The following is a 72089-nucleotide window of genomic DNA, read 5'->3' as shown; positions in this document are numbered from 1 at the left end:
AATCAGTCAACACTTAATCACAGATGTAGTTCAACAGCCTCCAATTATACTCTGTAGTCAACCCTTCAGGGAGAAAAGTATCAATTGTCACAATGTAAATATATACATTACATAACAATGCTTAAATTAAAATGGAACTCTCACACTGACAAACATAACTCTGTGCAAAACAATAAGCTGAGCCCACCACTATCCCCATGGTGAAACGTATGAAAAGTTACAGCCATATACCTTTATGTTTCTCATTAGTAATATCCCTCACATGTTCTAACAGCCTAGGTTAAAATCCTGTAATAGCCCTCCCCCATAAAATGTCTTATAAGGGCATATAACAGCATTCTCTACACACTGACCTCTTGACTGTACAGGGTCACACATGTTGTCCAGCTGTAGCCCTCATATATATGGACCCTACCCCACAACTTGTGTGGAAGTCCACATTACTGAATGATAGCAGGAATGTCAGCACTAAATAATGATAAACCATACCTATCAACCTCTTACTGCATGACATCTGGACAAAGCCTGGTATATAAGTGGAGGACAGAGGCTGAAACATAGTCATATTTGAAATATTGCTGTTATACACAATGAAAGTTACTGGTGTTACAGGATTGGTAGCAACATACCCTTACTGAGGAATATGACGTCAGAAACACAAATGGATATTGCCATGTACTGATAGCAATCAACAGAGAGAATGCCACTGATTTGTCAAGGACATGACCTGTGTGGGAAACAGACAAAACATAACAGCCAAACCTCTGGCCATCATGTGGATAGCCCCACAGTTGAGAGCTATGCAGACAGACTGCATTCCATGCAAAACTAGCATGTACGCACAAACCCTGTAAAACTAGTGGTATTCGATGCATATAACAGCAATACTCACACACTGTCCCTAGGTCTGGAACCTTATATAAACATGTACTTGGCCTGTGTCCACAAGTCTTGTTGTAAGAGATATTCCTACCTGCTATCTATAACACCACTGCCCTCACACAAGAAGGATATCTTCCAACGTCCAAATAATGTAGTTATTTATAGTAGTGGTTTGCTATGACATTGGCTATTGGAAGAACTACGCAGCTGCCTGCATGGAATTAGCAAGTGGGAAGCAGCAATTGGTGTGGAAGCCATCACCTGAACATGAGCGTCACCTACAAAAGCCATGCTGCAACCTATTCAAACCAGCTCGACCCCAGTAGTGGTAATAATGGGAGAGATGATTATGAAAGATGTATATGTGCCATCAATACCCACTGTAATGATGTCCTACTGAACAACTGCTATGGACATAGCATCTGACTCTGTCTGCAGTGGACCATACCAGTCAACTGTGCAGATCTTCCCAGAATGTCAAGATGCAGCCATCATAGTGTTTGCTCTGTTCATCCAAACATCTATACAAGTCTGGCAAATAGCTGGAGATGGAACTAAAGAAGTAATGACAGACACATGAGTTGCAGACCCCACCACCTTCAGAACAGTTGTGGTAATGCAAAATGTATCATGCTACAAACTTCATAGGTTTGTAATAGGCATATCTACGATCTGTCCCTATATATCCCCCCAATGTTATGCTTTGTACGCATGTAATGCTCTAAGAGGTGGATAGGTTGGGTTACAGCTGTAGAGCCTGACACACCCTGGGGAAGGACAGCTCACATATGGCAACCACTAGAGTGTCTGCCAAACGATCATGTCTGTGCTACTGCTAGGCCATTTAATGGGATGTTTCCCATATCCCTATGTTACCTGTGAATATGAGTATTATACATGTTTATATTGTAAATCTAGGATACCTATATAGGGCATGAGCATAGTAAAGCACTGTTGCAGGTGTGTGTGGTAAAGTGCATGTGATATATTGAATTAATAACATTCAAATGTACAGTGTTCTGTTGGACAATGTTCACAGTTGTGACAGATATCTGTAGTCACATACACATATACTTGGATTATGTCAGCTATATTAATACTTAATCAAAATTGATTTTGCTGTTGTCATCCAGTGATGTGGACCAATGGATAGAAGTCCTGGTATAACAGATTGAGACGCATGATTGAGCTGCAAGACTGTAAATACAGTGTGCAATACTTACATAGAACACAAATGTATACCAGGTTTCCCCGAGCATGTGTAGGTATGTGTATGTTCAGCTGAAAGGCACAGAAGTAATAACATGAGTCACAAGCAGTCCAGAAAATAGGATGTGCATGTTTCACATGTGTGTAATACCACAGTCACTGCATACAACAAAATAAAATGTGTACTGCTGCTGATTGTTGCATTACTATGACACTGATATGGGTACTACAGTAGGCATGCTTATCAGGTAGTAATCAGAGAAGTGTACAACTCTGGTTATGACCCATGGTCCATGCCTACCACTAACAGCTATATCAACACCCATATACACTCGATATCAAAGAGTACACACTCCTGTTGGAATGCCACAGAAAGACATGTCAAAATGTTTCTCACCTCACATGTGACCCATAACCTGTACAATTCTATTGAAAAAGAAACAAAGCTATTTCATGGAAGGTGAGCAACCACTGACAAGTGAAGATGGGATATGACGTTAGAGTACAAACCAAGACAGATGTTTTAATAATCTCAGCAGGTGTTTACACAACATATCAGTGTAAGGGTGTGCACACACATTCAACTGGGTTACTGTACTGAGTATTAATGCCCATATGTTTTCACAGGACAGGTTGTCATGTTCCCTATTGAACTGAGCAGGGTATAGGTCATATCACAGGTGGGGATTGTGTTGACGTGTTTTTGTGGGATCATGTTTCAATTGCACAACAACCATGCATTGTAACTGGGAGATGTACACTTTATATCCTCTGTAGTTGTATGGAATCAGCAATACCTGACCTGTACAACTAACCTCCACCAATGATAGAGAAATCCCCCTTGGTACAGTAGAGTAATCCCCCTTGCTGGACAGCAGCAAGACACAAAACACATAATAAGTTGCTCTAGTGGCTGTATAGGCACACATAGGTGCAGACCACAACTTGGAAGCAATGCACCTCTATCTGAGCAAGCATGTAGGTTCACAGGTGACTTCCTGTAAGGCTGACTATGACTAGAAATCAGACATATCCAAGCCACCAAGGCCAATTGTAACCATGTCTCCACATATGTACGCAGTCTCGGAGGCAGTAGCACAAGTCAACCTGTACTGGGAGTAAAGCAAACCTCATACACACATGCCATGGCTACAGGCAACTTGCATCAGACAGGATAGATGGGAACAGTGGCACCCTGTCCGCAACATTTGTACAGGGGGATATGCACATCAACCACACTCCTGCCCACATCAATGTTGAGCATGTACATAATGCTGACTGATGGCAACAACAGCAAGTCTCCATGGGGCATGAGAACATCATAGTCTGCTTCCTACAGACTTGCCACCATCCACACTCCATCCACATGGAAGATGGCCACTATCATCCCTCTACACAGAAATGAATGGAGTATAGTGGACTATGCCATTAAGTGTCCAACATTTGGGGAACTGGACAGGTCAGGGCCAGGAGTGTAATGCAAGAAGTCAAAGCCATGATAGCGTACAGTGTTATGGTATAGTCTGGATTATTTGCAAGTAATATCCACTGTTGATGTGTATGTGGACAACTGTATGAGGTCCTGTGACCTTTTATCCTCTTTATGTCTTCCAGGTACAATGCCCCAGGAACATTTGCCAGCATTCATGAACATTGAGAATGACACTATTATCCAATTCATCATCCAGCATCATGGCATAATATTTGGCTGCAGGGCCCAGGATCTGCAGGAGACGACCACCCTGTGGAATGAGCTCATCCACAGGGTAAATAATGTCAGCCTGCACAGCCAAAATTATGAGCAGGTGCAGCATTGTTGCACTGACCTAATCCAACTTGCCCATCAGTGTGCTGCTGCTGTTAGTGGGGACTAGCTATCCATAGGTGGGGGTCATGCCATCCAGTCCCTGCTGACACATGCTGAGAAGCTCCACGCTAACCTTGGGGCCAATGCCCACCAGACAAGCCAGCAGGCTGGAGACGGGTCTACTTCATCCTGTCGAAGGCCGACAATATTGAAGCTGATATTGTCGGCACCAAAATGTCGAAAGCGAAAGTCATTGTGCATGTAAACGGAAATCTCCATAAGGGGATATTTCTGTTTACTGCAATGTAATGCGATCTTGGAGTTGGTATATTTAAGTAGCGGGGGGTGTGAGGGTGCTGGGGGGCTTGACCCCCTTCATAGAGCAATTTAGGTTGCATTTGGGTGTTATTCTTTTTGTGTGTGTTTGATGTTCGGGGGTTTTGACATTTTCGTGTCGATTAGTACTTTGTCGACAATTTGACTTTTCAACAACGTAATATAAATGCCTGAAGACAGCATTGGGGGGGTGGGTGCCACCCACAAAATGGACATGGAGCGGGCAGGTAAGGCCCCAGGGCACATTACTAGACCACTGTTGCTTATCCATTTTTTATCTGTAAAGTATCTACATGCATATGTTAGATAAGATAGTCTGTTGCTGGAGTGTAGCAGCGAACAGATGTGCATAATCCTTGGTATTGTGGGTTTGTACTGTTGATGTGCTGAAATACCGCTTCCACCCTGTACCAATGTCATAGGTGTGGCTACTGACATTACTTCTCTCACACAACTATTTAGGCCCCTCTGGTATACAACTGGAGCAGCAGCCTGTAGCTAGTGAGTATGGAGTTGTTTTGTTATGGTTTGCCAATACATCGGCCATGTTATGGCCATGCTATTTGCCATGAACACATTTAACACACCTACCCATAACACATGCTGTACATGTTCATTTTTTGTTGGTGTTAACTGCACTGCATCACAGTGGTCACCATGTGGCATATCTGAAGGCTATATACGATTCCTGCAGTATACCTAACAACCTGTCAGTACAAGATGTGTGGACAGAGCTGAACATAATGGTGGGACAAATAGCCTACAGTAGGGACATGTCTGAAACATTACCCTTATACAGTGGATACAACAATGTATACACCACTATTACAATGGCAACTGATCCTGATATAAACAATGGCAGACCACAGTAGCACATTCCACACCTTTTACAACCTGTATTGTGATCCTAACATGAACAATGAATGTTTAATATGGAGTCCTATGTTAGGACAACAAATATGGGGAATACAAACCTTACCAAACACTGGAAGCATATGTGTGCAGATACTCCAAATAACATATTGTGAACACAGCTTGTAATGCACTGACAGCATTCACTCTTCTTGAGTACACACCTGCCATCAAGTACAGGGCCTCAATGTCACACCAAGTAATGGTCTGCTGTCCAAGAAGTATGCCCATGGCATTTGACCACTCACCTGCAACAGAGGCAGCCATCGCTTGCACACATCGTACAAACCATGAAATGGATCCCATATACAAAAGGTAGCATTCAGTAATGGGAAACGTAGCCTTACCTCACCATTGCATATGCCATGGCAAAAAGTGCAGTCGTCTATGTGTGTATGAACTATGGGATAACACTGATGTAGAAAATAAACACATGCCCATCCAAAACAGATGCCAAAACATGTTGCAAGCTGTTCATGGAGGATATCCAGAAACATGCAGCAACACTGATGGACTTGCAGGAATGTCTAGCAAGTATTGCCTGTGCAGTACTTGTGCTGACAATCACCTGGGGTCTGTGTAAGTGTGGCCTATGGGTTAGGGTAATAAGACATAAGAGTTGTCTCACACGAAACATCATCCAGTGCTCTGTACAGGTAGCATAAGCATAACATCAAGTCTCCCAAAGGCATGTGTTGCAATGTGTAATGGTGTCATGAGGCCAAGGCTCAGACCTACAGACAGTATTCATCATCCACAATTTTTTAGCTTCTGGTGCCAGTGTACACCTTTAGGGTTGCTGTTCGTTAGCTGGTACTAGGCCGGTAGACATGGTGTTTGGATTTTGGAACACTGCAAAATAACACGCATGTGTGGCCCATAGTTGTCAGGCATCTGTAATAAGACTGAGGATGGGGAGGGGTGTCAGCTTGAAACACAGCAGTGAACTGAAGCATACATCCAAAGCTCACTAAGAATGGCTGTATCTGAACACTGTCAAGGTTATGAATTGTGCCAGACATAACCCAGACTCTACAGCAATAGTGAAGCCACTGTGCGACCTCCAAGGGCTGTGCACATGAGCTTACCTTGCAATCTGCTAGAGTTGGGGGACCTTAGTAGGACAGAGTGACCAAATAATGGCAAGTGAAGATGGTCCGTGCTAGTATACCCCTTCCAGGAATAGTCACTGCTGTAGTTCACTTAACAGGTGCTTCAACAAACCATCATGTTAAGGGTGTGCAAACTTATGCAACCTACATATTGTATGCATCTCATTCAGCATCTTCATGACTAACACATTTGTTTGATACTGCATTGGATTGCACAGGTTATATGTCACAATGCTTTCTACGGGCATCTGCAAGAATGCATGGATCATGCAATCCCAAATAAAACCAAGACCCTTTCCATCAAAGGCAGGCGTCCTATCTGGTGGACCCCAGCCATAAACAAACTTTATAACAAGAGAAGGAAGCTACTGCAAGACAGAGCAAAATCCCATAAAGGGAAGGCATCTCTGATCAGCACTAGCAAAAACCACGTGCTCATAAAATCATCAAAGGCCAACTTCGAGAGAAAAATCGCTAAGGACACTAAAGATAACCACAAGGCCTTCTTCAGTTATGTTAGAAACCTGGCGGAAACCCTCAGATATGCTCAGAGTTAGTTCATAATGGCAAAAAATACACTGAGCCCACAGATATTGCCAACATACTGGCAGACAGGTTCAGTGCAAATTTCTCCCCTCCCTCTCCCCCAAAAGGTGAAACAATTATCTCAGCTGAATGCAACCTCCCGAGAGCTGCTCTCAGCAAAGCTAAAAATACAGCATCCATGGGACCAGACAGTGTTCTGGGTTGCGTGCTACGTGAACTCCTAGAGGAGCTAAACCCGCACATAAGAACGCTGTTTAATCTTAGCCTTGCTACAGGATACATCCCTGAACACTGGCGTACAGCAACAGTGGTCCCACTCCACAAAGGTGGCACCTCTACAGACCCTGGAAACTACCGCCCCATAAGCTTGACCAGCCTGGTCTGCAAAGCTATGGAAAGGATCATTATGGAACTCATAAACAAAGACATCGGGGACCTAAAGACAATTTACCCTACCCAGTTTGGCTTTGTAAAAGGCAGATCCTGTCTTTTAAACCTGGTGGACTTTTTTGAAACAGTCACTAGAGCCATTGATGAAGGCAAAGCAGTTCATACAGACTACCTGGATCTGGCAAAAGCCTTCGACACAATACCTCACTCAGGCATCATAGACAAGCTCAACAGCTTAAATGTAAACCGTTTGTCACAAGATGGGTTGCAACCTGGCTAAAGGACAGAACCCACAAAGTCAGAATAGCTGGTGCTATGTCAGAATCTAAGCCAGTCACAAGTGGAGTCCCACAGGGCTCTGTCTTGGGACCCCTCTTGTTCGGCATTTATTTCTCAGATGTGCAGGCAAACATAGGGGGGTTGTGGCTGACAAAGTTCGCAGACGACTGCAAACTAGGCGCCATAGTCGATACACCAGCTGACACATGCATCTTCCAGAAGGGCCTCACAGAAACAGATGACTGGTGCCAGAGTCATGGCCTTAAACTAAATGCCAAAAAATGTATAGTCATCCCCTTTGGAAAAAAAAAAGTACCCACAAATTACCACACAGGTGGTAATCCATTAATCGGAAAAATAATCAGAGACCTGGGGAGCCAAGTTGACAGTGACCTCTCATTTGACACCCACGTCGCCAAAGTGGTTAGAAAGACCTTCTACCTTGCCCACCTTATCATGAAGGGATTCACATCCAGATCAAAGGATGTCATTGTACCCTTATATTCCTCCCTCATCAGGCCTATGATTGAGTACAATGCCCCATTTGGTATGTACCTCACTCGGCACCTGCAGCAGCTGGAGAGACCCCAAAAGTACCTTACCGAGAGGATCAAGGGTCTCCAGCATATGTCATATGCTGCCAGACTAAAAAAGCTCCAGCTCTATTCAGTAGCATACTGCCTGCTCAGAGGTGATCTGTGCCTTACGTACAAGGCCATGTCCAATTCAGAATTAATGGACATGCTCCACCTCAAAAAATCCAAATCCATCAGAGCCACGAGAGCTAAAGATCTAAACCTCAGCACAAATATGAATAGGACATGCTGGAGAGACAGACTCATAAACCAGAGGCTTTCCGCACTCTGGAACAGGATACCTGTCCATGTTAGGCAGAGCCCCTCACTGACTCTCTTCAAGAGAAATCTCGACGAATGGTTGGGTGATCGTAGGTTTACCCCGGGGGTCATCTCTGTGTCATTGCTAGACAGAGGCACAGTAAACTAATTTAATTTAATTTATACACTTTTGTATCATTACATGGGGTGGCAAAAGCCACATACACTTTGGCTAGGCTTATAAATGCCCTAGGGCAGATAGCCTAGTACTATACTATGAAACTATGAAACTGTATCAGGTGTATGTAATGTTAACAAATGCAGTATTGTGGCCCCATTGCATATCATAGAAGAGGCTGGCATGTCAAGAAGGATGTCTACACTCCTCTTATCCATGTTAAGCTTTGAAGGTTGTCAGTGTAACCAAATTTTATTGCACAAACATGCACTGCTGATGATGAGATCTGCAAATGAAAGGTCAGGCATTAATTTTTGACATCAGTCCTCATATCATCCAAGGTATGTGTCAGACAAACACATAGGGGCTGTGAGCAACAGAGCAAACATAACTGCCCACAGCTACACATTCAGCAATGGTCTGTACACTTGTGAGGTATGGTGCAAGTACATGCCAGTATGTTCAGCAATAATGTGTACATGGGTGCAGTGTGTTCCAGGGGAAGGGGCATCACCTACTAACACAACTCTTGCATCACAGAGATGTATAATGTTGGTAAATGGCTGCAGTGCATACTGTTGAGTGCCATATGTCATGCATGTTGACTGTTGGGTAATGTGAGGTCTATGCAATATCTTTGTGCGACCTCACCTGTAAGTGTGTGTGTGTGTGTGTGTGTGTGTGTGTGTGTGTGTGTGTGTGTGTGTGTGTGTGTGTGTGAGTAGAAGTAAACCATAGCATACAGGTCTTAATTTACATTTTTTGTTTGGCCCTCAGAGGTGGTGAGGTGTGTCAGTGTCCCTCCTGCAGGCAATCTGATGTTAGTGTCCATACAGACTCTGACAATGATGATAGGCATAGTGAGGCACAGGCAGGGTTGTCAGGGACTGAATTTGTGCCATTGGTTGCCATCACACATTTACCCACCACATCCCCACAAACGGTCACAATGCCCATACATACCCCATCATCAGTGGCCATAGATGAGGGACAGTTGGCAGGTGGTGGCATGAGACAGGAAAGTGTGGTGACTATGGAAAATGTGTCTGAACACAGCAGCCATAGCCCGATGACCAGCAAGGTCCCACACAGTCAGATGTATAGGGGTGTTCGTAGGTGGGCTGCTGGCCATCATGCCCCTGGCAGAAGTGCTACAGCAGGTATCACCAGATGCATGTTTTGGGCCATCATGGAGGCACAGGCATGTATGGAATGTTACACCAGAAATAGTCTGAGGCTGCAGAGGGCTACTCTTCTTGCTGTACGTGACTACATCCGTGATCTCGCAGATGCCCACCGTTATTTTGCAGATCTCATGGATAGACAGTTGGGTGAAATAGTGGGAATCCTTGACCATGTGGTGTCTGTGGCAGAGCATGAGGTGGGAGTAGGGAGTCGGCCACGTGGATGTAGGTCAGCAAGACCAACAGGTGGAGGTCTATGCGGACATGCAACATCTCATGGCCACTTTTGTAGCAGCAGTACCAGCACCAGCACTGCAGGGAGGGTGCTGTCCACACCACAACACAGCAGGATATGAGCATGTGGTCCTGGCCCATCCCAACAGGGACACAGATCCAGCGGACAATTGTCATCATCAGGAGAGAATACCATATCTTGGCTTCTGCCTGGTGGTAACCGTGAAACCCCTGTCAGGCAGTTACCATGTCCATGGCTGGACACAGTGAACTGTACACCCTGCCATGTATGGCCTGCAGCTGTCCAACATACTCCTGTATAGGACAGACACATGGTAGAACTGTGTGCATACACACACACACACACACACACACATCACCAACACAGATAGGGCACCTCCATACCTACACACACCACATCTGCAGAGGCCAGTTAATAAAGAACCCCCTAATCCACACACATGATGTCAACCAAATGGCTCAGCCTAGGCCTCTGGCACACTCACACCACACCATGTGCATATGATGATACCTATGCCACATCCCTGTCATCCATGCCATTGATGCAGGGACATGCTAATATGGTTCTGATGCACAGGGTGAATGTACTAGGTTCATAGGCTCATAGGTAGGTACTAAGCTATCTGCCTGAAGGCATTTATAAGCAAAGCCAGAATGTGTTGGCTTTCGCTGCCCCCTTAGATTAGTTCCCTGTGCTTCTGTCCAGCAGATCCCCGGGGTAAACTTTCTGTTTCCCATCCACTCGTCAAGGTTTCTTTTCAAGAGTGTTAGTGAGGAGCTCTGCCTAATGTAGGTTGGAATCTTGTTCCAAAGCATGGGAAGTTTATGGGACAGGAATCTATCCCTCCAGCATGTCCTATTTATTGTTGTGGTGAGGTTTGATCCCTAGAGTGTGTGGCTCAAGGGGATAAGGTTTTCTTTAGGTGGAGCATGTCCATCAATTCTGGGTTGGACATGGCCGTGTATGTCAGGCAGAGATCACCTCTGAGTAGGCAGTATGTAACCAAGTACAGCTGGAGTTTCTTCAGTCGAGCTGCATAGGGCATCTGTTTGAGGCCAGTGATCCTCTTGGTGAGGTACTTCTGTGGTCTTTCCAGCTGTTGCAGGTGTCTTTTAAGGTACATCCCAAATAGGGCATTGTACTCTATGATGGGTCTGATGAGTGATGAGTAGAGGGACACAATGACCTCTTTTGATCTGGATGCAAACCCTTTTGTGTTTAGATGGATCATGTAGAAGGATTTTCTAACCACTTTGGCAATGTGATTATCAAAGGTGAGATTACTATCTACTTGTGTCCCCAGATCCCTTATTACGTCTTCCATATTTAGGGGACTACCACCTATGTGGTGGGTTGTGGGTACTTTGTTTTATCCAAAGGGGATGACTATGCAGTTTTTGACATTTAGCTTGAGGCCATGATTTTGACACCAGGTATCCGCCTCAGTGAGACCCTTTTGGAGGATGTCTGTGAGAGCTGGAGAGTCAATTATAGCCCTTAGTTTGCAGTTATCTGTGGACTTGGTCAGCCATAGTCCTCCTGTACCTCTGAGAAGTATATGCCGAACAGGAGGGGTCCTAGGACTGAGCCCTGGGGAACGCCACTTGTAACCTGTTTAGAGTTGGACCTAGCTCTCACAACTCTCACTATGTGGGTTCTGTCCGTGAACCAGTTGGCATCCCATCTTGTGATGTAGGGGTTTATGTTCAGGCTGGTGAGGTTGTCTATAATACCAGAATGAGGAATGGTGTTGAAGGCCTTTGCGAGGCTAGGTAGGTTGTGCGTACCACCTTTCCCTCATCTATAGCCTTGGTAACTATCTCAAAGAATTCCACCAGGTTTAGAAGGCATGATCTGCCCTTAACTAAGCCGAACTGGGTAGCGTCCAGTGTTTGGAGGTTCCCAGTGTCACTGTTAATGAGTTTCATGATGATGTGCTCCATAGCCTTGCAGACCAAGATAGTCAGGCTTATAGGGCGATAGTTCCTGTGGTCTGTTGTGGCTGCAGCTTTGTGGAGCGGAATAACCTAAGGTTTGCAATGTAATGCTGTTTAACATGTTGTCAGCTGGAATGTTTAATGCTTACACGTCAGGGTGTGTAGCTGTCCAGCCATGATGTATTATAGCTGTTATTAATACTGGCTGATTGTGATCTCCATAATGTATTCTGTTTGTGTTCTAGGTGTCTATGTGTCAGGGGGATGTTGGACTGCTGTCCTTTCCTAAAGGGGTGTGGCACTGTGGTGACACATTGGCTGTGTCACATCCCAGGTCCTGGCTGTGTCATATCCCAGGTACAGATGAACACAAGTAACAGGTCTGCATAACAGTTACTGCAAGTGCCACATGGCTGATAGATCTGAGGGGGTGTATACAGGTGAGTGCATGGGGGCTGATGTAAGCAGCTCTTCTACAGTGGAAAATGGTAAATGTAGTGGGTGGCACCCACCAAATGTTTGTGAATAACACACACACAAAGGCTTTTGTGTTGATGCAATACACAGAGAACACTGTTCACATGGATCACAGTACCCGGGATATGACACAGCCAATGTGTCACCACAGTGCCACTCCAATCCAGACTAACACCCCCACCCCTCTCTCCCTCCTCCACTTAGACTCTTAACCCAACTATTCTTCAACTACTACTAACCGCACTTGGAATAAGCTAGTTGACTTGCGTACTTCAAAATTTGTCTGACAACTTTGTTACAACTTTTATTATAAACAACAATAAGCTATCTTAATTTGCAACCATTTACTGTATATATTGTTGATAATCAATATCAAGTTACTGTATTAATGCCAAAAGCCAGTCATGTTGTTTGCCATTGCTTCAACTTTGTATCACAACTTATCATGTACATGTTGCGGAGCATTTCTCCCCAGGCATCCACTAAAAAAGAACCTACGTCCAGTTGGAATTTCCTGGAAAATAAATGTAACTAAATAAAAATAATGCATAAAATGTACTTCATTTTGCAGAGAACTCATTTTGGCCTATGTAATTCCACCAGGACCAATTTGCCAAAACATCACATCAGTAAATAATCAGTCCGCCAGTTTAATGTAATTGAAAATGGTACTGGAAGGGTATATGTCCTCTTCCCCAATATAGTGCAGTCCTGGAGTTGGTAAACATAGGTGTGCTGGTGTGGGTGGCACAGCCACCCACTTTGAAGGGTGTGTGGTGGTGGCATAGAACCACACATAGTGTGATTAACAACTACTTAGACTCTTAACATAAACTGTACAGTATGACAGCACACTAAGCAGAAGGATCTGCACAACAATAACCCCAATGTGGGTAGCTGTGCCCACAACAACCACACCCAGCTATATATACCAACTCCAGTATCACTGTACAGATGTACAGTGGGGAAGAGGGCACTTACACATCTAGTACTAGTTTTGATGGAATGAATTTCTATAAGATGATTGCTTTGAAATGTTACCTTTTACCAGTTAGTTCTTGGACAAATGACCCCCCTGGGAAATATATTTTATGCAAACTGATATAGATCTCTTCACATACACACACACTTAGCAACACTGAGAGAAGAACCCCTACCTAGGTACTTATTGCTACTAATGTGTTTTGCCTTAATTGCACACACCACAGAGCTTGTAGGGTGAGGTGTGTCCCGAGCTTCCTGTAAAGGGAACAACATCACCAGGCCTTGTACAGTATGGTAATGGGAGATGTACTGGGTGTTAATGGACAATACATGATATAACATACTGTCATATACACACTGACAAACACATACAGTCGTAGACATATTTGACAGACCTGGGTTTAGCAGTGCTGACTACCTTGTCAGTGAGTCCATACTGTTACAGAGTTTTTGCACATAGCACATGCATCATTGGGCTGGATAGTGTCATCAGTTACCTGTATGGTTGATGGTGTCAGCTGTCCTCATACAGTGGACCTTGGGACATGTACTGGAGGTACCATGGTGTAAATACAGTATTCCCAGCACCCCCACCCCACATTGGATACTGTACTCATTTAAACCCATGATAATGCTCTGACATACCCACAATCACACATTGAACAGGACTGCAATACAAACCCTTGTCTATCTAATTATTGCTACTCCAGGGATATGCATTTATTGCACATGCCACAGGGATAGCAGGGTGAGGGTTTTGTCATAGCTCTCTTAATGTCAGCAACATCACTATCCCTTATAATGTATTACAAGGTTTAGTGTATTTGGAGAATGTGGCCTCAGAATTCTGTCTCGTACACATATGCACACTCACACACACACACACACACACACACACACACACACACACACACACACACACACACACACACACACACACACACATACTCACATTTGCAAGGACTCAGAGGGTAACCCATGCCTATCTACCCATTTGTAGAACAGTGTTATGCTGTATTGCAAGCTCCAGGTAGCTCATAGGGCAAAGAGTGTCACACGGCACATTTCATGTGAATTCCAGGAGCAGACCTTTCTAAGTATAGCAATGCGGGGTGTAGTGGGTTAGAAGACCCTCAGAGTATTTTCAACTACACGTTTACAAACACACAGACACTGTTATACTTAGTAATGCACACATACACATTTGCCAGTACTGAGATCCATAGATGCAGGTGTTTCTAGGTATGTACCAGGCTAATGTCCATGGAGAGATGAGGAAAGTAGAGCATGTGAGAACACTGGTATCATGCCACCTGATATTTGTCAGCAGGCCATCTGTCAGCTGATGCCACTTGAGTGATCCCCAGAGTGACAGTTAAATTCAACATCCACTAATCTGGTTTCCTCTTGAACAGGGCCAGTGAGGTGCTCCAATTGACATATATGGAACATATATTGCATAACATGGCCAGTGTCTGGGTTAGGGACCTGTATCCAAACATGTTCTGTTGACTGTGCTAGTCTGGTTGAGGTATCCAAGGCATGCAGAATGGGGTTTTCTAGCTGTAGCATTCATAAGACAGCTGGGCAAACATGTGTCATTCAATCAGAGATTGTCTGTAAGCAGCCAAGATTATTACCAGACATCTGCACATCTGTACAGAGGACAGACAGAAAGTAGCTAGCCAACAAGTTATGCATTAGGATGAATGTTTTGACAGATAGATGTCTGAAACTGATATGTATGCCATTGTTACATGACAGCAGTCCTCAATGACATGTCCTAAAAACATAGTAGTCTACAGTTAATATCAACATATCAGATCAATATCCAATAGGAGATGCATAAAAACATACAGGTCAAACACCAAGAATATGATAGTCAGTACTCAGAGTCCAGCTTTGCATGCAGGGGTGTATGGTTCAAGCACTACAATCTGCAATCTACTCTTACTTGGAAAATCACTGTTAAGAGTAGTAATGTAATGATACAATACATGCAAGTGTGACTGCATATAACCTGGGATACTACCCAAGTATGAAGCACATACAAAGAGAAAAGATTGTGGTACTACCCCCGTATACTCAGGTGTCCCATACAGTATACTTACACCCCTTGATCGTGTAATGACAGCACATAGAAGAATGTTATGTACATGGAATTAAATACAATTATTAAAGATGTCATTACCCTGCTATTTTATCAGACTGGAATGTGATCACTGGTTACCAGGGCTGAGCTATGCTTAACAGGTGTAAATATTGCTGAAATGTAAATGCTAAGCAGATTTGTGCACTGGTATACAAAGCCTACATGGTGTAAGCACATATTCATTTAATCATATGTTAGCAGTGTTTACCGTCGTGCAAACCCACACAAACCTGCTTAAAGCTGCTCAAAACTGCCTTAACCACTCTACATCCAACAGTCCTTGTTCTGCCTAACAACAAAATAAATAGCCCACACAGGTCTTGAACCCAGGACCCTATATACTATAGTCACAGCAGTTAACCACTAAGCCATTGGAGCTGTGATGATGTCTGTTGTTTTTTTTCAAATATATTATCCCGTACACATACTGAATGGTAGTAAACAACTGCTTTGACTAGTACAATTGTTTAGTACTTGTAAGTGAAAATAGTGTTGAATCAGTCATGTTCTTATATGTAAATATACACATAGATTAATATGGTGGGATACATCTGAGAAGATATATACAACACTCATGTTTACACATAAAAGGATATAGATATATATTTATAAATATGTAGATATATATATTCATATTCATACACACACATATATATCTTTGTCTCTCTCTCTCTCTCTCTCTATATATATATATATATATATATATATATATATATTTATATATATATATATAAATATATATATATATATATATATATATATATATATATATATATCTCTCTCTCTCTCTATATATATATATATATATATATATATATATATATATATATATATAGACATATATATATATATATATATATATATATATATATATATATATATATATATAACATATGCCCATAACATGTAGTGGAGTCATACCTCAGCACCATAACTCTCAACCTCTTAGTGCAAGGGAACATAATGCATGTGTTGCCATTATAAATGTAGAATGTTGTTACAGTGACAGGGGTTGTGTCAACATACATGTTGTGAAGGAAGGCTCTTCTGAAACTGACATGTACAACATCAGTTACTGACAGACATCATAAAATCATCATAGTGAAGTACCACACAAATCACAGTAATGATCCTGTGGAATACAGAAAAAATTGAGCAATAAACATGGACAGTCTGAAACAATCTGGTCAGTCAGAAGGTATACACAGAATGCCTTATTGCAAGAAATGTGGACAAGCCTGACAAAGAGGATGTTCAAAGCCATGAAAATGGGGATGTATCAGAAATACTGAACTAGATAAGCTCACACAGTTGATGCATTCACACCCTCCTGACTGCCCTAACACATATTATCTGGAGGAGCAGAGATCCCAAGTAATTTCCCACTAGTTAGTGACATGCATCTTCACAGCAGCTCACTGCTTTGTCAAAAATACACAACTGTATGCTGGCCAGGCAACAGTACATCTGACAAATATCTGGACATAAGATCACACTAGGGTAAATACACTGAGCTGCTAGGCATGTCACCAAGCATTGTCTACACTACAGGCAGACTGCCACAACACTAACCCAATTTACTTATGGGGAATACACATGTAATTGTAAATACAGCAGGCACTACAGGCCTGTAACAGCATGGAGTAACAGACACCAGTGTGAAAGTGCATACCAACATCCAATCTCAACACAGTCACAGTTACATAATGGTAAGCCTAAGTAATAGTACAGTCTATGGCCTGTGTGAACAAAAGTCATCATCATGTTTGCCATTCACACAATAACCCTACATATACTGGCCCAATTCATAGTGTAGTCTGATGTCTGACTGTGGTATGGGACATGTCTCAGTCTGACCCTACAAACATATAGGCTGATAGGGTATCAGAAATTGGAGCAGAATGCAACGTCAGATAGAACAAGACTAAGAACACTGACATCTACCACAGTCTGTACACAGGCCAAATAACATAATCACAATACATTGCTTTGTTACATAATACAGACACACTACATCAGGATAAAGTATAAATTCTTTATTGATGTAACCGGTACCTCGGCATATGCCTTCAAGGAATATTTTTTTACATCAAGCAGCCATCTTATATATTATAACATCAATTAATTAAATCATTCATCCCAATTAAACACATTAATGAATATGTTAAGATGAATTTATTGAGTAATTTAAATGTTTAATTGGGATGAATGATTTAATTAATTGATGTTATAATATATAAGATGCCTGCTTGATGTAAAAAATTATTCCTTGAAGGCGTAAGCCAAGGTACCGGATACATCAGTAAAGAATTTATACTTTATCCTGGTGAGGTGTGTGTTTTATCATATTATGAAGGTTCCAGTGTGCTTTTCATAGTGGAGTGGTATTGGAGTGGATAATTTGGCAGCAGATGGGTCCCATTTTACATGTGTGGATATTTGGAGAGAATGAGACTCTAGAATAGTAGAGGATGATCCCTTAATGATGGGGGAAGAGAGCCCAAATGACATTGATTTTTCAAAAATGGAGAGGTTATTTACCAAGGAGGTAATGCTGTATTATGATATCAAATTGCTTGAAAAGTACCTTGTGTTGGACATTACCCCCAGGGGCCTCAGGATTAATAATCTGCCTGCCTATGATTTTGAGGATGATGAGAATGATTTGCTGAATGAGTGGAACGTCACCTCATTCGCTTGCACCAAGGTTTGGTTGAGCGTCCTCGTTAAATGGAACATGAGACAGCAAGCAAAGCTTAGAGCAGAGATTCTCCAGACTCAAACCAACCTGGCGGAGAAAATACCTAATGTCATTTTTGAATCCAAGGTTAAGGAAGTAAAGGAAAAAGTGGATAAAGTAGAGGAAGCTGTAACTGTTCAGAAGAAAGGAAAGTTGCAGAGAGATATGATTGACTGTAGGAATAACCTGATTTTCACTTGGCAGCAGAAGGATTCAAGGGGCAGGCAAAGGGTCAGGCGATTGGGCAACAGGAATCAGGATTTTTGTGACTCTTCTGTATCCTCAGGAGAGTTGGCTTCAAACAGCAGCAAAAGAAGCGTGTCATTTGAGGAGCTCACTGAGGAGTCGGTGGCATCAGGTTCCAGGAGGGAGAACTCAGAAATCGGCAGGGGTCATGGCCACAGATGGCAGGGGGTTCCAATGGCAATGGCAGCAAACAGAATGAGGGAAACTAATTTGGCCACAGTAATAGTGGCAGAAGGAGGAGGAACTGAAGGGGATCAAGTTATTCATGATTTATTTATTTTATTTTTTATTTATTTAATTTATTTAACATTTGTTGTCCGGGAAAGTCCGACTAGGTTCCACAGATCCTGTTTTCAGCGGAGGCCCGTGGAGAAATGCTCCAGATGCATGTCTTTGGAATGCTGTAAGGAATGTGAAGCAGCTGTTTTGAACCTAGGACTTAATACCAATGTGGACAGTTTGAATGTGGCAAATTTGTCTTGTTTGGATTTGGACTGTAATGTTATAGCTTTATTGGATAAAGGGGCTAAATACATCCCCACATATTGTCCCAGTCTTTCTGAATTGATTTTGGAATTTGTCAGGTTTTGTCACAAACTGCATTTAAAAATATTATTCAATAATAGGCAACATTTGTTTAAAAAAATTGAAACGCACAACACTGATGCCAATATTAATGTTGCAATTCATGAGGTGGGGGGGGGGGTGTCAGTGAGTCAGAAAGTGAGAATGAAGATGATTTGTTGCTTAACATGTCCATGTATAATTATGAAAGATCTTCTTTATGTGAAGAAGATGGTAGGGGAGAAGCCATTGTGAACGAGGGTACGAGTTTGTTACTGGATACGGTAAGCTGACAATGTCGCAAGTACCATATAAGAGCAGTTCCATGCCAGCAAAAATGTCGACAAGTGATTCGTTTTTTTTAAACTGTTTTACGTAAGCATGTTGAAAGGGAATACAACATATTTATGGAACATTTCAGGGCATTTAATCTAACCAAAATTCAGTGGGATGCTTTACAATAGTTAAGACTTAGTAGTGATAATTACATCTTCACTCAGGCGGATAAAGGCAGAAAATGGGTGGTTATGAGTAAGACACAATATAATGGGATGGCCTATGCATTGCTGGAAGATACCACAGTATATGAAAAACTAACATATAACCCTGTTATGGAATTCAACAGCATCCTATTAGAAATATTAGAGGGGGGGTTGGGCATTTTGAGCTCAACAGATGGTAGTAAACTTTATATCAGAAACCCCAAAGATGCAATCTTTAAAGTGATACCCCAGTTGCATTAAAACATTGAAAACTTGCCTGTTAGACCTATAGTGTCGGGTAAAGGAGCTTTCCTGCAGAATGTAGGTATATTCCTGTATTGTCATCTGAAAAGTCATTTGAGCAGAGTTACTCCCCATATTAAGAATGGGAAAGACTTGGCCGATTTGATAGGGGGCATGAAGTGGTCCCATGATTTTTACCGGGCCAGTGTTGATGTAAAATCTTTATATACTAACATAAAGCTTGAATGGGGATTGAAGGCAGCAAAAGGTATGTTGGGGGAAGGTCTGTGGACTGATTTTTTTATTTGTTTGTTAGAGTTTTCTTTAACTTATAACTGTTTTACGTTTAACAACAATTTTTTCCTGCAGATGGAAGGGACAGCAATGTGGGCATCTTATGCCCCTTCATACGCAGTTTTGTTTATGGATTATTTTGAAAAAGTCAACATGTATAATACGGAATTTTATAAAAGTAGGGTTCTAATATTTAAAAGATACATAGACGGCCTCATTTTCATCTGTAGAGGGGAGATGGATGAATTTGGGGATTTTATACACACACTGCAGGATAACAATTTTGGTCTTGGGTATACCTTTAATACCAGTAGAATTGCTATACAATATTTGGATCTGGAATGTTTTGTGGATGAGAATTCCACAGTGGCTTTCAAACCTTATGTTAAGAACACAGCAGTTAATAATTGTCTGACTGCTGATAGTATGCATGCCCCCCCATTTCTTGGCATCAGAGAATATTTGCGTATTGCGAACAATATCTCAAAGAAAGATGATTTAGTGCATGAATTCAGAAAGGTCAGGGACAAATTGTTAAGAAGGGGATATCAAGAGGACGTTTTGACCACAGTGGAAAACAGAGTCAAAAGGAAGTTGGGGCTAACACACAGTCAAGTAGTTGGAGAAGACAGAACAAATAGAGACAAGATATACTTTAGGACGAAGGGTGAAGCACAGGAACCCTTATTTTTTGTTAATAAATACTCCCCATTTTCAGATACACTGAGAGATTTGGTTAATAGGTATTGGCACATCATCCTTAGTGATGAAAAATTTGGAAGGATTTTTCCTGACAGAGTTACTTTTTCTTGCAGTAGGTCAAAACAATTGAAATTATTGCTATCCATAGGTAAATTGGAAAGCAAACATGGCAGGAAGTGAAGTTTTCCCTGTTGGAAGTGTATCATATGTAAGAAAATTAAAAATTTGGATGGGGTTAATATCAATGGCAAAATTTATAAAGCCAAGGACATGTATAACTGTGAATCAGGGGGTGTGATATGCATCATAGGATGCGGATGTACCACAATCAAGTAGTACACAGGTCAAACAAAAAGAGCTGTGAAGAAAAGAATCATGGAGCACATGGTGACATTTAAATAGGCAGGATGGAAAGTCCCATGGTGGAGCATTTCATTCGGGCCCATGAAGGCTCAGATAAGTCCTTGTTTTTCAGTGTGTTAGCCAAACCAAAACAGCAGAGAGGGGATGAGTTAATTGGTAATCTAACTTTATTGGAAACCAAGTGCATTATTAATTTCAAGACTCTGTATCCCAGGGGGCTAAATATGGAATTGGATTTAAATGTTCACAATTTATAAGACGGTCAGACAGCTGTTCGAGCATAATGAGTAAGCAAGACAAGTGAATTATTATGCTACAGGGTTTTCTTTTTTCAGCATTGTGGTTTAATTTGGGCCAACCAAAAGGCATATGGCATAGATTGGTTTGGGTTCATTCAGAGATATATAGCATAGTCAATTTATTTACAGCATAGATATTTGCAACCACTTATATGCACAGTTAGTATCAATGAAATTTTGTATATGGTTGAAATATCACTTTTCGTATAATATGCTAGTTGAATATTTGTTATACAGTATGCTAGTTAAATACATGGTATCTATTAATGGTATTAGATCAAAATGAAATTTTGATAAACATGAAATTTTATTAAATGAAATGTATGAATTTAGTGAAAGAATGTCCATGATTAGGTAATTTAGCATGGGCACTTTAATGAATATGTTAAGATGAATTTATTGAGTAATTGAAATGTTTAATTGGGATGAATGATTTAATTAATTGATGTTATAATATATAAGATGGCTGCCTGATGTAAAAAAATATTCTTTGAAGGTGTAAGCTGAGGTACCGGATACATCAGTAAAGAATGTATACTTTATCCTGGTGTGGTGTGTGTTTTATCATATTATGAAGGTTGCAGTGTGCTTTATATAATACAGACACTCAAAAATCACCATAAGTACACAGTCCTCACTACTGTACAAATTACAACAGAATGTCCAGGTTTTGTCCTCAACTATTAGGCCACCTGTACATTACATGTCTGGCAGTTGGATATATCACTGGCTTGATATCAGGGATCATGTCAGTAAATAATGGTATACTGTACATATCCACCTCTTACTGCATGAAATATGAACAAAGGGTGACAGACTTGGGGGACAGAGGCACAAACACCAGGCTAATATTGACATATTGCAGTTATAAACTGAGAACATTGCTGGTATAACAGGGTTTGTTGTGAAATATCTCTTCTGAGGGATATGACGTCAATAACACACATGGATGTTACCATTTATTGACTACAATCATCAGACTATGCTATGGCATTTATAAAGACAGAAAATGTGTGAGTAACACACCAAATCTAAGACTTCAAACTCTGGCCTGTCTGCAGATAGCCCTACAGGTGAAAGTTTTCTCAACCACATAACACTGTCATGCCAGACTTTAAATCATGCAGAACAGCCATATCCATACAAACCCTGTTAAACCAACATTACTTCAAATGTAGAACAGCGCTACTTACAATTCTGTCCCCATGTCTGGAACACCCCCCCCCCTCCATTTTGTTGGCCTGTCTCCACAGTGTTTGTTGTAAGAGGTATTTCAAACCTCTGTGATGTTGTTTGTCACACACCCTCATGAAGTCCTGCTCACAGTGAAGCAGAAGGGCCAAAACTCACGTGCAGTGCTTACATATAGGAGTGTGTTTCCATGCAATTGGCTATAGGAATGATACCACAGCTGTTTCACATGCAATTAGCAAGTGGAGGACTCCAATTCATGCACAGGCGATCAGTTGATCATGAGCATTACCTACCAAAGTCAAGCTGCTGCCTATGCAAAACAGATGCATTTTTCCACAACTACCAGAGAGGGGGAGAGAGAGACAGAGGGAAAGAAAGAAAGGAAGAGAGAAAGAGCCAAGTGTGTTTGTGTATGATCCGTGGGTGGAGAGAGGTCTCTGGGTGCTATAATTGTTGCCTATATATAAATGTATGGCTGTGGATTGTCTACAACAACCTCTACAGTGTTTGACAACTATTGGCCTTGTAATGTGTCATTGGGACATATGGGTCCTCAATATGAAAATGTAGCAAAACCCACCCTGCAATGTATCTTATTTACACAATCACACACTTGCCAGTACTGAGTTTCAAAACCCTACATAGCTATGTATTGGTACTACAGTGTTACACAGTTATCACAAGCGCCATGGAGCTTATATACTGGAGACCTGTCCAAAGGTATCTTTGAAAGTGAGTGACATCAGCTGCAGTGCTAAAGGAGGGGTAAGGGAAGTGTAGTAAGTGTGAATGACCACAAAATCTGGTGTCAACAAAGACACACACATTCTCACACACAAACACATTACCACAGTTATCAGGACCAGGATTAGAACTCCTATTTAACTAGCTTGTTACACTACAGTATTGCACAGTTATCACAACTGCCACAGAGTTTATATGTTGGAAAACTGTCCAAAGGTATCTTTGAAGGTGAGTGACATCAGCTGCAGTGCTAACGAAGGGGTAAGGGAAGTGTAGTAAGTGTAAATGAGCACAAATTCAGGTGTCAACAACAATACACACACAAACACCCACATTATCACAGTTTCCAGGACTAAAATTAAAACTCCTACCTAACTAGTTTTCAACACTACAGTATTACCCAGTTATTGCAAGCACCACATAGCTTATACAACTGAGACTTGGCCAAAGGGTTAATTCAAGGTGACTGACATCAGCAGGTGCATTAAAGTAGGGCAATGGCAGGTGTAGTGAGTGTGAATGGCCAGACACACAATCACAGTTGGTATGACAAAGACACACACAAAATCACAGTTGGTATGTCTGGGATTAGAGCTCCTATCTAATTAGTTTTCTACACTACAGTATTATGCAGTTATCATGAGCACCACAGATCTTATAGAGCAGAGACTTGGCCGACGGTTTATTTCAAGGGGACTGACATCAGCTGGAGTGCTAGAATGGGCAAAGGAAAGTGCAGTGTGTGTGAATAGGCCATAAATCCTTCCTCTGGAAGCACACACACACACACACACACACACACACACACACACACACACACACACACACACACACACACACACACACACAAGTTTACATTTGACAGGACTGAGTATACAAATGCTACATGAATACTGACTTGTACTATCATGTTACACAGTTATCACAAGCACCGCAGACACTATAGGGCTGAGCACTACCAAAAGGAATGACTACAGTGATTAACATCAGCACATCATGTGATATCGGCCAATTGGATGTGTCGTGGGTGGGACAGGCCTTATAATGGAATTTTCTCTGTCACTGTCTGTCTCTCTCTTCTCCACATCTGTGTGTGTGTATGTTTGACATATTATAGTGTGTTGGTCTTGGATATGTGTGAGTATTCCTATCCAGTGTTTGTATGGGAAGCATAAATGGTATTCAATTTGGTGTGTGTGCACAGAAATCTGCGAATGACAGATATGTATAGTCCACTGTGTTGTCAGACATGGGCTTCATTTCTTTAAGTGTAGAAGCATGCCCAGTATGACCTTCTGCATTGAGTGTGTGAATCCATTCCAGGTAGGGTTGTACTCCATTCCAAGGTTTGGTGTTCTACACCTACAGATAGCAACCTGTTTCTGCAGGATATCTGTAGATAGCTTTACAATATGGAGTCAAAATGGGTGACAGATAGGGGGATACTGTAACTATTGCTGTCTGTGCTTGCTTGTGTTACATGGTTGGTGTTAGCAGAGATATTCAGACATATGTAATGTTTTACACTGTGATGTATTATGTCATCAACTACTGACAGATATAATAGTTTTTTCACAGTTATTTACTGGGAAATACAAGATGAATGAAGCTGAATCCAGTATTGTGGTCCGCATCCTACACATTCTTGCACACTCCTGCCATTCTGGAGGGATAGCTACAGACAGTTGCTGATGGGTCTGTGTAAATGATCCTGCACCTTGTTACTATGGTGGCTGAGGATCCCCTTCTTGTATATATGTCAACTTAACAGAATGGCCATATCCTGCTGTGGCCATACCTCTCAGCTGTACAGATTCACCCAGGTTACCCAGAGGCAGGGCTCGTATATCTGGTTAGTTCCCGTTCACATTGTGGTTTACAAGCAGGTTTGCAGCCACCCATTACTGGGTTTGCAGGCAGGGGTAGTATGGGCATATATCAGCATTTCAGACTTCATACACTCCATGTCGTCCATGCGTATACACCCCCCCACTCTGTTATTCTATCCTCTTCCTAACATTATGCGAGTGATATCTGAGAAGTATCCCTATAGTTGGCCCTTCATCCCAGCAGTATTTATGGATTGGTCCACAGTTCATGCAGTAGGACATGGGGGCATGCTATTAGAACTTGACAACATGGTCTTGCATTTATGTTCTGTTGACTGTATTGGATTGTTAGTTGGGACCCCATGAGATACCATACATTGGCACTATGGGTGAGGCACAGGCCTTTGACAGAGGACTGTAGGCCATTTGGTAGTGACGCAGGCCATATGTATCAGGCCAGTGCATTCTGTCACTTCTACATTTCTAGGCTGCGAGCCAGTGGATTCCCCTGGGGTGACAGGGTAAGTGTGCGAGGTGTTAATGGCAATAGTTCCTGAACATACTGACCCATTGATCTGGATGCAGGTAGGGTGCTGCTTTCAGCTAGTGACACACCTGCATAGGACACCTCTTCAGCATGCTGCATTCTGTGGGTATTCCCATACAGAAGTGGGGTCATACTGTACTCATTCACAACCGCAAGGCTAAGACCTGTGATAAACCTGTGGCTGATGGTAAGGTGAGCTGAGTACGTGTGATGCAGAAGCTACTTGCAGCTGACTCACAGATATACCTGGAACATTCCCCTTATGCTGCCTTGTGCAGGGACATAGGCAGTCTCTCATTACTTCATAACTGTGCCTTTTATGGTCTGCCAGTGTTTGGCCTGACTACATCAGTATTGCATACAACACAGGCAACTAATGTGCTGCTAATCTGTATGTACAATTCCAAAGGTGTGTGCAGTTACATTTTATGCACTCTGTCTAGGGTACTTACACCTGTGTACTGTGTGTATGTATGGGCTCACTTTCTTGGCATGTCCATCTTTCAGACAGTGACAGATATTGATGTCAGGACAGTGAGTATGGATGACTGCTGACATGGATATTGCTGAGAAGCATTGTAGTTGGCACTGCAGTTGTTGGAACATGGCACTGTCAAGCACAGTACTGCCCATAGGCCACCAAGACACAACCCCCCATGCCTACATGTTGACCACTTCCAGACAATATTGAACACACAACAACCTAACACACAGACCCCTGCATATTGTACACATGCAACAATCTATCCTGTAGATTGGGCCAGCTTGGATAATCTGTGCTCCACTGATATTACTCCTCATACTTACATGTTACTGAATTTCGACATAGGATTGTGTGGGGAGGGGGGGCACACCTGAAAACTTTGATATTTGCTATGACTGTACTGATATTTCAGGTACTCTGTTGGCTTCCATTTCATTTTGTATTCTGACCTATCATGCAGACTAGAGGCATTTCAGTAGAGTACAGATCTTATGTTTATTGACCTACATTTCAGTTTCAAACTTCTTACCCTTTAGAACTAACATACAACTGCCAGACCTGTTGTAGTCTCTCTGTGTAGGTCTGGAGGGGGCTGTTCACCATTGCCATCAATTGGAGGCCTTAGCACAGCCTTTCGTTATGGTCATCTACACCTGTCCTGCTGGCTGAGGCTGGTATTGGGTAGGTGAGCCTCACTAACATGCATGCATGTGTCCTATGTACACACATTTGGGCCATCACATGTACTGCAGTGGGATTTGTCACCTTGTCTAGTAGTGCCTAGTATGTTGACACCAGTATTTTTTATGGATTTCATGCTGCCCATATAGGTGTCCACTATCTGCTGCCATCCCATTCAGCCACTCGCTTCCTTTGCATGCTCGTGTCTATACCATAGATACAACTATCAGAACATCCAACTCCATTCAGTAACTGATAGGAAGAGTGACTTACCTTGTGGCTGGGCCAGTATTGAGGATAGTGCAGGATGGCTGACTATGTTGGATGCACATAGTACACTCCTTATACATGGTAAAGCACAGACAGTGTCATGTTTGGCATCCCTTTTACTGTATGTGTGATTCAGAGAGAGGTGTCATTCCCTGGGTCCCTACCATGTCAGTATATGTGCTATGCGTTGCCTCTTTGCCAAGGCTTGGGCATACTGGGCACACCTCCTTCTGCCTACATGGGCAGGCTCAGGTAGTTCTTCCTCTGAGTCCCTCTGCGCCTGTGATGGCCTTGGCAATGGTGGGGGGCTGTGTGGCCTTGCCCCGTGCTGTTCCAGCTGCAGCTGTTTCTGCAGTATCATATTGTGTAGCATGGCACATACTATGAATATTTGTGTATATATAGCTGGAGAGTACTGCAAGGCTCCACCAGATATGTCCAGACAGTGGAACCATGACTTGAGCATCCTAAACACACGCTCTATTATGATTCCGGTTTGTGCGTGTGCCTTATTATGGAGTTCTTGTTCAGGTGTGTGTGCATTTCTGAGGGGTGTCATCAGCCATAGCTCCAGTGCATAGCCAGCATTCTCCACTAGGAGGCCATATGCGATACCCCACTGGCAAATAACTGGTACAGCTGTGTCATATGCCAGATGTAGGAGTCCTGATAGCTTCTAGTGCTGCCAGCACACACATTCAAGATAATGCCCTGGGCATCGTACACGACCTGGCAACTGATGGAGCGGTAGCCCTTGCAGTTTATGTAGACCTTACCCCGATCATTGGGTGGTGCTTTGATGTGTATGTATATGCAGTCTATAGCACTCACTACCTCAGGGTACTCTGATATTTGGTGGAAGAGACGCATATTGCTGGTCAACGCCTCATGGGTGTTGAGGAAATATAAGTGCTCACCGGCATGTGCTGACATGGCATCCAGGAAATGGTGAAGTACCTTGGATGTTGATGCCTGTGAGATCCCCATGATATCCCCAGTTGCCCATTGGAAGGTACCTGTGGTTAGTATTCTTAAGCCTACACATACCTTGGTATCCACTGAGATTGGTTTCTCTCTGTTGGTTCTGCGTGTGAGGCGGGGCTGGCACAGCTCAACAATTTGCTGTAGAATGTCCCTGTACACCCTATGGTGCTCCATTATCTCCAACTCATGTAGCCCCTGGTAGATTACCCTGGGTCTATACACTCTTGGTCTATACACTCTTCTTCTTCTCCTCACTGTGGGATGGTTGTCAGCATTCCCATCCTCACCACCCTCAGCCTCTTGCACATATTGATGTATGAGAGTGACAGCAGCCCCTAACATTGTGTTAGTTTTATCAGGTAAAATTTTCCTGTCTGTATACACTAGTGGTGTAGAGTTTTTGGGAAACACCAGAGTGAAAGGGGTTTGCATAGTTTATAGTAGTGTGCTGGGCTGGGCTGCTACATGTGTAATTGGCTGATTCTGATACATTTCACCTGCCAGCTATGCTAGTTCTCCTTGATTGCCTTCTTAATGCAGTTTTCCCTTCCCATTGCCTTCCTGCTTAAGCCCCAAGGTGTGCCGTGCATACCCACTGCTCAGATGTGAACAGAGCTGCTATTTCCTGTTTTTTTTTTTTTGTTTTTTTTTTTGTTTGTTTAAAACCCGGTGCGTAGCACACACTTCTGTTTAAGCAAGGGAAACAGTGCTCAACAATGTCAGACACGCACACCCTTCCTTAGCTCTGCTTAGATAAGAGCAAGCAAACACGTGCCACAGGGCTCCAATAAGTTTTCACCAAGCATGACACACCCCCTATTGAAGTCATCCTCTTGTCCTGCCTACATGGTACCCTATTCCTGCACCTGCACGGTGAGGTGCAGGGATGCCTGTAGGAAGAAATCTGTGATTTAGTATATGTCCCTTCATTTGCATACCCCAGTGTGCAGGTCCATAGTTACAATTCCCAAGCACACCCTTTCTCCTTGGCAACCAGTGCTTTCTTGTCTTGTTTACATTCTGCCTGTCATTGACAGTATTGGCAAAATGCAGATTTATGTTAAATGGCAGTTTTTCCCTTTTTGTTTTATTTTTGGCACCCCCATGTTTGCGCGCTGCCGCCGCTGCCCTTAGCTTAAACGGCCGAGATTGGCTAAAAAAAAAAATAAAAGTTTTATTTTTTAAAAAGTTATGTTGCTTTTAATGCCAATGGCCTTATATTTGGCCATTAGCTTGTCTGTTCAACATAATACATGCTTTTCACGAGTTGTTATGGCTCCGTTTTGTCAGATGCAAAAATGCATTCGGCTACTAGCCGAATACATTTTTGCACTGACACTGTTCCTGTACAGAATCCATTCAGCTTCCTGGAAAGCAAAATCACCTCATTTGCATGGTTTTCACCAGTAAATGAGGTGATATGCATACTGAATGGAATTCCATGCAGGAACAGTATAGGGCCGCTCGTGCATGCGAAAACGGCCCTATACTGGATCGTACAGTGGCCATATTGCATGCAGGAGCAGCTATACTGTTCCTGCATGGAATTCGGCCATTCATGAATCCGGCCCTTTGTCTTTGGCCAGCCTAGAAAGTGGAAAATGTCTGCCTAATAATTGTGTCACCAGTCACTAAAATACTTTTGTCAGAAGCTAGCTTTATGAGTTTTAAATTTGGAATGAACTGGCTGTTGGTAACCTATTGATGTAGGAGTGTACGGAAAAGGTGAGCTGTTGTACGTCTGTTGAAGCTTGTTCTTACAAGTTATAGGAGGCTTTGACAAAGATTTCCTTACATCAACATAAAACAACCTAGTGTTTTTTTTTTTTCTTTTTGAGAATGCAGTAGTGGTTGAGGTAAGAGTGTGAATATATAATGCTCACTGCATATAAATTGTGAGAGTGATGCCTTCATATTACCTAGCTATTTGCATACCACTGGAGAGAGAATTTCCTGTATTAAGTATGATTTTATTATCGGTGAGCATAAGGCAGTTATCATGATGCATTAGGATACCAAGTGCTACGATGCTGGCAGTGGAGGGCGAGTAAGTTTGTTGACTCTCCATATTGCCAGTGCTTTGAGAGTTATCTTGCTAAGAATACAAGAAAGCTAAGAGATTGCTGCAGAAATACTAGCAGAATAATGTCAACTTAGTGACACATAGTATGATGATTATCCTAGAGCAGTAATAATCTAAACAGAGTGATCAAAAGTGGTCTATATCATATGAACACAAAATCCCGGAAATCGAGATGTGTGCTGTGGGATTGCAGTACACTGAAGATTGGAGTATTTGCCCTTTCCTCACTGTAGTGCTATTTCAGAGTTGGAATATATATTTAGCAGGGGGTGTGGGGGGTGCAGCGAGCGATCGATTATATAAACGTTCATTCATATAATATAGACCCATCGAAAGAAGATAACCAAAAGTTAATGCTGCCCTTGGATCAATCAAGTCAATTGTCAACTAGGGTAACAGATTGGGAGTACTGACTGAAAAAATGAAAAGGCATTCACTACCCATATTCCCCTACAACTATGCTGGCATGGTGCAGAGAATGGCTACACAATAAACTGTAATTAGTTACAGCAAATGAAATAACAGAACCAACCAGAAACATCTCTTGAAGAGACAGAAGTACTCAGATACTCTGACAATCACTGCAATAAATATCCTATTGCAAGAATAACTACTGCAATTTCCAAGATGGTCCTCTATACCTTGCTGAACAAACTGTTGTTTATGAAGAATGTAGTTTCAGTTAAAATGCTTCAAAAACATTTATAGTAGTTTGCAATTGCTAAACCAAATCAAATGTAGCATAGCTTTGCTTTTGTAGTATAGAAGAGACTCAGAAAAATGTTCTCATGAAGACGAAAATGTCTTAATCTTATGCAGAGAGTTGCAGTAGTCTATCTAAAAGGACATCAATAAATAAGTATTAAGAAGAAAAAGTAAACAGATGAACAAACAAAAAAAAAACCTGGGAGAGTCAAAGATGCTCTGACAGACAAACACACACACACACAGACACACACACACACACACGCGCGCACACACACACACACACACGTATATATATATATATATATATATATATATATATATATATATATATAGGGTCTATGCTCAGCCATCAAATTGCTATTACATGAAACGTAAGACATCAAAGTAGACTTTTACTGAACAGGCAAATTTGCAAAAATAAATAAATCTAATGACCATAGTTGGTCAACATAAACGAAGTGTGACCTACTACTTACTCACCAGAAGTGAAGCTATAACAGAACCTGCCCTTTCCCAAATTTAGTGAGACTTCTGATTTGGTGTATATAATTTGCTGGGCTGTGGGGGGCAAATCCTCCCACATAAGTATTGTCTGTGTTCACCAAATCCTTTCCCCCCACACCCCTGCTAATTATATATACCAACTCCAAAGTTGTACTAAATTGGTGAAAGAGCAGGTTCTGTTATAGCTGCATTACCGGTTAGTAAGTAGTAGTTCACATTTCATTAATGTTGGCCAACTATGGCCATTTGATGTACTTCTTTTCAAAGATTTGTATGATCGATAAAAGTCAATTTCGATGTCTAATATTCGATGGTCAGCTGTTCAATGTAATATTAAGTCAATGGGTGAACATAGACCCATATATATATATATATATATATATATATATATATATATATATATATATATATATATATATAGGTTTACGTTGAAAACCTTGAAACTGCATCAGTCGACCTGCATGTGATCAACCTGCAGTTTTCTAGTCGGTAGAATGTCAAACCAAAATGTATTGACTACACTACAGTGAATGGGTAGTGTCATTCGAGCATTTGGGCTCGACATTGTGCAGGGACATCACTGTTCACTGAGAAACAGGTAATTAGTCCATTTTCTTACTGCAGTACAATCTCGGAGTTGGTATATTTATTATTCTATTTAATATGCAGGGGGTTGTGTGCCAATCACACTGTGGTACTGGGGGGCAGAGACCCACTGCAAAATAGTAGAATTAATGCACTGTTGAATGTAGAGTTTAATGGTATGTTAATGTGACTGTAGAGTTTAATGCTATGTTAATGTGAATAGCAGGAGGTGACTGACATCACCTCCTGATATGTCAAATACATTGAACCACGGTTGTCGATGTATTCATTTTCACTTTGGTTTACTTTTCGCAGTCCGGATTCAGCATTCCAGGTTGACATTCTAAACGGTCAACTGAAGCGGATTCAAAATGCCAGTAGTAATATATATATATATATATATATATATATATATATATATATATATATATATATATATACATACAGAGAGAGAGAGAGATAGAGGTCCACTTCAAATGATCGAAGTTACAGAAAATTGATCATCACATTGTTGAAGACCAGATGATCGAAGTTCTGAAACATCGAACATCAAAAAAAAATTCTAAAAAGAGATAAAGTCCTGTTTTAGGTTTTTGCAGGGGGCAAGCCCTCCTGTGCCCCCCACACTCCTTGCTATTTAAATGTACCAACTACAAGATCACACTACTGTGAAGAGAATGGTAAATTTCCCATTCCTCACTGTATGGCGATCTGCATTCAGGATGTTCTGTGTTTCAGAACTTCGATCATCTGGTCTTCACTGCTTGCAGGTGTCAATAAATACTCAAACTGCAGGAGCAATCAGTGTTTCACAGTTTCGTCTCTTTGAAATACTCTTACTGAGGTTGTGCAGTTAGAAGAGTTTTACCAAAAAAAAGTTTACAAGTACATTGACTAAGGTAAGAGAAACATTCCAAACATTCAAATGCTGTTTTTATGACCACATTTCCTGCCTCTTACTAGGAAATGTTGTGTATATTCAAGGGAGTGCCTTACTCATTGATACAGATACCAAGGACGTGCCTTACTCATTGATACATATACCAAGGGAGTGCCTTACTCATTGATACAGATACCAAGGGAGTGCCTTACTCATTGATACAGATACCAAGGGAGTGCCTTACTCATTGATACAGATACCAAGGGACTGCCTTACTCATTGATACAGATACCAAGGGACTGCCTTACTCATTGATACAGATACCAAGGGAGTGCCTTACTCATTGATACAGATACCAAGGGAGTGCCTTACTCATTGATACAGATACCAAGGGAGTGTCTTACTCATTGATACAGATACCAAGGGAGTGCCTTACTCATTGATACAGATACCAAGGGAGTGTCTTACTCATTGATACAGATACCAAGGGAGTGCCTTACTCATTGATACAGATACCAAGGGAGTGCCTTACTCATTGATACAGATACCAAAGGAGTGCCTTACTCATTGATACAGATACCAAGGGAGTGTCTTACTCATTGATACAGATACCAAGGGAGTGTCTTACTCATTGATACAGATACCAAGGGAGTGCCTTACTCATTGATACAGATACCAAGGGAGTGCCTTACTCATTGATACAGATACCAAGGGAGTGCCTTACTCATTGATACAGATACCAAGAGAGTGCCTTACTCATTGATACATATACTAAGGGAGCGCCTTACTCATTGATATATATACCAAGGGAGTGCGTTTCTCATTGATACATATACCAAGGGAGTGCCTTATTATTGATACATATACCAAGGGAGTGCCTTACTTATTGATACAAATACCAAAGGAGTGGCTTACTCATTGATACAGATACCATATGCAATAAAATAAGATAGCATTGCTCTAAGGAAAGCATGCTTAAAGGAATGAGATACCCTAAATAAAGTGAGGAGTACAGCTCAGTGTTTGCACTCTGTTTAATATTATATGAGTTCCTGGGTATCATAACTCTTGCAAATATCCTACTCATCCAGGCATTTACTGGCAAATAAAAAAGGACATCTTTCCTATTTTGTTTCTGATGCACTTTCAGTATGACTTGATGCAATGTGATATTTTGAGTACATCTAAACACTTTTTCTCCTTGCTACTATATGTCTTTGTCTGTGGCAATTATAAGGAATAACCTGAAATTATTTTTCGTAATCCACTGGTTGAATGGTTAAAATCCACGAATGTTACTTTTGCTAGATTACAAATTTGAGGAAACAGCAGCAATGTTCATTTAATATTCTTGTTACAAAATGTAACCCTTTTCCCTTCATTCTTTGCATACCATTTGGCATTACTGTCCGTTGGCTGGCAGTGATCAGTAACAGTGAACAGCAGGCCACTTCTTAAGAAAAAAATGATAAATATAATTTGGAATGCCATTACTAGCACAATTGAGAATGGCATTGGTGCACTTTCCTCAGTGCTCTGGACAGTACTGATTGAACAATATTTATTATTATATTTAATATGCAGGGGGGTTGTGTATAAGATGTAAATAAAGTGAACTTAGAGAAACAGGGAGTTAGAGTCCCCATCTCCTTATGCCTCTTTTCAAAACAACATTTTTTCTGCAACATATTGATTTCTTCTTCCTTAAGTTCGCTTTCATACTTTGAAAGTCAGATTTCTCTTGTGGTTGTTTCTTACATTGTTCTCTGAAATGTATAACTAGATCAGTAGGAGGCTCAAATACATCAATTATTACCTTCTAAGAGTGTGTGTGTGTGTGTGTGTGTGTGTGTGTGTGTGTGTGTGTGTGTGTGTGTGTGTGTGTGTGTGCGTGCGTGCGTGCGTGCGTGCGTGTGTGTGTGTGTGTGTGTGTGTATGTCTGTGACTGTAAATGGATTCAGGATTGGTTTAGACACACTCATAATGGCAGCATTTACATTGCTAGATGGCTGTAAACATCATTTTTACACACAAATCTTCATGGTAATACACTGCTAAAGTCATCCCTTCTTAGATGCTGTATGCCTCACTTGTTCTCAGAATTCTTCTTTGGCACTGGCTGATGATACTGTGCTCTGTAGATTGTGTGACTAGACAGGTAGGTCTTTCACATCCATCCTTGCTTAAATAGTGTGACTATGATTACTTTCATATACAACTGGCTACCTCGCAAACAACATTATTTAGACTTCCACTTATGAGATACCTTTTAAGCGGCATAGTTTTAATATAGCAAAATCTAGCATCCCCAGAAAAAATGTATTTCTGGCAACACAATGATTACACAATGCTTACAAAACTGCTATGTCTCACAGTTAAAGTTTGACGTCTCCTGCGGTGTGTGACTCTGAAACAGTGTTTTGCAGATTATGCACCTAGATCAGTAGGAGGTATGTGTCCAGTTATGTGTGTTCATAGGTTCATAGGTGTGTACTTGGCTAATGGCCCTGAAGCCTTTACAAGCCTAGGCCAAAAAAAATTGCCCAAGTACAGTGCCACCTGATGCTAGTTCACAGTGCCCATATGCAGAAGTACAACTGGAATGATCCCTGGAGTGAACTTTCTGTTACCCATCCACTCGTCAAGATTTCTCTTGAAGAATGCCAGTGAGGTGGTCTGCTTGACATCAATGGTATGCTTATTCCAGAGTATGGGTAGTCTTTGGGAAATGAACCTGTCCCTCCAGCATGTTCTGTTAATTGTTTTAATAAGGTTGTGATCTCTGGAGTATGTGGCATGGGGGGATTGGGATTTATTTAGGTGTAGCATTTCAAGTTGGGCTGGGTCAGACATGGCTTTGTAAGTCAAGCAGAGATCACCTCTAAGTAGACGATAAGAGATGAGAACAGCTGAGTTTCTTGTGTCTGTCCATGTAGGACATGTGTTTAAGGCCTAGGATTCTTTTTGTGAGGTACTTTTGTGGCCTTTCCAGCTGTTGTAGGTGTCTGGTCAAGTACATGCCAAACGCGGCATTATATTCGATGACTGGTCTAATGAGGGATGAGTAGAGAGCGATGATGACCTCTTTCTCCCTGGATGCAAAACCTTTGGTTATAAGATGTGCCATGTAGAAGGACTTTCTGACCAGAGTGGCAATGTGGCATTCGAAGGTGAGTTGGCTGTCGACCTGGGTGCCCAGATCTCTTATGGCCCCTTCAGTGTTCAGTGGGATTCCATAAATGTGGTAATTTGTGGGAAATGAGTTTTTTCAAAGGGGATGATAATGCATTTTTTGGTGTTAAGCTTCAAGCCATGGTTCCAACACCAGTCATTGGTCTCTGATAGGCCCTTTTGTAGGATGGCTGCATTACTTGCGGAGTTGATAATGACTCCTAGCTTGCAGTCATCAGTGAACTTGGTCAGCCAGAATCCTTCTGTGTTGGTCTGGACTTCTGAGAAGTAGATGCCAAATAGGAGAGGGCCCAGGACTGAGGCCTGTGGGACTCCACTCATGACTGATTGACAGTCTGACTTAGAATCCGCAACTTTCACTCTATTGGTCCTGTCTGTGAGCCAATTTGCAACCCACCTAGTGATGTAAGGATTGATGCCTACTTTAGTGAGTTTATCAATGATACCTGAGTGGGGAATGGTATCAAAGGCCTTGGCCAGGTTGAGGTAGCCTTGGTGACTGCTTTGAAGAGGTCAACCAGGTTCAGCAGGCAGAATCTCCCTTTGACAAAGCCAAACTCTATGGGGTCAAGAGTGGAGATTACCTATGTCTTTGTTAAGCAGGTCCATGATGATGTGCTCCATAGCTTTGCATACCAGGCTTGTCAGGCTAATGGGGAGATAGTTCCTAGGGTCTGTAGTTGCTCCTCCTTTTTGGAGTGGGATGACTGTAGCAGTGTGCCATTCATTAGGGACATAGCCTGAGGTAAGGCTGTGATTGAACAGGGCACACATATGTGGTGCCAGTTTATTTTGCAGCTCATGTAGGATGCAGCCAGGGATATTATCAGGTCCCATGGATGCTGTATTCTTGGCTTTGGACAATGCAGCTTTTACCAGTGCCACAAAAATGGTGGGTACCAGGCTTTCATCTGGTAATGTGATAGGGCCCTTGGGGGGGTGAGAGGGGTAAAGTTGGCACTGAATCTGTCGGCCAGTATTTTGGCTATATCAGTTGGCTCAGTATAGGAGGTGCCATTGTGCAATAACTCAGAGGAAATCTGGGTATTGCCTTTGAAGTTTTTGATATAGCTATAGAAGGCTTTGAGGTTGTTTTTGGTGTCAGCCAAAATTCTGCCTTCATAGCTGGCTTTAGAGGATTTGATAAGGGATCTCAGCTTTTTGATGAGACTGATAAGGGAGGTTTTCCAGTCTTGTAACTTCATTATTTTCTGCAACAGTTTCTTCCTTCTGTTGTAGAGTTTATTGAAGACTGAGGACCACCAGATTGGCTTCATTTTATTGGAAGAGAATGTCTTAGTTCTATTTGGCATGGCAAGGTCCATGCATTTCTGTACATGCTTGTACAGTGCATTGGTGTATGATTTGGCAGTCATGCAGCTATTTTCCATTGTCATGGGTGCCGAGAAGTTAGCCACCTTTGTGTTTAGGAGCCCAAAGTCGGCTTTAGAAAAGTTTTTCAGGGTGGTCACCTTAGTGGGGGGTGGTCATGTACATGAGATGGAGATTTCCATGGTGCTCAGATTTAACCAGGGAGGAATTGACTATAGGTGTGGAGCAATGGTCTCCCATGTTGGTAATAACCAGGTCGAGGATGTTGCTTCCTCTGGTGGGGGTCAGAATGAGCTGGTCCAGGGCATTGAAACTGATAAATTCCAGAAAGTGTTGGGCCTGTACATTGGTACTTGAATAGTTTTCCCAGTTGATGGAAGGGTAGTTGAGGTCACCCAATATAAGAGTATTGGGTTGGACCTTAATAGATTCCAGGGTGCTTAGGAAGTTGGCGTGTGAATCTAGGGACATGTTTGGGTTCTGTAGCAGGCTATGACTTGTATCGCCGTCTTACCCAGTGTTAGTTGTACCTGAAATATCTCAGATGGATTATGCTCAGCTACCAGTCTAGAGGTGTGTGTATCCTTAAAGAATATGGAGACACCACCACCATTGGAGCATCCTGCTGCATTCTGGGGCTGGAAGTTATGGAATGAGTTGTAGCCTGGGAGCACAGGGTTGCTTTCTGCCTCTTTAAATCAGGTCTCCATTACAGCACAGATGTCAACACTCTCCATTTTGAGGAGAGCTTTGAGTGAGTGCATCTGGAGATTTAGATTTTTAGCATTGAGCAGCATGACCCTCAGATTGCATTGGTTTGTAGCTATTACAGTGGAATTTTTGTCTTTGGAACATTGCCTAAAAAGCCACTATAGAGCTGGCAAGAGGCTTAGTCAGTACCCGGAATCCCAGGGTTGAGAGATGCAGGCTGTCTATGTCAAAGCATCAAGGTCTGTCGATCACATGTGTCTTTTACTCTAATAACTTGATGTGTAGCTGCACAGTGTTAGTTTGCCTTTTGACCGTTTTTTTAGCATAAACATCCCACTAATAAAAATTGCAAAGTCATGCATTCATCTATGCACGGGAATGTGTCATGCTGAACTTTAGATTCAAGCACTAATCTCTAGCTTGTGATCTTAATTAGTTCAAATCTGGTCATTACTGCTTAGACTACATTGTGTCAATCTTATTGTGACTGTGCGTGTTGCTAACACTGCTGTCAAACATACTTGCTATAACAATTTCTCAGATATTAATGCTTTTATTCAGAGTAATGATGGCATGTGATTAACTTTTCCTTACGTAGTGTTTGTAGCAAGCATTCTCCTCTGGCATGAGGAAAAGAGACAACATTCTGTATGTTATTACCTCACTACAGCAGTTACAGGCACACATATTCATTGCATCAACAGTATGATAAAATGTCTTGAAATACCACTTCTAGTTTGGCTCATTCATTCTCTACAATATCATGTATTTTCTGTAGGCAAATGCTCAGGTGTTCAAAATAAACATTACATAACTGTTAGCATTGTGTTACCTTATACTGTAATGCATTAATGGCATCAACCACAGTTATGATGTGCACATTTACAGTGGGAGACATCTCCCCCATCCCTTTTATTTCAAAGGGTCTGTTCCACAATCATATGGTGTAATGACTTAGCATACATGGAGTGTCACAAGGGTGTTAAGAATTCCTCTGTGGCAATTTTGTTTCATCCACATGTCATTTGTCACTAAGCATACAAACCTTGCTGTTCAATTTCTGAAAAGGAAAGCAACACATGAATGTGCTGACATTAAACAAAAAACATTGCAGGATTCAATACACTCTGTGTAGGGTCTGTGTAGAGCCTACATAGAGTGTATCTGTGTACATGGCCATGATGAGCTCTTGGCAGTCCACATTGCATATTAATGTTGTACGTTGCACCTTAGTGGGGTTTCCCGGTGTGCCTCAGTAGCATTGGCCGCAAAACCCTTGTAGAACAACACAGATAATGAATCCAGGTACAGGAGAGCAATGGCGTCCATCCCACATACCTCCTAATTTCCCAGACCTACATGAAATCATCTGTCTGTGTTTAGTACCATCCATCCCGAATGATTATTTCAAAACCACAAATTTTACGAGGAACACTGGAAAAATAGCAGCCAAAACCATATACCCATGGAAAGACTGCCAGAACTAGTTTTTTCCTCCTTTTCCTTTTGTTTTTATTTATACCATGTTTTCATGGTAAGCAATGCTTACCTTGTTTGAGCAATGGGACCACCCATGTATCAGACATGATGCAGAGATCTAAAAATAGAAGCCAAATGCTTTTAATTGCTATGGTTCAGCACTGCTGGGCATATTACAAACCCAGTATGTGAGGCTGCACTACATGCATACCATCTAATTAAACATGTATGGTAAAATATGGACTACAGGTAACATATCTTGTGGCAACATGTGTAGACTGTTGGACTGCAGTGTAGATGATCCTGGGGTTTAGCTGGTGTATGCAAACTTTATTTATAGTGTTGTGACATTGCAGCTTATAGGTTCATAGGTTCATAGGTAGGTACTAGGCTATCTGCCCAAAGGCATTTATAAGCCTAGCCAGAATGTGTTGGCTTCGCCGCCCCCTTAGATTAGTTCCCTGTGCCTCTGTCCAGCAGAGCCACTGAAGTGATCCCCGAGGTAAACTTTCTGTTTCCCATCCACTCGTCAAGATTTCTTTTGAAGAATGCTAGCAAGGAGCTCTGCCTAATGTAGATCGGGATCTTGTTCCAAAGGATGGAAAGTCTCTGGGACAGGAATCTATCCCTCCAGCATGTCCTATTTATTGTTATGGTGAGGTTTAGATCCCTAGAGCATGTGGCTCACGGGGATAAGGTTTTTTTTAGGTGGAGCATGTCCATCAATTCTGGGTTGGACATGGCCTTGTATGTCAGGCAGAGATCACCTCTGAGTAGGCGGTATGCAACTGAGTACAGCTGTAATTTTTTCAGTCGAGCTGCATAGGGCATCTGTTTGTGGCCAGTGATCCTCTTGGTGAGGTACTTCTGTGGTCTTTCCAGCTGTTGCAGGTGTCTTATAAGGTACATCCCAAATGGGGCGTTGTACTCTATGATGGGTCTGATGAGTGATGAGTAGAGGGGCGCAATGACCTATTTTGATCTGGATGCGAACCCTTTGTGATTAGGTGGGCCACGTAGAAGGATTTTCTAACCACTTTGGCAATGTGATTATCAAAGGTGAGATTACTATCTACCTGGGTCCCCAGATCCCTTATTACGTCTTCTGTATTTAGGGGACTACCACCTATGTGGAAGTTTGTGAGTACTTTGTTTTTTCCAAAGGGGATGACTATGCACTTTTTGGCATTTAGCTTGAGGCCATGATTTTGACACCAGGTATCCATCTCAGTGAGACCCTTTTGGAGGATGTCTGTGTCAGCTGGAGAGTCAATTATAGCCCCTTATTTGCAGTCGTCTGCGAACTTGGTCAGCCATAGTCCTCCTGTGCTTGCCTATACCTCTGAGAAGTATATGCCGAACAGGAGGGGTCCTAGGACTGAGCCCTGGGGAACTCCACTTGTAACCAATTTAGAGTCGGACCTAGCTCCCGCAACTCTCACCATGTGGGTTCTGTCCATGAGCCAGTTGGCAACCCATCTTGTGACATAGGGGTTTATGTTCAGGCTGGTTTATGTTCAGGCTGGTGAGCTTGTCTATAATACCAGAATGGGGAATGGTGCCAAAGGCCTTTGCGAGATCTAGGTAGGCTGTGTGTACCACCTTTTCCTCATCTATAGTCCTGGTAACTGTCTCAAAGAAGTCCACAAGGTTTAGGAGGCATGATCTGCCCTTAACAAAGCTGAACAGGGTAGGGTCCAGTGTTTGGAGGTTCCCAATGTCTCTGTTAATGAGTTCCATGATGATGCACTCCATAGCCTTGCAGACCAAGCTAGTCAGGCTTATAGGGCAATAGTTCCCGGGGTCTGTTGTGGCTCCACCTTTGTGGAGCAGAATAACCGCTGCTGTGCACCACTCTATGGGTACGTAGCCTGTGGAGAGGCTGAGTTTGAACAGTATGTTTAGGTGAGGGGTTAGTTTGTATTTGAGCACGTGTAGGATGCAGCCTGGGACACTGTCCGGTCCCATTGATGCTGTGTTTTTGGCTTTGGAGAGGGCTGTTTTAACCTGAGTGTCTGTGATTTCAGGGACTCTACATTCTTCTGGTATGGTTATGGGCCCTCTTGGGGATGAGAGGGGGGGTGAAGTTTGCACTGAACCTGTCTGCTAGGATGTTGGCGATATCAGTCGGTTCAGTGTATTTTGTGCCATTCTGCACTAACTCCAAGCAGATCTGAGCATTGCTACTTAGATTCTTGACATAGCTAAAGAATGCCTTGTGGTTATCTTTGGAGTCCTTGGCAATTTTTCTTTCAAAGCTCGCCTTGGATGATTTTATGAGGGATCGTATTTTCATGCTGATACTGATCAGGGATGTCTTCCCTTCTTGGGATTTTACTCTTTTCTGTACTAGTTTCCTCCTTCTATTGTATATCTTGTTTATGGCAGGAGTCTACCAGACTGGTTTACTTTTCTTGGTGGAGTGAGTCTTGGTTTTGCTTGGGATGGCATGATCCATGCATTCTTGTAGGTGCCTGTAGAATGCATTAGTAAAGAATTTTGCAGCTTGGACAGCATTATCCTTCAGCATGGGGGTTTTGAAACTTTCCACCTCAGTCTTAAGTAACATGAAGTTTGCTTTTGAAAAGTTTTTCATGGTGGTTTTCTTGTCCGGGGTGGGGGCAGAATGTAGATATCCAAAGTGATTTGTTTATGGTCAGATCTAACAAGCAAGGGGTTGACCTCTGGTGTGGAACACCAGTCGCCCATGTTGGTGATGACCAGGTCCAATATGTTGTCATCTCTGGTGGGAGTGTTGACCAGTTGAACCAGGGCATTTGAGTTTATAAATTCTAGGAAATGTTGGGCAAGGGAGTTAGTACTTGAGTAGTTCTCCCAGTTAATGTTTGGATAATTGAAATCACCCGATATTAGGGTGTTTGGTAGGACCTTTATGTTTCCCAGTGTTTCCAGGAATGTGGAATGGTGGTCCTGAGACATGGTGGGTGATCTGTAGCAAGCTACAATTTAAATTGCAGTTTTGCCTATTGTTAGTTGCATGTGGATGATCTCTGAAGCATCGTGCTGTGCCGCTAACCTGGAGATGTGGGTATCCTTGATGAATATGGATACGCCCCTGCCTTTTGTATTTTGGTTTGGGTTCTGTGGCCAAAATGTATGGTATGAGTTGTAGCCTGGTAGTGCTGTGGTGCTCTCTGGAGCCTTAAACCAGGTTTCTGTTACTGCACATATATCAATTTCCTCCATACTGAGGAGTGCCTCGAGTGCATGCATTTTGAGGTTCAGACTTCTGGCATTGAGTAGCACTACCCTCAGTTTTTTGTTACTTGTGCTATTTACGGTGGTAGGTTTGTCTTTTGAGCCTTGTCTAAAAAAGGCACTATGGAGGTGGCAAGAGCCTTGGCCAGTATTCGAAAGCCTAAGGGTGACAAGTGCAAGCCGTCTCTAGTGAAGCAGCGTGGCTTGTCGAGCATGTCACCCCAGACGGACAGACACTAGATCCCCTTTGAATGACACCAGAAACTTAGCCAATTGTTGAAATTAAGAATTTTTTCTTTATACCGTGGTATCATTCTTTGTGAGGGCAGGATGCTACTCAGGGTCAGGATCATACCAACCTGGGCTATATGATCAGAGTGCTCTTCCATGTCTCTTTTCATGTATATGCATATAAAATGTTAGTGTAATGAAATAACCTTGGAATTGCATTGGTTGTTAAGTTATTTTCAGATACATTTGAAAAAAGTGCACGCTGCTTAGCATCGTGCAAACTAATGCACTTGTTTTACTGTGTTTGCATGATGGTAAGCTGCATGCAGCTTTTTCAAATGTATCAAAATGCACACAGTGCACACTTTCAGAAGGAGCAATTGGCAGGAAAACATGCTTTTTAAAGGTGAAGAGGTGGGAATTGTACTATAGACATTTTGAGCTTAACCTTGTGCAGCAATGGCAGGCATTGGTGAGGGTGTGCATTTTAGAGCACAGGCCTGGGGTGTCCAGGAGTCCAAGGTCTTTACTGGGCTCTTGGTTAAGGACCATGGCACTCAGCTGCTTCAGGAGAACTACACCAGCACCCAGTATAAGTCAGAAGCCCAGAATAATTTGGCCAGGGCCCTTACTAGTGCAACTGGTATCTCCCACACTGGAGAACAATGTCATCACCACTATGATGGCCTGCACCACAGAATAAGGGATACACATCATCGCTGGCTCATGGAGTGTCAGGCAGAGCACACACCAGCCATGTATATGTATGCTTTCCATATATTAGTTGTAAATATTCAAGCTAAATATGGTAAAAACTGGTATTCATAATGCTTTTTCTTTTACCCTTTTTCTACAGCTGCAGGAGACAGGGCCTCAAATGTGAGGATCCATGCCAGGCAACTGGCCAGGATGTTGCAAACATGTGGTAAGTAAGAATAATTATATAATATACTGTTATTGCAGCCTTACCAGTTATAGACAAATTAGTTGCTTTATCATAGACTTGTATGAACTTGAAAATGCATATCTGAACTATAAAAGCAAGTATGCATGCATTATTCTGTAGCATAGCTTTCAGCTGTACTTATTTCTGCTGAATATCCAGATTTAAGAATCACTGTTTTGGTATGTTCATTATAAGTTTCATTGTTGTCTGGCAAATAATTCATACTGAAGTCAATAAATAATGACTGTCAAAATGTATGTTAACACAAATCCAGCACAACTATCCTTGTGTGTAAGTGAAATATTTGAAATATGTTCCTGGTTATGGGTCATTGTGCACCCATTAATTTATGATATGTCAAGATATCCTGCCCTAAAAGGTGATGAGGTATGGTCTGTAACACAAAGCAACAGTTGTATATTCTCAGATAACAGTTGACATCGGTCTATAAAGTGTAAAAGGAAAAAGTGCTTGCATTATGTTGTATTCCAAAGGAAATGTACAGTATTACAGTAGTCATTGCTTGTGGGTTCTAACACCATGCTCTCCAAATGTAAAGCTCAACTGATTACAATACTGTTTCAGCCTGTCATCAACAAAAACTACAGTATTGTTAAGTAATCATCATTACAGCATTTGAAGGGCATACCCCTAGACCTTTGTCTTGAATGGCCTGCTGCCAGGTATAAATCCTGTGCACATATTCTAAATAATAAAGAAAATTCTTAGCAGTTGGTATTGTTATCAGTAGAATATAAAATAATAAAATAACTTAATTGTAGAAAGCATTGTATATTATTTATGAGGTTACGAATGTTTCTCTTTTTTTCTCTTACCCTACACCTTCTCTTCTTTTATTTATTAATGGAGTTCTTATATTTAAAAAAAAAATTACTGTATTATATATAAAATCATACTACTTATTATTATATACATTTCTTTTACGTCTTATTTTTATTTGCTATGTGTAATTTCTTAATTCCTGGTTTTGAAATACATTTTTCCTTTTTATGATTTATCATTTTATTCATATTTATGTTATTTGAAACTTTTTATACTGCTTTATTATTGTTTCTTTATGTTTTATCATTTTCATTTAATTTGTTTTATGTTTAATTTACTGTTTGTTTGAATTGTATTTTTTATTACTACAACATAGCAGTGTAGGCCTGTTCCCTGTGGTCTGCCTAACACTTGCTTCACTGGCTGAAGCACCGAGGCCCAGCACTTCTGGGTTGCAGCCTGGTAGCACCCCCCCCCTTGCTGGCCCTGCCCTAACTGGACCTTCAGGTAGTTCTGCCCCAGGAGCTAGGCATGTGGTCCCCTCTGAGAGCAGAGGCAGAGGAGGTGCATACATCACCCATGTGGAGTTTCCAGCTGTGGGGCATAGGATTGTGTACCAGACTGTGGGCACATGTCTATGACAGATGGAGAGCCTGCTTTCCATCCTGGTATAGCAGACCAGCCATAGGTGCAGATGTCAGCCACTACAGCCAAAGGCACAGTGATGGGACAGTGATGACAGTCCAACAGGTATGGATTTGAGTCACACTGTTATCATGCTGATGTCCATGGGACCTTGAACCCCGCACCCCCAATCCATCCAAGGTGTTCACCCCATTTTGTGTCCTTCACTGACCCCGTCTCTTGCTTGTGTATCTTGTCTGTCTGCAAGTGCTTCCTCACCTTCCCAGCTTGCCTGCCCAAGCCTTGCCTATGTCCTTTGTCCAACATTCTACTCTCTCCTTAAAAACAAAAACAAAAACAAACAAATAAAAGAGCACCTGTCCCAAAACAAACAAACAAACAAACAAACAAACAAACAAAAAAATTGCCCCATACATAGCTCCCATCTGATTTCATACATGTCTACTTGGCACACTTTTAATTTGGCCCAGTTGTCTCAACAAAACAATTATGTTGTTGTTGACAGTCCAAATTAATCTAATAAATGGTACATGTGCCCAGCTGTTACTGTTGAAGAAATGGATAGCTATGGTTCTTTCCTACACTCTTCCTGCACATTCCTGCCTTCCTTTCACTTTGTTTTTTCCCCCTGCTTGCTCCCCATGTCACCACTTTCCTATCTTCCTCCAATTCTTTTAGGATCATAGGATCATAGGAAGTTACTGGGCTACTGGCCCTGAGGCCTTACAACCCTAGCCAAGAATTTACCCCATGTTCTGACAAGTCAACACCCAATGCCCCTGTCCAGCAGGGACACAGTTGGAATGCCAGGGGTGTATTTTCTGTTCCCCATCCAGTTATTCAGGTTGTGCCTAAAAAGGGTTAACAAGGTTCTCTGCTTGATGTGGAGTGGGAGTCTATTCCACAAAAGGGGGAGTCTCTGGGACACAAATCTGTCCTGCCAACAAGTCTTATTGATATTACAGACCAGGTTGAGGTTGTGTGTGTGGGTTACTTGAATGGAGCTTGATTTGCAGATACACAGCAGCCCCATCAAGGCAGGGTCTGAGATTGCTTTGTATGCCAGACAGACGGCACCTCTGAGGAGTCTGTATGAGACTGAGTAGAGGGACAGGCCATTTATCCTATCTATGTAGGGTAGAGGACTGAGGCCCTGAATTCTGCTGGTGAGGAACCTCTATGGTCTCTCCACCTGTTGTATGTGCTTTGTGAGGTACATGCCAAAAGGGACATTAAACTCAATAATGAGTCTTATAAGGGAAGAATGTGACTACCTTGTTCCTTGATGAGATACTCTTACTAATGAGGTGGGCCATGTAGAAAGCTTTCCATACAGCAGAGGTGATATGGTGGTCAAAAGTCAGTTTGCTATCAGCTTGGGTGCCCGAGTCTCTCATGACTGATTGCCTGCTTAGGACCTTGTTATTAATGTGATAATTTGTGGGGACATCACTCTCCCTAAAGAGGGTGATGATGCATTTTTTTTGGCATTCAGTTTGAGACCATGTTTCTGGCGCCAGTCATGTGTTTGGGTGAACCCCTCTTGGAAGATGTCCACATCATTAGGAGAATTGATGACAGTGCCCAGCTTGCAGTCATCTGCAAACTTGGTCAACCCTAGCCCACTGGTTTTGGCCTGCACCTCAGAAAAGTATATCCCAAACAACAAAGGCAACAAGACTGATCCCTGGGGTACACCATTCATTATGGGTCAACTGCTTGAGGTGGCTTCCCCTATTTTGACTAGGTGGGTTCTATTAGTGAGCCAGTTTGCTACTCATCTGATAACATACAGATTGATGCCTAGTTGAGATAGTTTAGCTATTATACCCGAGTGGGGAATAGTATCAAAGGCTTTGGCCAGGTCAAGGTAGGTGGCATGCATCGTCTTCCACTCATCCGTGGCTTTGGTGACTTTCTCAAAGAAGTCAACCAAATTTAACAGGCACAACATTCCCTTGACAAAACCAAACTGTGTGGGATCGAGTGTTTGGAGGTTGCCAATGTCCTTGTTAATTAGGGCCATGATAATTCACTCCATGGCCTTGCAGATCAAGCTATTTATGCTGATAGGTCTATAATTTCCAGGATCAGTGGATGCTCCAACTTTATGCAAAGACATGACAGTGGCTGTCCTCCACTCAGCTGGGATGAAGCCAATATTCAAGCTTTGGTTGAATAGGGTGTCTTTGGGTCCCATGGAGGCAGTATTTTTTGCCTTTGAGAGGGCAGTGATGACTTGCTACCTAGAGATATGGGGAGGGGGGCAGGTGCTGGGGATGTCCTGATTTACTAATGGGAGGACAGAGGGGTGACATTTTCACTGAACCTATCAGCCAGTAGGTTGGCTATAACTACAGCATTTGTGTATGCGGTGTCCTTAATCTCCAGTTCTGAGCAGATGTGAGTGCTTCCCTTAAGATTGTGGACATATGCAAAGAAAGCTTTGTAAATGTCTTTAGTAGATGTGGCCAGTCTGGACTTGAAGTTTTCTTTTAAGGATTTCACTAGTGCTCTTATTTGCTTGTTCAGGCTAAGGAGAGTTTGCTTCCAATTAAGCACCTGCTCCTTCTTGGTCCTGGACAGCAATTATTTTTTCCTTTTATTATAGAGTTTATTTATTGCAGATGTCCACCAGACAGGTTTACTATTCCTTGAGTAAGAGGATTTTTTCATGTTGGGTATACCTGATTCCATGCAGCTATATAAATGCTATATAAATGCTCTTATAGTACATTGGTGTAAGTTTGGACATATGTTCCCTTTCCTATGGCAGGGGAGGGGGCTGTGAAGCTGTTTATACTTTCATCAGGAGGTTGTAATCAGCTTTGGAGAAGTTTTTTTGTTTGACCCTATCTGGGGGGGGGGGGGTCAGGGGAGATGGTGACTTCAAAGTTACTGGTTTGTGGTCAGATCTTACCAGGGAAGATGACACTATATGGATATTGCAGTGGTTACTCATGTTGAATAATACAAAGTCCAAGATATTTTCAGCTCTTGTGGAGGTGTCAACCAGCTGGTCCAAGGCATTTGTGTTGAAGAAATCAAGGAATCTCTGGGCATTTGTGTTTTGGCATGAGTGGTTCTTCCAGTCTATGGTTGGATAGTTAAAGTCACCCAGGATCAGGGTAAAGGGTTGAATCTTGATAGATTCAAAGAGGTCCAGATAGGTGGAGTGGGCATCTTGAGTCAAAGTGAAGGCTTGTAGCTAGCTTTGATTTGAATAGGAGTCCTGTCAAAGGTTAATTGCACCTGGGGTGTCTCCTGTTCATCATACTGTTTGACCAGCCTGGAGGTGTGTATGCCTTTTATATATATTGCTACTCCTCCTCCTTTTGCTTTGCTGCCCATGGTTTGGGGTCTGAATGTATGATAGGATGAGTAACCTGTTATGGCTGTGGTGCTCCCTTCAGCTTTGAACCAGGTTTCTGTGACTGCACAGATGTCAGCATCTTCCAGGGTTAATAATGCTTGTAATGAGTGTTGTTTCATGTCTAGACTCCTAATGTTTAGCAGCATGACCTTTAATTTGCATTTTGATGAAGTTTTCATATTGGTAGTTTTGACCTCATGGCATTGCCTAAAAAAAGCACTATGGGGGAGGCAAGAAGCTTTTCCAGGAGCCAGAAGCCCAAGGGAGGCAGATGCAGGTCATTTCTGGCAAAGCATCATGATTCGTCAGTCATGTTTTCCCAGGCTGTCAGGTACTTGATCCCCTTGGAATGACACCAGAAACTAAGCTAATTGTTAAATTCAATTATTTTCTGTTTGTTTTGAGACATCATTCTGGATGATGATAGAATGCTGCTTAAGGCTAGGAACATCCCTGCCTGGGGCACATATTCAGTGAGCTCAATCATGTCTCTCTTCATATAGCCCAGGGAGGTATGTCTCAAGGCATGCATGCCAACATGGACTATGACAGAGTCATAACAGTACCTGTTGTTGACAGACATGAGTGCATAGGTGTTATGGTGGATTCTGGGACCTGACAAACAACTAACCATGACTTTCTCCTTATCCAGCCTGGTGATGGGCACATCTGTCTGTCTCACAATGGAGTCCCCTATGACTAATATGTTGGGTTTATGTTTAGGCCTTAATAGCTGTGAGACACAAGTATGTGTGGTGTGGTGGGCAGTGGAGTTCATGTATGTTTTTGCCTTGGAGGTTCCTTTTGTTTGGGTATGTTTTTGTTAAGGACCTTCGCATATCTGGGTGTGTTGTGTAGGTGTGGGTGGTGTTTGAGTTCTTAAAATAATTATTGCACATTGAGTTCAGTAGCTATAGCTACTTCAAAACAGAGCTCCTTATGGTTGGATTAACAGTGCAGGCACTACACATGTGCCATTACATTGTTCACTCATATTGCTGAGGTACAGGTCTGGAATATGAAATAACCTTGTGGGGTGTTGAGCTCTTTCTTCCATGGCATTTCAGTTCACAAACTCCAGGTAATATTGGGCAGGTGAGTTTGTTGTCCTTTAAGTATCATGATCAATGGATGTATACTTTCACTTATCCCTGTCTGGGTTATTTTGCTCTACTGTAATTGATTCATGTAGTAATATATAGGCTGTGTGGACTTCTATATTTATGGACAGTGACCTATTAATGGTGATAACAGGAAGGAGTTTCCTATCCGCAGTAAGTTGGAAGTAGACTAACTCTATATAGTTATTTTCTCTAAACAGTCTTAAGGCGTACTAATCTTCAATGTGTATAGATATGATACCTCCTGTGGTACACACAACTTCCATTTGCTGCAAGGATGTTTGGAAGGCATTTTTGTCTTGCAGGGTCAAAGTAAATACAGCTGCCTTGAGCCAGGTTTCTGTGACTGCACAGACATCAACATCTTCACTGCAAAGTGTACCTACAGAGAGTGAAGCTTCAGATGTGGACTCCTAGGGTTAGCAACATGGCCCTCACTTTGTTGGAGGTGTACATTTTCACATTGGTTAGTCTGCTGTTGTGACTTTGCCTAATAAGAGGATTAGGGTGCAGTCAAGTGGTCTATGTCTGGTAAAGCACTGTGCTGTCCACCATCTCATCCCACACTGTCAGGTACTGCATCACTGTACTATGACACCAGAAACTTAAGCAAGTTCAGTGAATCTGTTGCTCTTTATATAGTGTATAATCCTAGGTGAGGCTATAATGCTGCTAAGACATATGGACATATCTAGCAGGGACCCAACTTTAGATAGCTCAATCATGTCTATGTGCATATATTTCATATAGTCATGTCTCGAGTTGTGCATACCATGATGAAGTATGCTGGAATAAGAGTGGGACTTGTTGTTGAAAGTCTTGATTGCATGTGTGCTGTGATGACTATGTCTGCCACACAGCTGACACTAAGCATATCCTTGTTTAAGCTGTTGAGTAGTGCATCTGTACATCCCACTATATATTCAACTATTATGAGAACCTTTGGGGTACATGCCCATTGCCTTGAGCACTTCTATGATATGTCTGATGTGCATTGTCTGCTTGTAGCCTGATTGTGGGGAGTACCTCTGCACATGATGTTTTTTGTTGGGTGCATATTAAGAGTAGGAGTAAAGGTGTGTGAGCAGACATCCTTTCTAGTGTCACCCATCTGGAAGCTAGAGAACACTGAATCCAGATCTCTACTATACATGGATCTGTTGAAATTTGTAATTCACTGATGGAGGGGTCATAGGCTATTTAGTGCACAGGTGGCATTATCTGCACTGAGTCAGGAACTCATGTCAGCAATGCTAGCAGGGGAAACAGGGGGGAAAGGATAGTTGATAATGGAAGGTTTGAACCTGGTATCTGCATAGACAATGCAAACATGAGGTGTATATGTGATCAGATAGCCATTTTCAGGTGACTAATCTATGAGGTATACATTATGATATCCTTCATAAGGTGGATTAATATAGCAATAACCCACGTCTGGGTGTGGGTAATGCTGGATTTACCCATGGTTGGTGTGGTTTGGTCATGAGGGCGAAGCCCGAGTGGCCAAACAAAGCCAACCATGGGTAAATCCAGCATTACCCACACTCAGAAGTGGGTTATTGCTATTATACAATGACATTATTTAAGAAAAAAAATAATTACTACTCCTTGCTGCCCTTCCGCAGCTGTTTGGTATTCTGCGGCAGTTCTGATGTACTGCTCATGCGCATGCCTATGCAGTACATCAGAGCTGTGGGCAAAAGCAATGGAGAAAGCAAGATCTCCGTTGTTTTTTAAAAACTGATTCCCTATGTTAAATGAGTTTAACATAGCGAGACAGCTTTAAAAAAAGCAACGGAGAATATCCATTGCTTTCTTAAAGCTGTCTGGCTATGTTAAACCCATTTAACATAGCGAGACAGTTTAGAAAAAAGCAACGGAGAAAGCAAGATCTCCATTGCTTTTTAAAAACTGTTTTGTTATGTTAAATGAGTTTAACATAGCGAGACAGTTTTAAAAAAAGCAACAGAGAATCTCCTTTGCTTTTTTAAAGCTGTCTCGTTATGCTAAACTCGTTTAACATAGCGAGACAGTGTGAAGCAACGGAGATGTTGCATTCACTGTTGTTGTAAAAAAAAGAATTATAGTAATGGAAAAAGGCCGGGTGACCAGACCTTTTTCCATTACTATAACTCTGATTTACAACGTGCACGCTGACCAATCAGTGTTCATCTTTGTGAATATTTAATGGGGCGTCGTTGTATAATACTTCTGTTATTGATAGGTAAGTGGGTAAATTGCTACCTGATATGTAACACAGGTTCTGACAGCTAGATCTGCTCTGTTACATAGTAACAGCTGGTTGTATTTGAAAGCAAGTGTATTGACGGTTCTGCATGTATGAGGGCAAAGTGTTACAGCCTCTGCGCACAATCCAGTACAGGTAATACAAAGACACCATGTTAAAGCCCAAACTGAGTCTAGATACAGTAACAGTCAGTTAGATACTCCTACTATACACTCATACCACAATTGTACAGATAGGGTTTCTCCAAATAGAGATGTCATCTTCTTCTACCCATTCGTTGGACAGTACCATTAGGGCTCACCACAGCAGATTTTCTGCTTCCATGTCTAAATACACTCTGCATCTTGCTCTTTCACACCAACCAAGTGCATGTCCTCTTTCAAAACATCCATACACCTCATTGTAGGTCTTCCTATTTCCCTCTTGCCTGGCAACTCCATTCTTAACATCCTTCCCCCAATATACTCAGCATCATTCCTCAGCACATGTCTAAACCAACACAATCTCAGCACTCTGTCTTCATTTCCATACCATACAACCTGAGCTGACACTGTACTATATGGTTAATAGTCCTGTCCATCCTCGGCCCACACAATTCAAACTACAACATCTGGTACTCTGCCAACATCTGTTATGACTCCTGCCTTTTTGTCAGTGGCAACATCTGTGCCTCATATGATATAGCTATCCTCACTAACATCTTGTAGTCCTTCCATGTCAGTGTTATTAGCACCTGTCTGTCAAAGATCACTCCTGACACTCTTCTCCACACACTCCACCATACGTGTTCTGTGTTCTACACTGTCATCCACACTCACCATTACTCTGAACTATTGGTCCAGAGTATTTCATATCATATGCCTTCGCCAACTGTACTCCCCGCATTCTAACCATTCATATATCCTTTCTCAGTCACACGCATTTACTCTATCTTAGTCCTACTGACCTTCATTTCTCTCCTCTGTAAATTATATCTCCATCTCCCCAGGGTCTCATATACCTGTACCCTACTATTAATACAGACCACAATATCATCTACGATAACCATAGTCCACATGGATCTCTATGTGATCTAATGTGTCAACCTGTCCATCATGCAAACAGATGTCATGATGTTTGTACATGCAATAAGAGTAATGTCACTGTTGTCTGCCTTATATGGGATGAAGTGACATCTACATGTCTGGCAGGCCAGTGTGTGACCATGGCCTGTTGTGACATATAAATATCGAATAATCTGATATAGCCAATGACATCAGCAGTGTCTGTGGAATGCAAAAGGATGGTATTGTTTAGGCAGTGGCTCACACACGTACAAGCACAGTTGACTGCAGTGAGAATAGAACCCCTACCTATGTAAGTTTATATGCTACAAATCAGAGTACTTAACATATGTGCCACAGCACAAGTTTGAGTCTAGCAAGATTATAGGCAACCTTATGGTAGATTGCATCAACTAGCCATGCAGGGGAAAAGAGGTTGGTGGCTTGCCTTGACTGGGTGTTTGTGCGAGCACCAAAACAGTGCAAAACCAGGACATTTATGAACTAAGTTTGGGATACATACTTCCACTTCTATTTACACAAACACACACACACACACACACACACACACACACACACACACACACACACACACACACACACACACACACACACACACACTATTGCAGTGAGGATATAACCTCTACCTACTTATGTTTATATACTACAGACCAAAGTACTTAATGCACACACCATGGCACAAATCTGAGTTTAACAGGACTGCAGGTGATCTTATGGTAGATAACATCACCAGGCCACATGGGGGCAAGAGGTTGGAGATCTGCCTTGACTGGATGTTTGTGCAAGCACAAAAAACATGCAGTTCCATGCCATTTGTCATGTCAGATTGGGATCCACACTTCTACTTTTGTTTATACTGCAGTGAAATTAGAACCCCTATTTATCTAACTTTACCGACTACAGACCAGAGTACTTGGCACACACGCCACAGCACAAGTCTGATTTTTGCAGGACTGCAGGTGATTTTAATATAGATGACATCTGTAGGCCACATTGGGAGGACAAGCGATTGGAGGCTTGCCTCAACTAGATGTTTGTGCAAGCACCAAAACAATGAACATCATTCCATTTGTGAAGATAGACTGGGATACATACTTCCAGTTTTGTTAACAGACACAGTTAACTGCAGTGCCATTAGAACACCTACTTATCTAAGTTTATGGACTACAGATCAAAGTACTTAATGCATGCACCGTAGCACAAGTTTGATTTGTATAAGACTGCAGGTAGACTTATACTGCATGACATAACGAAGCCATGTGTTTGACAACAGCTTGGGAGGCCTGCATAGTCACTTTGCCTCTTAGTGTCATCTGAGGCTAGTTGCCTAGCAGATGGATACTGTTTAGTAGCTTAGTTGTGTGACAAATACAACATCATATATTGCAACTTGTACATGGTGTGATATATGTTTGGAAAACTCAAGGTGACCCAGGATTGCTGTGCTTGTTGGTGTCATTGCTGGTGGGGAAACAAAGGGATGGCTTGTCAATATATGCACATATACTTACATTGTGCCCTCAGTTGGCAATGTTTCCATATGTATCTTAAGGGAGACATAGTGTCTGAGAATATGGCACCATACCTCTCAACTGTCCAGATTTTCCCATAATGTCCAGATGCATGACTCATGTTTCTAGTCTGTTTCACAAAATATTTTGGTTTTCTGGAATATCTATGACAAATCATTGAAAAATGAGATCAGTAAATAATGTCAGACATTTGAATTTCACACGTCCTATCCTTCAAACAATTCATGGAAATGTAATACCTGTTAATCTATCATCTTTCCAACCCAGGTGTTGCATTCCCATGAACTGTTTGAAGGATGTGATGTGTGACATTCAGATGTCTGCCATTACTTACATATCTACGTAGCTAAATGGTTAGAGTTACAGCCTCATGTGCAGTAGGTGGAGGGTTGAATACATTGAAGAGCAAATTAGCAATTTTATGAGTGGATGGGAAACAACAAATTTGTCCCAGGGGTTCCACCTTTGTCCCTCACTGACAGGAATTCCTGATTACTAATGGCATTGATCGAATGTATCTGGGGTGTGTGTTTGGTGTCAGACATAAATCCTATTTCTTCTTTCACTGTTTCAGCACTGCTGCACTCCATGCAAACTGCCTAAGCCTCATCAAAACGGTTTTAAACATGCAGCACATTACACAAATGTGGAAGTCAGACAATATAAAGTTGATAACAGTATAGAACACAGAGTGACACTCTGTAAAACACAGCCTATTGCTAGAACACATCCAAAACCTCTACCTATATCAGGATTCAAACCCTCAACAGCATTACAGCGTCATCAGACAGGATGGCTGCCTTAATCTTTTTGGCCACAAAAGCCACTTGCCAGAACAGGGGTCATTCATCATACAACCACCAAATAACAATGTACACTGCTATACATGAGTTACCTAATACGTAGAGTGTATGATCAAATCTACAGTATTCTCCAGGAAATGTGTGGAATAATAATTGTGACAAACACCCTCTTACTATGAATTGGTGGGCAGCATAGATGAGTTACTGTTATGGTATTTACAAGAGGATATGCCTTTTTTTGGAGGGTGGGGAAACAAACCACCTCTACTGTTAGGATACAGACAAATCTGAAGTTAGAAACTTGAATGTGTAGCCTCACTTTCTAACTTCTGTCTTGAATGATATACCAGTAATCTGCTTCAGATGGACTGTATAAAGGTTTCATGCATAAGGCCTACTATGCACAAATGGAAACATACTAGTAAAACAGTGTCAGTAGTCACATGCTACTTAATTTTCTGTACAAATGCACCACTATTTACTTGCATACTGTACCAAGTTCATATATACAAAAAATATTTCATAATACTCCACAAGACTACAGTCTAGGTTAAAAACATACCTTGAAAATGCAGCTGTTGACACAACTGTAGTTCAGTGCTGACTCTGTCTGCTACAAGCAGTACACAGCCAATACAAGGATAGGTACAGATCATGTATGTTGCCGGGCATCATTTTTAATGTATGTATGTGAGCAGGAGAAAGGTATTAGTCCCTAAGTCTGTAAGTGGTCAGTGAATATGGTATGCATTGTCTCTTAGCCAAAGCAAGGGCATACTGAACACATCTACATATGCCTACAGGGATAGCAACAGGTGCTCCTCCTCTGAGTCTTCCTGTGACTGTGACTGTGGTGACCTAGGCATTGGTCAGGAGATGTGTGTCCCTTCTCATTGCTGATCCTGTTGCAGCTGTTTCTGCAGGATCAGAATGTGGAGCATAGCACATATTGCAAATATTTGTGTACATGTGCATGGAGTATATTGCAGGACTCCCCTGGATATATCTAGCCACCAGAACTGTGATTTCAGAAGCCCAAAAACAAACTCTACGATATTCCTAGTTTGTGTGTGTACCTCATAATGGCATTCTTCCCTGGGTGTGTGTGCATTTATGATGGGAGTCATCATCTATGGTTCCAGGGTGTACCCAGCATCCCCCAGTAAATGGCCCTGTGGGATGTCCTCCCTAGCAAACATCTGGTAAAGCTGTAATGTGTGCCAGATATGGGAGTTGTGATAACTGCCAGGGTTGCCAGCACACACATTCAATATAATTCCCTCAGCATTGCAGACAACTTGGCAGTTGATGGAGTGGTATCCCTTGTTGTTAATGTAGATTCTACCCTGCTCACCTGGTGGTGCCTTGATGTATACATGAGTGCAATCTAGAGTACCCAGTACTTCAAGGGTAGTGTGCTACATGGTAGAGCCATTGCATATTACTGGACCTCTCCTCAGGGTAAGGCGAAATGATACGTGCTCACTGGCATGAAGGAGCAACGCATCCAGGAACTGGTGTTGTATCCTGGATGCTGATGCCTGTGATACCCCCATCATGTCCCCAGTTTGGTCTTTGAAAAGTACCTGTAGCTAATATCCTAAGGGCTACACATACCTTAGTTTCCACTGGGATGGAATCTATTGGTTGGTTCTGGCTCTGAGTAGAGGGCAGCTGAGCTCACAAAGTTCCTGTAATATGTCCCTGTCCACCCTGTAGAGCTCTACAATCTCCAGCTCATGTAGCACCTGGAAGGGTACCCTGGGCCTGAACACTGTTCTCCTCAGCCTAGACCTATTGTCAGCAGCACCAGCAGCACTGACTTTAGCCTATAGCACTTATAGAATGTAGAATAGCTGCAGCAGCCCCCAGCATATCTCAGTTAAAATTTCCAAGTCTCTACTCCAATGGTCTTGAAGTATCAAGGGAAAAACAGAATGTAGGCTGTATGCATACTTTATACATTTCTTGGGTAAGTCCATCATGTGAGATTCACTAATTAAAATGGAATTCACCTGCTTAGGATATGTTTAACATAATTTAAAGCTTCTGCTTCAGTGCGCAATAGTGCGCTGTGTGCACCAGCTCACAGCAGAGAGCAACTGTGCATAACTAAGGAAAGGCATGTAAAACGTTTATATTTTCATCCCTGTTGTCATGAAACATACAGAAAATGGTAATTAATGCTACTTGTACTTGATTTCTATAAGGTGAAATGTCAGAACAGTATGAGAAAAGTTGGCCTATGCTGTAGTTGAATGCAGGACCCTCTGAACTTCAGTCCAATACCTATTACCTGGCACCACAGGAGTAGCAATGTAAAGTCCTATAACTGGAGGATATGAGCAGGGTGCAGTCCTGCTTACCACATTTGCACAATGCCCAGCAGTGCTCAGCAATATTGACTGAATGCATCTGGTTTCTATTTTTGGATGTCTAGCTCATGTCTGACATGTGGGTGGTCTGGTCGTGCAAACAAGGTATGCATTACCATAACTGTGTGAAACAGCACACTACATGAGCACATGCAATACACCCTAAACACAACAGAGTTACCTGACAACCCCCCCCCCCAATGTCCTCAATATCCATGGGAAACATAAACACTGTGTAAGAGCTTACACAAAGTGAACAGCCCTACAGGGTTTCTGCTTTTTGTCATTCAACAAATCCACTGATGTTTGCACTCATTTGCATAATATCCATGTTGAAAACCTGGAGACTACATGGGAGTAGCAGTGTAAGTTGGGCAATAGTACGGAAGCCTACTTAAACACACAGGGCAGGATATTATTGTACCTATTGTGATACTACATTATACTTCTCTTTTCAAAGATGTTTCTGTTATTCATATTTAAAACCTTTTGGGGCAAGTGGTGCACAGTACAAACATGTGGTAAAAAAATTGTTTAAATGTATACTATTTTGACACCCCCTAAATGCTTTTGGACATCCACAGTGTATACATCAGCCATTATACATGTGCTGTTACCGTTTCATAGGCATTCTGTCCATATTTCTGGACTTTTACATGCCATTGCTTCTGTGTAAACTACTACCAAGATGGACATGAAGTCTACACAGTTCTGTTGAAAGTTGTTGGATTGTTCCACCATGTTGTTTCACTTCATTAACATAAATTTCAGCTACTTATGCTGAAATTTGCATTCCATGAAAGTTTCTGTCATTGCACGTGAATGCGCATGATTGCACGCTGCTACACAGAGTTTACTGAATTTAAAACTGTCTGCACCCATGTTCACATTGTGCCACGACTTGCACATGGAGGCAATGAAAATGTAAGCTTTACTGAATTTGCACCTGTATCTATTCATTTTTATGTTGATCAATGATATATAATCATGTGTTGTGATTGTATAGCAGTGAAATTGTTATTTGGGGCATATCATGCTGTGAGTGCTCTTGTGGCACCTGCATTACGAAGAGGATTGTATAGCATACCTACACATATGCAATGTGATCCAGTTCTGTCACAGTTATGTGCTACACCATGGAAACAGCTTCTTTGGCAAAAAAAAAAAAACATTGATATTGTATTGCTCACTGCTGTGTGGACAGAAACATGCATAGTTTCTTTCAAGCATTCCAACTAAAGCAGACTTTTGAAATTATATTGATAACTCCTTTCTTATTTCACACATTGATTTCAGTTATTTGTGACAGACCATTGCTGCTTCCTGTGGCACACTCAATCAATACTAAGGTCAGTAGACAGCTTAGTATCATAGGCAGGAGTTTGAATCTGGTAACATCTGTCTGTCAGACAACTGTCAGACAACAGTAGCTTACAGACAGAAAATATTTATGGCACAGTCAGAGGGTCACTTCTTTTAAGCCTTGTCCTAGAAAGTATGGCATTCATACCCCTTATGATAGGAAGGCACTCTAAGACCTTCAAAGGTGTCATTCATGATACAACTGATATGCAAATTTATGTGGTATCCATGATTGATATATATCTCTCTGATATCTGTCCTAGCATGGGTTTGAAAAAGACAAGTTGCAAATGTTTATTATGTCATTCATTGCTCACAGGTGCTATTTATTTCTGAAATAGTTATGATCTTCATTCCATGTCTTCATCGAAATATTTCTTTATTATTACAATCCTTTTCTTTACACTGTACAGCTTAATGGAAGATGAGGGTTTCCATAAAATGTTTCTTACTGTATGGCTTGCTGCCAGATCATCAGAAAGTGTGACTGAGCTTCTCTTATGAGACTTTCTTGCAATTTGGTGCTGCTGAATTGTTGTTATGTTACTACAACTGTCTTTCGGCTTTTCCTGGTTAGGGGTCGCTACAGAGGAACTCCAGTCCGCTAATGATTGGCAGTGAATTTTTACGGTGTCGAGTTGCCAGCCCGGCACCCAAACTTCTATGAAGGCACACTCACACACGCTCGCACCTACCTGCATGTCTTTACTGTTCCCTGTAATTCCTTAAGAGCATATCCAGTATAATGATTTATGAAATGTGTACAATTTACAAATGGAAAATCTGAAATTAGGAAATGTTATCAGATCTGTTTTTCCACTTTTCACTTATGTATATTGAGTGTTGTTATATTACCAGTTAGCATTTACATAACTGTACAGCACATGCCTATTACAAATTTATAGGTGAAAAACTCCTTTCCTATGGGTGCCAATCACAGTTATTTGCAAAAACATATAATTTTCTGATGTGCATGACACAACAGCTGTAATGTTAATTTCTTCTTGTGTATATATGCTGAAGTGTAGGATTTGTTAGTGGTGTCAGATAATATACATACATTCTCTGTATATACATCTCATATGCAATAACTGCAGTGCATTCATTTATCCCATAAAGTATCTACTGTCCTTGCTACGTTATCTCAACTCAGCATTTTATTAACATGTATGTCACACTAACTCCCTTTTGTTGTACTGTAGTGTTTATTTCTCTCTCAATCCATTGTTAGCTTGTCAGTTTTTATTTATGTGTATATGTCAGGTACTGTCATTGAAATTAATTTTCATTTCATCCATATGGTAGTATTTATGTTACAAATGTCTCTTTGACAATTGAGCACATTTGGCTGCAGTATCTGAGTACATTTCCTCCAGTATCCCTCCCCTCATTACTTCTGCATTACAACTGATATTGTGCACAGTTTCTAAATTTCACGTTCCCTCCTTCAGAATTCTTTCCCTACAGCCTGTGCTCATATATAGTCAACCTGTTTTGTTTATCTTCTGTGCCTATGCTTGAAAACATCTTGAATGGCTGTGAACACTGTTGCTGGTGATTAAAAGGTGCTTAGAAATGTGTAGACGTGATGAGTAGCATGCATATACAATTAGTTCTGCTGCTCATCCCACTAATGTGCTTAAATCATGTAGGCTTAGCATGATGTCTACATAACTGTTAATGAATCCTGGGATATATGTACACATGTGCAAATTGAAAGTCATATGAGGGTGAAAGGGGCTGTCAAAATAAATGGTATAGATTAGTAGTAAAATATTGATGTGTTTTTGAGTTGGACAGGTACAGCTGGCTTCTAGATGCAAGTAGGACTTAAAAACCATTCTGAACTTGTAATGTTGGAGGTTTCCCTGACAAGGGGTGGGAGGGACTGCCAAAGAGAGGGAGCAATTATGGAGAAGGGATGTCTAGTGGAATGAAGGAATGGTCTGAAGTAGAAAGACAGAGTATAGACGAGAAGTAGTGAATATGATTAAATGTAGCCTTTTTTTTACATGTAGTTTGTAAGAAAGGGAAAAAATATCTCAAAGTATAATAGCTTAAAAGGATGACTTATAGCTCAAAGGTCAGCTCTTTGTTTAATGGGGGACATTTTGCTTTGATATGAACAGACAGTTTGGTGGGAAATGTAAGTTGTATTTTGCACTACCAGTTTCCAAAATTTAAAGATTGGTCTTTTGAGAGTCAACAATCTGATGGCTGGATGACATGAAATCAAATGTAAACATTTGCATGCAGAGCAAACATGTATGTATAATTTAGGGCAAGCCTGTTAGGGCAAAAACAAAAATACCAGGAAAGTGTGGTTGGTCATTACCCAGTTACAGCACAGGGCTGTTGAAAATGAGAATGATATTGCAATTTTATAAACAACGGAAGAGTAACATATACAAATGCTGTCAGTTATACGATAACTGTAACATCGGGCAGCACAAGTTGTATAAAAAGTTGAATGCATGTAGACGAATGTTTGAATTCATTGTGTTCTAAAATGTCAAGTATAAATACAGATGGCACAGACGAGGCAAGACTAGTCAGGGGAAGAAGCAAACGATTAAAAACATGAACTGGTATTGTTATATGTATGAGAGTGCTTTTATTAATCAAAACTCTCAAATGTTGACATCTGGTTTTTTAACACACTTTGGTTCACAAACCAGATGGTCAACAGGTGTGCGAGAATGACGGTTCTTGGTGCTGAGAAATAGACCCCTTCCTTGGGGACTGTGCATTCTCAGAGTTAGTGTACATAATTAACAGGTGGTGCCTCTGCAAAAAGCAGTAGTTTTCGTACCCATAATCCAAGGCTGTGCCTCAGAGTATGTACATTATGGTATTCATTTTTTTTTTCTTGCGTTCTGAGCTTTTACTGTTGATCTACTGAATTTAGATTAATTTCAATAGATCCATATGCATGTTATTGATAGATGTAGATATAGATAACTATCTTTGTCTATATCTGTATCTATATACACACACACATATACACACACATATGCAGACAAATACACACACACACACACACACACACACACACACACACACACACACTTATACTACTGTTCTCATGCAGTTTTATAACACGTTATTCAGGAGAAAGGGCTGTAATAACACAGATCACAGGCAAATATTATCTAACTTTCCATGAAAAAACAGGTTTTGCAGACATGGTGACCCCTAACCAGGAAAAGCCGAAAGACATACCAGTATTGATGAGCATCTGCAAGAAATTGTATAAGAAATGATATAAGTGTATATACTAAATATAAAGACACTCACGTTCTTCCATCTTAGTGATCATATTAAATGACTCTCATAAAGTATGTGAATCAATCCTAATAACTGGACTTAATTGTCTATCAAGTTTCTTTTTGATTGCCTTTTATGGATAGACTGTGAGAACATTTCAGCAATGTTTTACTATAATTGTTTTAAAAATCTTCATGGTTATACTTATTCAGGATATGGCAGTTCTCACACATTTGTACATGTCAGCATTACAAAGTCAAACACATTCAGCGCTTTCCTGGATCGCATGATAAAATTGTAAAAATATGTAAACAGAGTAGCATTCAACTACTTTTCTTTATCCTTGTCTTGATGATCATAAAAGGGGTTAAACAGACTTCTGAATAGCCATACGAGTTAATAAGTTAATACAATAAAACCAATATCTCAGTTTATTGTAAATCTCTATACAATATAAACCTTTACTGTTAACAAATTATTTTATATTTTCTGTGTGTGTCATGGGACATTAAATTTAATGAATGCTAATTAGATTAATAATTACATGGGAGGCAGAGGAAGTCTTAGACTTAGGGCGACAGCTCCATTAAGTCTAATTGCCCATTTGTCAGCTTCTGACTGTTTCTTTTTTGTTTGGTTTAGAAAAAAAAAAACAATTCTTAGACAGACTTATTTTAAAGGAAGGCACCACTTTAAAAGGCCTGCTAAATATTTCCTGTGTAATATAATAGAGTTTTTGTTTGTTTGATTTTAATCTGCAACCTGGTAGGTTTAAAATTGTCTGTTACTTTGAGTTTAGTTTTGCAGTTCTTCCGTAAATGCTTCCTAATGTCATACAATTAATTCTCACTTTAGTTATAAATTGATCTTATTCCTTATCAACAAAATAACAGCACAAATATTTTTTCCAGATTTTTCATTGAAAAATGTCATATCCTGTCTGCAGTATAAGTATAGGGTCATGGGATCATTTTGAGACATATCATTGTTGAAACTAATCAAGTTCCCAGAGGACTTTCCTTCCATTTGTGTACATCTGAATTATAGCTGCACTTTCTTTTTGAGGAGTGCAGTGATATTTGCATGCCTTTTTGTCTGATAAGACTAATAACATTTTAATATTGTATGCTTGACAAATGCATTAGCAGGAAGATTTGAAGTATTCACTATTTTTGATCATAACTTACTTTATTTACAAATGCCTTATACTATATCTGCACCATCTGTTAGTGTAGCAGTGCAGCAAAATGCACTGGTTTTGATTCAATATTACTGCATATTCCTTTCTGGCAAAAATGTTTTACTTTCACAGTGTCAAAGTTTGATGTCACACAACATGTTTTTGCAAAGGGTTACAACCTAAGTTAGCCAAAGATGGCCCCTGTCCAGGATATAGCATATCCACTGCACTATTCTCCTTCTTAGATATAGTCAACAAAGCCCAAGACTCAGCAAACATTGTATCAGCCCTTTTCTTGGCCTTATCAAAAGCATTTGGTACTATCTCCCACTCAGTCCTCCTCTCCCAGCTCTCCAGTGTAGGCCTATCTCCCCAGTCTCTTAATTGGTTCAAAAGTTATCTCTCTAACAGAGATCATGATGTTAAATGGCAGAAATCCATTTCCCTCTTCATTCACGAACCCACAGGGGGTACCCCAATGCTCAATTTTGTGGCCCTCTTTTGTTTCACATATTTATTAATAATCTCCAACAAGCTATCGAGCAGGGCTCCCTACTCCAGTACGCAGATGATTCCATCATAGTCTGCTCTGTTCTCAATTCATACACACTAAAGCAAATTACCCAAGCTGCTTTTTCCAGAGTAGAATGTTGGCTTCACAAAAATTACCTTTCCCTAAACCCTAAAAAACAAACTTATGATCTTTACTCACAAGAGAAACTGACCTATTAACAAAGCTGTCCTTGACATTTTCTCTCTTAACTCTATCAAAATTGAGCTTGTAATTCACATTAAACTATTAGGAGTAATTATTGATGAAAATCTTAAATTTGATCACCATATTCAAAACAAAATAAGCAAGACGCACAAAAAACGGGGGCTTCTCTATAGACATAACACATTTCTTTCCCTCCCTTCCAAACAAGCATTAGTACTATCTTACCTTGTACCTTCACTAACTTACAGTGCTCCTTTATTAACTAACCTGAAGTCTTCCTCAAAGGCTAAATTAGATACATGCTACAACAAGATTGCTAAATTTGCCACAAATAGTCACCATTCTACTCACCACTGTATCACCCTAAAACAATTACAATGGCTTGAACTCTTCCACTACCAACTCCGCCTCCAGCTCTGTACCACTTATAAACTGATATACAAACCTCATGACTGTACAGAACTCAGCTCACTATTCACCCTGTACAATTCAGCCCAACCTCTTCATTCTGAGCACCAATATCTGCATCAAACACACAAACCCAAACTTCCTGGGGGTCAATTATTATACTCCTGGGCAATTTTTAAAATATGGAATAACCTTCCAGCTTCGATTCGATTACAACAGACGCATACATGCATGTGTTAATTAAATAGACCTACTAGACACACACTCCATTTTCAGGAGTGACCCAGGAGCGATGCCTGGTTAAATGAGTTGCTCAAGGTTGCGCAGCAGGCAAATGATGGCCGAGGGAATGAAACTTTCTACCATCAGAAGTACAGCTCACAGCCTTAACCCTTTACGCCAACTAAGTATAAATATACACATATAAATGACAGTAATGCAAATTACTAAATTAATCTGTCTTCAAGAAGAGGACTGGCCATATTTTCCATTCATTCCTTGTTTCATCAAAAGCTGGGGCTAATAAACTTTTGAAACAAATGTATTTCAATGACTAATGACATATATGATAATTTCTTTTCTGATGTGTTGGCACACATAACTTTGTCATTAGTAGTGTTGTTACACTGCGTTTATTTTTCTATTCCATGCTAAAGTGCAGCTATTGTAATTATACACAAATGTAGATTGGGTAAATAATATGGATCTAGTTTATGTGCTTAATAAAGAAAGATATGCAACCATTTACAGCAGAACAAAGTCATATTTTTGTGCAAGTCTAGCAGTGGTGAGTGCAATACCTTCTCTTTAAGAAGGTACAGCAGAATCTGAGTTTTGTGTCTGATTATGCACATACATTTCTAAAATAATAGCTCCCCAGAAACCGAAATGCTTAGCAACATGTAACATTCTTTATTACAAATGAGTGCATATCTTCAATATCTTAGCTGCTGATATTAACAAGAATATAAACTAGAACCAAACATCACAACTTAATCCTATTTCTGATGGGAGAATAACATTATTCCAGCATTCAGCTTTCCATTTGCCTAACATATTACCATAATATACAAAAAGTGCCTGTAGACATAGTGCAGACCTTGCCTGTCATGCTTATTTAAAATAATTATATCACACAATGTCCACCCTTTGTTGTTATAAATATTTACTAAATGACTAAGTTATAACAAAGTTATTGTTTCACAGTGTATTCTCAGTAGAAAAGTAACACCAGAAAAGAGACATGCATTTGCCTCCTATTTATGTCACAGTAGGACAAAATCACTGATACCATCCGCCCTTTAGGCATTGCCAGCCTCCTGCATCTTGCTCTAGTGATATGTTACTTACCCATTCTGTGTTGCCAGTCCTGTGATACTTTGGTCTCTAATGCCAGTGCATCTACTACTTTGTGCATTCCAACCTATCTTACCCACGATGCTTGTGTTGCCAGTTCTATATTACAGCTACCCATTACAGTGTACAAATTATAATATCTATAACCAAAACCACCTTCATTCACATGTGATGTTCAGATAATGTTGGCTGCACAATAAAACCAGACCTTGCAATGATGAGAAAAGCCTAATAAGAACACTGCATGTGTTATGTTTACTGTTTTACCCCATACACTTAATGGTTCAAAGCAGTTAATCAGAAACTACCACTGTGTTTGTACTGCTGCATACTGCATACATTGCTGTCAAGGGACTCCCATTGACCATACCTATTGTCAGTGACCATCAATGGCCTCATGTGCACCTGCTGGGAGGTAGAATGTATCCACACAGTGTCTGTCCCTGCCTCCATAATGTCCTCATTGTGGAGCATGGCACAGTGCACAAACATCATGTTGATTAGATTGTGTATAAGGAATAACCAGCTCTATGGAGCTATCAAAGGACCAAATCATCTTTTTTATTTATTTTTTTAAATTATTTTTATTTGGTTTTAAAACAATAAATAAGCAAATTGGTTAAAAACAAACAACTATTTACATAGGTCCACAGCTGATCAATACATCAAAGCTATACATCAACAACAATTAATATTTTTCAAGCAAGTCTTTAAGTTTAAACCAAGCTTTATATGAATGTGTAATATTGGAAGTTCTCATATTTATAGTAGCAATTCATTAATCCAAAGACGTTTTTGCCATACTAATAAATTCAGCTCTAGAGTGGGAAACTTTACGTTTCCAAGTTTTACTAATTACTTTTCTAGCTATAGCAATAATCCAATGACAGCTCATGAACAGTGCTGAAATTCATCTCACCAATGGTTTCAAGTTGTACACTAGGTTCATAGACCTGAACTCATGTGGTAGTAGCCAGCATCAGCCGCAAAGCCAACAACTTTTTTTTGAAGGGGACCGGGAATTTAGATGTCTAATGCCCATATGCTTCACTGTGTATTCTACAAACTGAATCAGTGTTTACCAACAAGGTGACCCTGTTAACATTACCTTGCTGAGGACTGACATATAGGTATGATGCATCTTAAATGTGGGAAACATAAGAAGTCAAGGATAATAAACTAATAAATAAAATGAGAATTCCAGGAAGATCAAATAATAAACAAAATCAAATGCACATGCATATTATTAATGAGTACCAGAGTCACAGCATTCATGGCAGATGAAGGAACGATAGATTATCAGTTGATGCATCGCTGGGATGGTAGGTCAGGGATGTCTTTACAGCCATATAAGTGGAGTCTGTGGAATTCCATAAATGAATCAGTGAGCCATGATGTGGTAAAAGCCAGCCGTGGTGCTATCACTCTCTTCTCTTCACTCCTGCAGAATCATGTCTGATCATTAACGTATATCAGCATTAAATCGAGCAAGTATGTGTCCATGAAGCAAAAGCCTGGGAAATACCCATGTATCCTCAGCTGGTTCTTGAGGAGTCCATGTATCTAGGATGGCAAGAGTTATACTTACCTTGGCATCCAGAGCTATAGGAAGATAACATATTTCCTTACACTCAGCATATGAGTAAATTACATCAACAAAGCTCAAGATTACATCTCTGTCTACTCCCTGTTGAGGGTTTGGTAGGTCTTGTGCTGTTGGTAAGTCTTACGAGCCCTAGGTCTGCAAGGATGGACTACAGCACTGCTCTTAGCAATCTGCTTCCACTGCATACATCTGCATGGTTTGCATGGTTTCCCTTAAATCACTGGCTTGTGATATTTGCACTGATGACTATGAGTTGCAATGTTTTTTTTTCTACATCTTTCTGCAGATGTTACATTCTGCACTGGGCCAGCACTTGCTTAGCTCTTTGACTATGAGCTCTCTCAACATAGGACTGGCAAGACCAGACAGGAGGAGAAGGTTACCACACACACTATAGACCCAGTCTCACATAGTACCATCACAACCTCAAATCATACACATAAACACACAAAGACATACTCAGAGGCTCTGATCAAAAATCTACCAAAACAGCAGAGGCCACCAAAGCAGTCACCCAAACAACTACCACCTCAGAACACAACACCTGCAACACATAGACCTCACAGTCAGAGTGTCAAACAGTCACAGCCCTTAAGGCCAAACACAATGCCAGACACACTAGTCATTGGTGACTCCATAGTCAGACACACTGACGTCCCGCTCACCAGACTGAGTAAGGAGAGGGTTACAGTAAGCTGCCTGTCGGGCGCTAGAATCCGCCACATAACGCAAGCACTCAGGTCTCTCAACAGCAGGTACAAATATGACTCAGTCATTGTCCACGCTGGTGTAAACGACCTGAGATGTACCTCCTTGGACTACATGAAAAGAGACATTGAGGAGCTCTCTGATTATGTAGCCCAGGCAGGTATGACCCTGACCTTGAGCAGTATCCTACCTTCACCAAGAATGATGCCACAATACAGAGATAAGATGATCAGCTTTAACAATTGGCTTAAACTCTGGTGTCATTCAAAGGGGATCCAATGTCTGTCTGCCTGGGATGACATGCTGGACAAGCCACGCTGCTTCACAAGGGACGGCTTGCACCTGTCACCCCTGGGATTCTGGATATTGGCAAAGGCTCTTGCCACCCCCATAGTGCCTTTTTTAGGCAAGGCTCAAATTCTAAACCTACCACCCTAGAACACAAAAATGGAAAAAAACTAAGGGTAATGCTGCTCAATGCCAGAAGTCTCAATCTCAAAATGCACGCACTCAAGGCCCTTCTCAGTATGGAGAACATCAATGTCTGTGCTGTGACAGAAACCTGGTTCAAGGCTCCTGAGAGCACCCCAGCACTATCAGGTTTTACCTCATATCATGCGTTCCGGCCCCAAAATCCGGACAATACCAAGAAAGGAGGGGGGGGTATCCATATTCATCAAGGACACCCACACCTCAAGATTGGTGGCAACGCACGATGCATCGGAGACCATCCAGGTGCAATTAACCATAGGCAAGACTGCTCTGCAAATTGTAGCATGTTACAGGCCACCCTCACAAACTCAGGAACCTCACATGGCTTTCCTGAAAACACTGGAGGGGATAAATGTTTCTCCAAACACCATCATACTAGGTGACTTCAATTACCCTAATATAGACTGGGAACACTACTCAAGCCCAAACACCGTAGCCCAAAAGTTCCTGGAATTCATAAACTCAAATGCCATGGAACAACTAGTCACCATCCCCACAAGAGGAGAAAACATACTTGATCTCATCATCACGAACATGGGAGCACAATGTTCAACACCGGAAGTATACCCCTCACTGGTGAGATCAGATCACAAACTAATCTCGCTGGAGGTCCTCATCCCACCCCACCTGAAATAAAAGACCACAGTAAAGAACTTCTCGAAAGCCGACTTCACACTTCTAAAGACTAGTGTGGTCTCCTTTAAGCCCCCCGAGCCGGCGGAAAACAGTACCCAAGCCGCTGAATCACTTACAAATGCCTTCTACCAGCACCTACAGGACTGCATGGATAAGACAATCCCAAGCAAAACAAAGACTCTTTGTACCAAAGGCAAGCGTCCAGTCTGGTGGACCCCAGCCATAAACAAACTCTACAACAAAAGGAGGAAGCTACTACAAGATAGAGCAAAATCCTTAAAAGGTAAGACACCTTTGATCACTACAAGTAAAAAACTAAGAGCTCTCATAAAATCATCCAAAGCAAACTTTGAGAGAAAAATAGCTAAAGACTCAAAAGACAATCATAAGGCCTTCTTTAGCTATGTTAGAAACCTGGGTGAAACTCCCAGATATGCTCAGAACTAGTTCAAAATGATGTGAAGATTACTGATCCTACAGACATTGCCAATATACTGGCTGACAGGTTCAGTGCAAACTTCTCCCCTCCCCAAAAGGAGAGATATCTATACCAAACGATTGCAGCCCCCCAAACATCTCTAACGCCCAAGTGAGAACTGCTCTCTCCAAAGCAAAAAACACAGCATCCATGGGACCTGATGGTGTCCCCGGCTGTGTGCTCCACGAACTCAATGAGGAATTAAACCCACAGCTAGGACAGCTGTTTAATCATAGTCTCACCTCTGGATATGTACCCAGGGAGTGGCGCACTGCGACAGTAGTCCCACTTCATAAAGGCGGTGCCTCCACCGACCCTGGAAATTACCGGCCCATTAGCTTGACAAGCCTTATCTGCAAAGCCATGGAGAGGATCATAATGGATCTCATAAATAAAGACATAGGGAATTTGCAGACTTTGGATCCAACCCAGTTTGGCTTTGTCAAAGGCAGATCATGCCTTTTAAACTTGGTTGACTTTTTTGAAACAGTCACCAAAGCCATTGATGAGGGAAAGGCAGTCCATACAGCCTACCTCGATCTGGCGAAAGCCTTCAATACAATACCCCACTCGGGTATCATTGAAAAACTCATCAGCTTAAATGTTAACCCATACATCACAAGATGGGTTGCAAACTGGCTGAGTGACAGAACCCACAGGGTCAGAGTTGCTGGCGCCATGTCAGACTCAAAGCCTGTCACAAGTGGCGTCCCACAGGGCTCAGTCCTGGGCCCACTCTTGTTTGGCATCTACTTTTCCAAAGTACAAGCAAACACAGGAGGGTTATGGCTGACAAAGTTTGCAGATGACTGCAAACTGGGCGTCATAGTCGAAAACACATCTGACACAGATATCCTTCAGACGGGTCTCACAGAAACAGATAACTGGTGCCAGAGCCATGGCCTGAAGTTAAATGCCAAAAAATGCATAGTCATACCCTTCGGGAAAAACAAGGTTACCCCTAGCTACCATATAGGTGGCAATCCACTGAGCACAGAAGAAGTTATTAGGGACCTGGGGACCCAGGTTGACAGCAGCCTGCCATTCGACACCCATGTAGCTAAAGTAGTTAGGAAGACCTTCTACATTGCCCACCTTATCATGAAGGGATTCACATCTAGATCAAGGGAGGTCATAGTTTCCCTATACTCATCACTCATCAGACCAATGATTGAGTACAATGCCCCATTCGGAATGTATCTGACCCGACATTTGCAGCAGCTGGAGAGGCCACAAAAGTTCCTCACCAAAAGGATAAAGGGTCTCAAAAATCTGTCCTATGCTGCCCGACTGAAAGAACTTCAGCTCTATTCAGTCGCCACCGCTTGCTCAGAGGTGACCTGTGGCTGACATACAAGGCCATGTCAAACCCAGATATGATGAATATGCTTCACCGGAAAAAATTTAGACCCGTCAGAGCCACAAGGGCGGAGACTTAAACCTCGACACGGCTATTAATAGGACGTGCTGGAGGGATAGATTCATCACCCAAAGACTCCCTATGCTGTGGAACAAAATCCCGGTATATGTGAGGCAGAGCACCTCGCTGGCCTTGTTCAAGAGAAATCTTGACCAATGGATGGGAGATCGCAGATATACCCCAGGGATTACCTCAGTGTCACTGCTCGACAGAGGCACAGCAAAATAATGGGTATAGTTCCCCATACTAAAGGGATGGCGTAAGCCACAAAACTATGGGCTAGGCTTGTAAATGCCCTCGGGCAGATAGCCTAGTATAAACCTATGAACCTATGAACCTATGAACCTATGAAACATGCTGTTCATTGCAAACAACAACACAAAACTATCTTTCAAAGTGCATGACTTGTTCAGGAATTCTAGCCACTATATAACAAAAGATAAAGAGCTCCAAGATAAAGAGGGTCAATTCACTGAAATTGCAATGCATTTATTTAGTGGG

The sequence above is a fragment of the Protopterus annectens genome, chromosome 9.part0 (genome assembly GCF_019279795.1).
Source record: "Protopterus annectens isolate FY-2018-M chromosome 9.part0, PAN1.0, whole genome shotgun sequence".
NCBI lineage: Eukaryota > Metazoa > Chordata > Ceratodontiformes > Protopteridae > Protopterus > Protopterus annectens.
The sequence above is the reverse complement of the archived record's forward strand: the minus strand, read 5'-3'. Positions refer to the sequence as shown.